A 72,089-nucleotide genomic window follows, 5' to 3' on the forward strand; every position below is an offset into this window, starting at 1 on the left:
TGTGCTGATGGGAAGGATATGCTCATGGGGCTGTGCTGATTTGACTGTGCTGATGGGGGGGATACGCTGATGGGGCTGTGCTGATTTGGCTGTGCTGATGGGGGGATCCGCTGCTGGGGCTGTGCTGATGGGGGGATACGCTGATGGCGCTGTACTGATGGGGGGATATGCTGATGGGCTGTACTGATGGGGGAATATGCTGATGGGGCTGTACTGATTTGGCTGTGCTGATGGGGGGATACGCTGCTGGGGCTGTGCTGATGGGGGAATATGCTGATGGGGCTGTACTGATTTGGCTGTGCTGATGGGGGGATACGCTGCTGGGGCTGTGCTGATGGGAAGGATATGCTCATGGGGCTGTGCTGATTTGACTGTGCTGATGGGGGGGATACGCTGATGGGGCTGTGCTGATTTGGCTGTGCTGATGGGGGGATCCGCTGCTGGGGCTGTGCTGATGGGGGGATACGCTGATGGTGCTGTACTGATGGGGGGATATGCTGATGGGCTGTACTGATGGGGGAATATGCTGATGGGGCTGTACTGATTTGGCTGTGCTGATGGGGGGATACGCTGCTGGGGCTGTGCTGATGGGAAGGATATGCTGATGGGGCTGTGCTGATTTGACTGCTGATGGGGGGGATATGCTGATGGGGCTGTGCTGATTTGGCTGTGCTGATGGGGGTATACGCTGCTGGGGCTGTGCTGATGAGGTAGATACACTGATGGGGCTGTGCTGATGGGAGGATATGCTGATGGGGCTGTGCTGATGATGGGGATATGCTGATGGGGCTGTGCTGATGGGGATATGCTGATGGGGCTGTGCTGATGGGGGATACACTGATGGGGCTGTGCTGATTTGGCTGTGCTGATGTGGGGGATACGCTGCTGGGGCTGTGCTGATGGGGCTGTACTGATGGGGGGAATACGCTGATGGGGCTGTACTGATTTGGCTGTGCTGATGGGAAGGATATGCTGATGGGGCTGTGCTGATTTGGCTGTGCTGATGGGGGGGATACGCTGCTGGGGCTGTGCTGATGGGGGGATATGCTGATGTATGTCCATTGTTAAGGACATACTGGGAATTGTAGGTTCATGCCATACAATTGTTTATGGGGCTAACTTGATATTACCATTGATCATTGTACTAAGCTTAGTTCTTGTATTCAAGTACCCTTGGTTCTGGTCATGTATTCATGTACTTATGGTGGTTCTCGTGAAGTATTAATTTACTGATGATGGTTCTGGGGATGTAGTCAAGTACTGATGGTGGGTCTGTTGATGTATTCTTGTGCTGATGGTGGATCTAGTGATGCATTCATGTACTGATTGTAGTTCTGGTGACGTATTCATGTACTGATGGTGGTTCTGGCGACGTATTCATGTATTGATGATGGTTATAGTGATGAATACATCACCAGAATCATCATCACTACATGAATACAGCATCAGAACAACCATCACTACATGAATATGACACTAGAACCACCATCAGTTGTAAATGTGTATGTTAAACGCAGCAATATCAAATGTGTATTTTTAAAATTTTTTCTCATTTATTAATTTTTAATTGGGGGTAAAAGGGGAATAATTTGAACTTTTATATATATGTATATATATATATATATATATATATATATATATAAGTATATATATATACTGCTCAAAAAAATAAAGGGAACACTCAAATAACACATCTTAGATCCGAATGAATGACATATTATCATTGAATACTTTGTTCTGTACAAAGTTGAATGTGCTGACAACAAAATCACACAAAAATCATCAATGGAAATCAAATTTATTAACCAATGGAGGCCTGGATTTGGAGTCACCCCCAACATTAAAGTGAAAAAACACACTACAGGCTGATCCAACTTTGATGTAATGTCCTTAAAACAAGTCAAAATAAGGCTCAGTATTGTGTGTGGCCTCCACGTGCCTGTATGACCTCCCTACAACGCCTGGGCATGGTACTGATGAGGTTGTGGATGGTCTCCTGTGGGATCTTCTCCCAGACCTGGACTAAAGCATCCGCCAACTCTAGGACAGTCTGTGGTGCAACGTGACATTGGTGGATGGAGCAAGACATGATGTCCCAGATGTGCTCAATCGGATTCAGGTCTGGGGAATGGGTGGGCCAGTCCATAGCTTCAATGCCTTCATCTTGCAGGAACTTTTTTTTTTGTAAACAAAAAAGGATATATACGTTCATTCCCGTATAGTATATTAATATCCTTAAGACAAAATGAGGAAACCCAACTTACACTACACTATTTCTCATTCCTCATTCTAAATTAGTAATTAAGTAAAGAGATCAAAATACTCAATAAATCTGCTTATTCAAACATAATTTTTATTATTGTTATCACAAAACATACAGACACCCCATAAAATCATGTCAAAAGCCCCTAAAACATAGGAAACCCCAATAAAATTGAGGCAGTGTGGTCAAAAAATATCACTGTAAGCACTGAAGATGATTACAGTTCAGAAAATCAGAATGTAAAGCTATAACAGTAGAATTATGAACCTCTTAGTTCCATGGGATATACCCCATGTCCCAGCCATTAGATTGTCACATAACATATGTAAATAGAATACAAATCCTCATATACAAGCTATTAGATTATCATATAACATATGTAAATAAAGTACAGATCCTCATAGTTTAAGGGATATATCCCATATACAAGCCAGTAAAATTATCACCTTGGTTACATCAGTTACAGCTTATATAGAACACATAAGGTAAAACATTAAATTTGGGTGCACATCACCACTCATAGGGATCATGCCAGAGTACTTGTTAGCAACCAAGTGATATCAAAATTATAGTACCCTCAAGGCAGGCATAATACAAACCAGTGCCAAAGTATTGGGAGAACACACTGCCTCGTACCCCAACGCGCGTTTCGCGTGCTGCTTCGTGCTCCCTTAAACTATGAGGATCTGTACTTTATTTACATATGTTATATGAAAATCTAATGGATTGTATATGAGGATTTGTACTCTATTTACATATGTTATGTGACAATCTAATGGCTGGGACATGGGGTATATCCCACGGAACTAAGAGGTTCAGAATTCTACTGTTATAGCTTTACATTCTGATTTTCTGAACTATAATCATCTTCAGTGCTTACAGTGATATTTTTTGACCACTCTGCCTCAATTTTATTGGGGTTTCCTATGTTTTAGGGGCTTTTGACATGATTTTATGGGGTGTCTGTATATTTTGTGATAACAATAATAAAAATTATGTTTGAATAAGCAGATTTATTGAGTATTTTGATCTCTTTACTTAATTACTAATTTAGAATGAGGAATGAGAAATAGTATCTTGCAGGAACTGCTGACACACTCCAGCCACTTGAGGTCTGGCATTGTCCTGCATTAGGAGGAACCCAGGGTCAACCGCAGCAGCATATGGTCTCAAAAGGGGTCTGAGGATCTCATCTCGGTACCTAATGGCGGTCAGGCTACCTCTGGCAAGCACATGGAGGGCTGTGTGGCCCTCAAAAGAAATGCCACCCCACACCATTACTGACCCACTGCCAAACCGGTCATGCTGAAGGATGTTGCAGGCAGCAGATCGCTCTCCATGGCGTCTCCAGACTCTGTCACGTCTGTCACATGTGCTCAGTGTGAACCTGCTTTCATCTGTGAAGAGCACAGGGCGCCAGTGGCGACTTTGTCAGTCCTGGTGTTCTGTGGCAAATGCCAAGTGTCTTGCACGGTGTTGGGCTGTGAGCACAACCCCCATCTGTGGACGTCGGGCCCTCATACCTCCCTTATGGAGTCGGTTTCTAACCGTTTGTGCAGACACATGCACATTTGTGGCCTGCTGGAGGTCATTTTGCAGGGATCTGGCAGTGCTCCTCCTGTTCCTCCTTTCACAAAGGCGGAGGTAGCGGTCCTGCTGCTGGGTTGTTGCCCTTCTATGGCTCCCCCACATCTCCTAGTGTACTGGCCTGTCTCCTGGTGGCGCCTCCAGCCTCTGGACACTACGCTGACAGACACAGCAAACGTTCTTGACACAGCTCGCATTGATGTGCCATCCTGGATGAGCTGCACTACCTGAGCAATTTCTGTGGGTTGTAGAGTCCGTCTCATGCTATCACGAGTGTGAAAGCACAACCAACATTCAAAAGTGACCAAAATATCAGCCAGGGAGCTTTGGTACTGAGATGTGGTCTGTGGTCCCCATCTGCAGAAACACTCCTTTATTGAGGTTGTCTTGATAATTGCCAATAATTTCCATCTATTGTCTGTTCCATTTGCACAACAGCATGTGAAATTGATTGTCAATCAGTGTTGCTTCCTAAGTGGACAATTTGATTTCACAGAAGTTTGATTTACTTGGAGTTATATTCTGTTGTTTAAGTGTTCCCTTTATTTTTTTGAGCAGTGTATATATATATATATATATATATATATATATATATAAATTATTATTTTATTTTTTTCATATTTTTTAAAACTTTTTTTTTTACTTTTTACTATATTTGTTAGTCCCCTTAGGGGACTTGAATCTGAGATCAGCCGATTGCTTGTGCTTTTACAGCAGTGCCACATCCTTGCTGTATACAGCAGAAATCACAGTCTCCTGTGAACACCGCCACGAGCTGATTTTCACAGGAGTACCGTTATGACAGGTACAAGAGTTTTTTTGTTAGGGGATTCCATTTGTATTTCCAGTTTTAGGAACAAACAAGTGAAATTAACCCATTAGTGCACAATGGTGTAACTGTACATCACAGTCAGGGTATGTATGGAGCTGGTTCAGCAGCTGAGCCCACCAATGCCCTGCAGATGCTGGCTGTGATTTGTTGTAACAGCAGCTGTAAGAACTTGCCTCAATCCCTGCTGTTTAGCAATTTAAAAAGAATTATGGCTGGTGCATGAGCTCACCAACCCTCATCAGCCAACTCCCATAACATGCTCCTGGGTCTCTGATGTTTTGCCATGGCTGGCCACCATTTCTGCCATTTTGCTCCTTCTATAAAGCCTAGACTGTGGTTCAGGCTTGTAGGAAAACATTTATTTCACTATGTACTGCAATACTGTAGTATTGCAGTATATACTAAAATCGGTAATACGATTGTAGCGCCCCGAGGGTTCGGTCGCTACAGAGGTCTTGCATCTCACCCAGAGGTGTGATATCTCACTTCCAGGTAAGGATGGAGTGTGGCTCAGGACCCTAACACCCACATGCACTACACCACATTTCCGGGGGGCAGGGCGACAATGCTCCCAAGAGTGAGCACAATTGCCCCTGTCCCTGGCTGGAGTGGGGGGAGGGAACACCTAGAAAGGAGGAACCCGGTAGTGTGTGGGTGGGGAGAGTAGATTCTGGGTGCACTGAAAAGTAGGAGTATATAAGGTGGGCACCATCTTGGAGGGAGAGTGGTGAGAGAGCAGAGAGAGAGAAGGAGACTGGGAGCAGGGGCTCTGTACGAGCTCTGCTCCGCGAGCAGGCCAAGTCACAAGGCCTGGGCCTGGAGGAGAGGAAAAGGAGAGGAGAGGAACGGAGGAGGCTCCAGGAGTGGAGTGAAGGGACGCCAGGGGTGCGGACCGGCCAGTCGCCACCGTATGCCCGCCGCTACCAGAGTAGGGGGGTCAGGCCAAGAAAGGGAACTGGATCCCTCGTCTAGTGGAGGAGAGCAACTACCCTCAAATAGTAACCGGAGGCCGTGGCATTGTACGTGTTACGGCCCCTCACTAGACCCGTTAGGAAGGCACCATATAGGACCCAGGGAAAGAGAACAAACGTTTGCCCGCCAAGGCCCGAGGCAGCTGGACAGAAACGTGGTCAATTGTGGGGTACGACGGGCCAGAGAAAGGACACACGAAGGGGGTCCTGAAAAGCATTCCAAAGGTACCTGGGAGTTGGCCGAGCCCCTCACCTGGTGAGCACAGTACGAAGTTTGCAGCCATTACCTGCAGAAGTGGCTTGGAGTGTAAAACTGTGAGTAAAGACCCTGGACTGCATCATTACTGTTGCTCCCGCGCACCATCGCCCCCACCATCTGTACTCACTACCCTGAGGCTATACTCCTCCCGTGGGGAGTTATACTACCCTCTGCTGCACACAACATCAGCCTCAGCGGTCAGCCCCGCAGCGGCGGTTCTCAGTGACCGCAATCCACAGGTGGCGTAGTCGGACATTTCAACATTAAAAACCAAGTAAACAGATCCGCCACTGGTTTGACCACCCTGAGCCACGGGACCGGGTCGCCGCCACGGAGACTACAACCCCTGACATTACACAGAGACCCGGCTCCGGGTATTCCCCCACACACGGCCCAGGGGGCGCGTCAACTTTGGCGTAGTCAGCAGGATTCGAAACCAACCCGTTATCATCGGGTATTGTGTGCCTAGAGACTGTTTCACTGTATTGAATGTGGCGCCCGCCCCAGAAGAACAGACGCCATCATGTGCACGCCAAAAGACAACAAGAAGCCACCTCCCATCGTGGGCCAGGTCCCAGAATGGCTCCAAAGACTGAGCCCACCCCCAACGGCCATGAGTGCGGCTGTAGAGATGTCCTTCAACGTGGGGGGGCTGCCCCTGAGAGTGATTATCAGCAGATTGCCCCGGAACCACCCCCAACAGGGGTGGAAGGGAAAGAAAACCGAAGGGCAGGGTGTGGTTTGGATCAGTCTTGGAAGACCACACCCGGAGATGGCGAGGAGCACCAGCAGCAGTACCCTGACCAGTGGCCTGCTGCAGGCCGAAGCGGCTCCATGCAGCCTCGCGGAGCTGATGGCAAGGCTCCCCGGAGAGGACCCTGAATTCCTCCAGGCTGGGCTGGAGGATTTGGACCGGAGGATGGTCCAGATGCAGCGGGAGGCCATCGCGGGATGGAAGGAGGAAATGGACCGGCGGGTCGCGACCCGGCAGCGAGTGACGTTGCCAGCACCCGACAGTGTGCCTGCCCCTGAGGACAGAGAAGGACCACCGGAGGCTGAGAGCAGCGCTGCAAAGGGAGCAGGTAAGGGAGGCGCCCCTGCTACAAACCCTGACGCCACTAGCCTGCCCCTGGACCCCGTCGCGGAGCCGATCGCCCCGGGAGTCGCTGCACCTCCTCCGCTCCCGCCGCCTACACCTAGGCCCCAAGCCCCGAGTGCAGCCTCCAGACCACGCCCCACGCCGTGCGCCTTGATCCCGGGTGTGGCCGGAGGCGACCCGCTCCAGGCCTGGTCGCAAGGCCTGATGCCCCCAGGCGCCTTCCACCAACTAGCGCACCGGTCCCAACACTACCACCCCTGGGCATGGACTTATATAGTCAAATTACCGGTCCTGATGGAGAGCCGGTCCCCTTACTACGAGGATGGGTTCGCCCTTGCCACCGCAGGGACCCGTCCGCGGAGGCAAAAGCCCCGCTTCCTCCGCTCCGCAGCCAATCACCATTCCCCAGCTCCTGGATGAAGAGGTCCAAATTGAGTGGGATCAGACCGGGGAGGACCTGATGGGGTTCTCTCAAGAGACGCGGGCGGACGCAGCCCGCAGGCGAGAATTCTGCCGCCGGTAGATGGCGCAACTAGAAAAGGAGAGGCAGGAGGGGCGCCAAAAACAGGAGCAGCTACAGGCCCGGAGCGTGGAGGAAAAGACCCGGACCCGCCGAGACCCCCAGGCTGCACGCGGTCCCAAAGTCACCGGGATTGTGGTCAGGTTCCACCAGGAGAAAGGGTGGGGGTTCATTCGGGACCCGACGACGAATACAGACCTCTTTGTCAACCGGAGGGATGTGGAGAGTCGTCTGCCCATGGGTCACCTGAGACGGGATCTGTTCCTGGGAGATCAGGTGATATACATCCGACACCGAGGCCTGCGGGGGTGGTACGCCCTCAACGTTCAGCGGGTAGAAGAACACCACTACCCTGAATCCTGCTACATGGAGGACCCAGACGGGTCAGAAGAATATGAGGAGCAGGAACATCCACAAGGGGGACACCACTACTAGAGAGCAGCAGCACGAACTGTATATAGTTACCCGTCAAAGTAGAAGAAAGAGAGTTTCCAGTTATGCCCGTTTGGGGATTATAAAAAGTTCACCCGGTTCGGGATTGCTGTCTGTTTATTTGTTAAAGTTACCTGAAAAGGGTCTGTGAACTATCCGGCTGAGGACTGGGAACAGCCAATCCTTTCTATCCGGCTGAGGACTGGGAGCAGCCAACCCTTATAAATAGTTGCACTTCTTAAAGTGCCCCCTATTGGTTTTATAAACTCCTACCTCAACCGACACCTGAAGGTGTTTGAAAGTTTGCACTTAGTAAAATTGCACCTTGTTGGGTGACATGGACACTTGGTCGCGGCAAGGACTGTGGCCTGTTAAAGAGACTTCGCCGTTGAAATGTTGCTGATAATGTTTCATATTTTCTATTTAAAAGAATGTTTTATATGTGTATATTGAAAGTTATATCAAGGAAAGAGTAACCGTAAATGAAAGGAATGTTGTATATGTTGATAAAAAGAGAAAAGTTTTATGACAAGTAACGTTAAAAAAAAAAAAAAAAAAAACAACTTTAATTCTGCATGTCTTGAAATCAATTGTCTTTTGCTCTGTTCCAGCCCGCGGACGTGCTGTGATTTACCAGGGGGGAATGTAGCACCCCGAGGGTTCGGTCGCTACAGAGGTCTTGCATCTCACCCAGAGGTGTGATATATCACTTCCAGGTTTTGATGGAATGTGGCTCAGGACCCTAACACCCACATGCACTACACCACATTTCCGGGGGGCAGGGCGACAATGCTCCCAAGAGTGAGCACAATTGCCCCTGTCCCTGGCTGGAGTGGGGGGAGGGAACACCTAGAAAGGAGGAACCCGGTAGTGTGTAGGTGGGGAAAGTAGATTCTGGGTGCACTGAAAAGTAGAAGTATATAAGTTGAGCACCATCTTGGAGGGAGAGTGGTGAGAGAGCAGAGAGAGAGAAGGAGACTGGGAGCAGGGGCTCTGTACGAGCTCTGCTCCGCGGGCAGGCCAAGTCACAAGGCCTGGGCCTGGAAGAGAGGAAAAGGACATGAGAGGAACGGAGGAGGCTCCAGGAGTGGAGTGAAGGGACCCCAGGGGTGCGGACCGGCCAGTCGCCACCGTACGCCCGCCGCTACCAGAGTAGGGGGGTCAGGCCAAGAAAGGGAACCGGATCCCTCGTCTAGTGGAGGAGAGCAACTACCCTCAGCTAGTAACCGGAGGCCGTGGCATTGCACGTTTTACGGCCCCTCACTAGACCCATTAGGAAGGCACCATATAGGACCCAGGGAAACAGAACAAACGTTTGCCTGCCAAACGGGCCAGAGAAAGGACCCACGAAGGGAGTCCTGAAAAGCATTCCAAAGGTACCTGGGAGTTGGCCGAGCCCCTCACCTGGTGAGCACAGTATGACGTGGGCAGCCATTACCTGCAGAAGTGGCTTGGAGTGTAAAACTGTGAGTAAAGACCCTGGACTGCATCACTGGACTCTGAGTCATTACTGTTGCTCCCGCGCACCATCGCCCCCACCATCTGTACTCACTACCTTGAGGCTATACTCCTCCCGTGGGGAGTTATACTACCCTCTGCTGCACACACAACATCAGCCTCAGCGGTCTGCCCCGCAGCGGCGGTTCTCAGTGACCGCAATCCACGGGTGGCGTAGTCGGACATTTCAACATTAAAAACCAAGTAAACAGATCCGCCACTGGTTTGACCACCCTGAGCCACGGGACCGGGTCGCCGCCACGGAGACTACAACCCCTGACATTACACAGAGACCCGGCTCCGGGTATTCCCCCACACATGGCCCAGGAGGCGTGTCATGATCAGTTTAAAAAAATTAGAATTCCTTCAGACTGTTCCCGCATCTAGGTAGTAAACTCGGTTCTGCTCTCGTATCTAGATAGTAAGCTCGGTTCTGCTCCCATGTCTAGGCAGTAAGCTTGGTTCTGCTCCCATATCTAGGCAGTAAGCTTGGGTCTGCTCCCGCATCTAGGCAGTAAGCTCGGTTCTGCTCCCATATCTAGGCAGTAAGCTCGGTTCTGCTCCCATATCTAGGCAGTAAGCTCGGTTCTGCTCCCATATCTAGGCAGTAAGCTCGGTTCTGCTCCCATATCTAGGCAGTAAGCTCGGTTCTGCTCCCGTATCTATGTACCAGTCACCATTATTTTTAAAACCTGCTATCTATGCTGCTTTATTGCAGCAGCCAGGGATAAGCAGACTAAAGATAAGCCACCACAAGTCGTGGGCCAGGGCTTTCTAATTGCCCCCCAGGCCAGCCCCTGCCCCAAAGAGACGACCATCTTACTGTAGTTTCCCTTTGAGCTAGTAATTTTTTAACATTCCTCCCCACTAATGCCACCATGAATCATGTCAATACCCCGTATCTTCAAAAACCTTGGATTACAATCAAGATATACCTTAAAATGACATGGTGTATTATAACTATAGACAAGAAAATCTTTAAAGGGGTTTTCCCACAAACAAAAGATCATTTTAATCAATATATCTTGGAATAACAAGCTCCACAATTGGATGTGTTTAAATAAAATGTTCCTGTGCTGGGATGATCTTATATATGTGCCCCTGCTGTGTACTGTGTAATGGCTGTGTCTGACCATGCACGGAACATGGTCTGAACATACCACATCTCCTGGGCAGGGGGGGAAGCAAAAGAGGATCCAGATATTACTGCAGGGGATTGCAGCTGATTCTTTCTTTGAAGTAAAACATTGTTTAAAAACAGTCAGTGAAATGTTTTACCTCAGAAAAAGAAATAGCTGTGATCCCCTGCTGTAATATCTGTATAATCTCTTTTGCTTCCTCCCCTGCCCTGGAGATGTGGTATGATCAGACCATGTTCCATACACGGTCAAACACAGCCATTACACAGATGACCATTCATAAGATTATCTCAGCACAGGAACATTTTATTTAAACAAATCTAATTGTGGAAATTATTATTATTATTCCAAGATCTATTGATTAAAATGACCTTTTGTTTGTGGGAAAACCCCTTTAAGGTTTTTTGAACATCTCAGTGTCATAAGTGTAACCTCAGATAAATGGGATACTAAGGAGGGCTCTCTTTTTAATATTGGCCAATGTTTGGTGAGAACAGATCTCATTGTTTGCCACTCATGATTATAAGTTGAGTTGAGTCTAATTTTCTCATCATGGCTATCTTTTTTAGTAGACTGTTCTAAGATATTATTTTGAGGGATTATTTTAGCCTTCCTATATCCATTTCTTATACTTCTTTGGCTATACCGTCTTTGCATGAATTTGAATTTCAAATCTGTAGCTTGCCTCTCAAATTTTTCTTCAATGGATTGGGTTCTACTTCATCCTGAGGAATTGTCCAATCGCTACAGCTTTAATAGTGGCAGCATTGTCAGATGATAAAGCATGTAATAATGAATTGACTGTGGATATTCTGAAGAAATCTGTCTGCAGAAAATGCTGATCATCAACCTCAATGTTGATATCTAAGAAATATAAGAATTACATTTTCCTAGAGTCATATTTAGAAGAAAATTGTTGTTCAAAGAGCTCATTAACGATTTGAGCTGCTCCACTGTCCCCTGCCAAGAAATAAGGAAATCATCAATATATCTGAACCAGAACTGGACATGGTCTACAGCCTGCACACCCCCGTCACCAAAGATGCCCCTTTGCCAGTGGCACAGAAAAAGGTTGGCATACGGAGGTGCACAAGCCGCTTCTGCAGATAAAAACAAATCTTAAAGAAAAAGAAATTATGCGTCTGACAAAGCGTAACAACTCGAGTATTAAATCTGAAATATAGGTGTCCCAGTTGCTGGACCCCAGGAAAAATCGGACCGCCTTAAGCGGACTGCCATCTTCGTGTTTGATGCAAGTGTATAAGGACTCAAAATCCGCCGTCACAATAATCATATTGGTGTCCACAAAGATCCGGTCAATCCTGTTGAGAATGTCCGATGTGTCCTTGATAAATGAAGGTAAAGTTTCAACCAAAGGTTTTAAATAATAATCAATAAATTTACATATCGTCCCACACAGACCATCTATGCCAGACACAGTCAGACACCCAGGTGCATTGACGGAGTCCTTATGGATTTTTGGAAGGAGGTATTTTTGGAAAAGTCACTGATGACCTCTCCTTAACCTTTTTGTTAATAATCCCCTCATCAAATGCTCTAAACAATATGTTTTGGAGCTGATACGAAAAAAGAAACAATGGGCTAGAGTGAAACAGAATAGGTATTCTTATCTCGTTATTGGCAGAAGGCCTCTTTTTTGTATCTGTCACTTGGCCAGATCACAATGTTACCCCCTTTGCCTGCTGTTTTAAATACAACATCATCAAGCGATTCTAATTCAGAGTGATTCTCTGTTGATAGTTCAAATTATCATATCTGCGTCTTGTAGATATTTCTTGTTTGTATATGTACATCTTATCATTGTTGTTTCTATCCATCTCTTCCCTATTCTTTGAATATTGACTGAGGATATCACTATATGCTTACCTCAATCTTCAGTATTAGACACAAAGTATTCGTACACCCATATGATTTGATGTGCGCGTGTGCGCCTGTGCTGCTTTGCACACCTCTCATACCTCGGCATCTCTGCAGTGTTCACGCATGCCCAGGAGCCATGGTAATGTATCCACGCTCCCATGCATGCACGATTCTACCTGGCATTGGTGAATGCAGGGTGCTTGCAGTGTAGCGCACATATTTTGTTTATATCAGTATCATTGAGCAGCATTTTGGTCACATGGTCGACTCTGACGACAATTAAGGTCCTGCTGGTTAGTTAGAGTACACCGTTAACCACTGAGGAAGCAACATACATTAAACAGATGTAATCTTAAATAAACAGGCACAAATAATTTAGACCCTGGAGTAGCTGAAGGAGCCAACGACTGGACTCTACGGATTTCCTCTTTCAACTTTCAAGGTTACCATAGAAACCACAATACCATGACAAAGATTGAAGAATGTAAGTTCTCGAGGAGAAGCTGAATCAAGGCAACATGATAAGGCATCAGTCCTCACATTCTTGGACCCCGGCCTGAACGTGATAAAAACATTGAATATAGAAAAAAATACGGACCATCTGGCCTGACTTGTAGTTAACCATTTAGTCAATTCAATATAAGCAAATTTTTTATGTTCCGTTACCACAATGACCTAATGGAATGCTCCCTCCAATAAATGTATCCATTCTTCAAAAGGTAATTTGACAGCGAGCAGCTCACGATTCCCAACATCATAACTTCTCTCAGCAGACCAAAATTGCCTAGATAAAAATGCACATTGCCGCAAATTTGTCAGAGCTTAGAACCTTGAGATAATACAGCCCCATCCCCGACCTCTTTTCGCATCTCCACCAGAACCTGCTCCTGCGCCTTCTGCTTCTGTTGCCAGCCACTGCTGTAATTCACTCTGTGGGCCGCTAGTGATAGAAATGTCAAAACCAGAAGCTCTGGATGGTGGGGTCTGTCCAGCCACTAAAGTTAGAGTGGCTGGGACCTGTTGTATCATTCAGGCTGGCAGTATGGGTGTTTGTGCTTCCAGCTCAAGTTATCAGCTCCCTGCTCCAGCTAATTGGAGAGCACCATACCCGACTAAGGCTTCCAGCTTACTGCTGGAAGTTGCCAGATATAGCTTAGTGTTTCCATGGCTAGGTGTGCATCTCCTGCTCCTGTTTTGTTTAGTGTATTCCTGTTTTGACTCTGGCTTGATTCTGACTAATCTTACAGATTATGATTTTGTCCTTGACATGATCTCTCTGCTCTGACCCTGCTTAGCAACCATTTCGACTTCTAGACAGCTGGCCTTCTATGGTAACATTCAGGTCCCTAGCATTCTACTGGGTCCTATTGTAAAATCATATTCCTGAGCAGGGGTTGAAGGGTGCTGGGATTTCTATGGAGTCAGCTAGACGGAGTGGCTTGTGCCAAATCTGTCCGAGGCAGCCACAGGATCCTGTGGCCGCAGGCAGACGTTACATTATATTTGGCTTAAACAAATAATGGACCCCCTCCAAACGGTGGTGTATCAAATGCAAGCTCTAGCTCATGAAGTCCAAGGTCATGCAGAGTGGATTTAGCAACATGAATCTGCTCTGGTCTAAGTCCTTGCAGAACCTGCCATGATTTTTCCAGAGACCAAGGAAAGGTTCTATTTCAGGCTCCGCCCACTTTTGTCTTGTTCTGAGACCCAGCGTGTGGGACTTATCATATCCGTGCTGCAGGTAGACCCCCCAAGCTTTGACCTTCTCCCTACCTACGGACGTCCCCGAATTCTCCACTGTGGCCTCATTTTTTGAGTTCTTAGGCTCCTGTATGACGACCATGACCGAGTACCTTTCGCTGAAAATAAATTAACTGTGCTCTGTCAGGAGCAATGTACTGCTGAGGATTATTGTACAGAGTTTCAGCGTTCGGCGACAGACTCACAGTGAATTTTTTCTGATGTATTTTCAGTGTTTGAATCTGAAAAACGACCCCCAAACAGAGATTATGATTGTCCCATAGACCAGGTACCTTACTCCCGTCTCCTCAAAGGTAAAATATATAATGTTTCTGTTCCAGAACGTCAGACCATGAAAGATTATACAGCAGAAAGTCTGCAAAAAGGATTCATCAGACCATCCACATCACCGGTAGGCGCCGGTTACTTTTTTGTTGATAAAAAAGATAGTGGTCTTAGATATTGTATTGACTATTGCAAACTTATCTCAATTATTGTAAAGAATCTGTATATTCTCTGCTACTCATCCCTACTCATCTTGTCATGCCTTTTAGGCGAAGTAATGCGCCGGCTGTTTTTAAAAATTTAGTCATGACATATTCAGAAATGAGTGGCCAATATGTGGTTGTCTATTTGGATGACATTTTGGTTTATTCATCTGATATTAATTCACATAATTGACATGTAGGTACTGTACTCCAAAGACTCAGAGACAAATTTTTATTTGCTAAACTTGAAAAATGTGTTTTTTATTATATAGAAGTTAATTTCCTGGGGTATATTTTGTCTGCTAAAGGCTTCCTCGTGGACCAATCTAAGGTCCAACCCATTAAAGAGTGGGTGCAACCCAAGTATCTGAAAACATTGCAGCATTTTCTTGGGTTTGCAAACTATTATCGTAAATTTATTAAAAAGTTTTTCAAGATTGCCGAGCCACTCACTGACTTGACTAAGAAGGGGGCAGATGTGGTTAATTGGAACCCTGAGGTAATCCTTCTCTGAGTTAAAGAAATGTTTTTTTATCTGACTCTATAGTGGTTCAACCCATTCTTGAGCATCCTTTTATTGTGGAGGTCGATGCTTCTGAGGTTGGAGTTTGACTGGTGTTATCTCTCACTCAACTTCGTCCAATGCGCCTTCTTTTCACGAAAATTTTCATCTACCAAGAATAGTGAATTGTTGGCAATTTAGTGGGCCTTCGAGGAATGGCGCCACTTCCTCGAAGTTGCCAAACATAAAGTCACTGTTATCATGGACCACAAAAATGTGACTTATTTAGAATCAGCTAAAATACTCAACAAGCTAGATGGGCTTTGTTCTTTTTTGGATTTAATTTTGTGGTTACGTTTAGACCTGCTACTAAGAACATAAAAGCTGATGCACTCTCCCGGAGTTTCTGTACTTTTCAGTCTGAGGACTCTGAACCAGTTCCTATTCTAGCTGAGGGTATAGGTGTGTCATCTGTTTCTTTGTAGATTTGTAACAGCAAACCCCTGACACCACTCCTACTCAAAAACTATTTGTTCCTCCCCTGTTTCGCCTACGTATTCTTCAGGAGTCTCATTATTCTGTACTTGTAGGTCATCCTGGTATAAACAATCCGAATGGTAACCAGGAATTTTTGGTGGCCAACCATAGTTAAAGACTGTATGGAATATGTTCTCATTTGTGAAACTTGTGTTATGATCTGCAACATATACTAAGGAAAGAAGGGGGAAAGCTGTCCCTACAGTAAGACTAAGCTGAATCCCTATGATGTAGCGGGCTGCCTGTTCCCTGCGAACAGACCCGCCTTAGTCCTTGGCTAGTCTGAATGAAGAACTAAAGCATATAGGGGAGGGGTCCCTAAAAGAACTAAGGACTGGAGCAAAAATGGGACACTTCCTAAACAGAGAAGTTGTTGCAGAACACAAAAAGATAAACCGACAAAAAGGTCCCAGAAGGACCAAGCGAACTGATAGAGAAAGGCACCGAAGCACCTGGCTAGCAAAACAGTCAAACAACACTGAAGTCCAGCATAGCCAAAAGGGCGGAGCTGGAATATAAAGGCAGGTGGTCTTGTGACCGCAAAACACAAGATGGAAAAAACAAACAGGAGGGTTCTAACAGTACCACCTCTTTTATGAGGATCCTCCGGATCCTCCAGGCCCCGGCCTATCCGGTAACCTCTTGTGGAAAGCTCTAATAAGCCTAGGAGCAGAGACATCATCCGCCCTTACCCAGGAGTTATCTTCGGGACCGAAACCCTTCAAGGAGACAAGATACTGTAATCTCCCTCTATGCCATCTAGAATTCAAGATACGAGAAATTTCATATTCGCCGTCTTCCACCACAGGAGGAACTGTGACAGTGGCATCCCTATCTGATACATCAGCTTTTTTCAACAAGGAAACATGAAACACAGGATTAATCTTCCAGGAAGTAGGGACATCCAACCTAACCGCAGACAAGTTAACAACCTGAAGCACTTTAAATGGACCCACAAACTTAGGGCCCAGTTTTTTACAGGGAATCCTCAACCGCAGGTTCTTTGAGGACAACCAAACCATGTCACCCACAGTAAACAAAACCTCCTTACTTTTCCTGTCAAAATACTTCTTGGACTTCTTGTTAGCCTCTTGAAGGTTGCAACGTACATTAGTTCAAACTCTCTCCAAATCACCACATAAATTCTCCTCCTCCGGCACTGCCGACCTCAATTTGGAAAACGAACCAAAAGACGGATGTCTCCCAGTACAACAAAAAAAAGGAGAACACCCAGCAGAGGAGGATGTATGACTGTTAAGAGCAAATTCTGCGAGAGGCAGAAACTCAGACCACACCTCTTGATTGTCCACCACAAAACAACGCAAAAACTGTTCTACATCCTGGTTCTTTCTTTCAGTCTGTCCATTACACTCAGGATGATACTGTTATGATCTGCTACAGAGACTAAGGAAAGAGAGGAGATCTGTCCCTACAATAGAACTAAACTAGATCCCTACGATGTAACGGGGAACCTGATCCTGCAATCAGACCCGCTAAAGTCCTCGGCTAGTCTGAACGCAGACCTATAGATGTGAGGGAGGGATCCCTACAAGATCTAGGGACTGGGAAAAGTTGGACACCTCCTAGCAGAAATAGTAGCAGTCAAAGACAAACACACAACAAAAAGGCATAGGGGTCAGAAGACCTAGCAAAACTAACAGAGAACGGCAACAGAGCAACAAGCTAGCTCAACAGTAGTAAATACAAATGAAGTCCAGCAAAGCCAGGAGGGCGGAGCCGGATTAAATAGGCAAAATGGTCATGTGACCAGCAAACTAAAAAAAACCTAACAGGAGAGTTGTAACAGATACCCAGACGAAAGTGACAAATGGACTCCCAACCTGTCACAAAAAGCACACCAAAAGCGAGCCACAAACTGAGGTCCTCTATCAGAAACAATATCCGTGTGAATGCCATGAAGCTTGACAATCTCCTTAACAAACGCCTTAGCGAGTGTCTTCGCGCAGGGCAACTTAATGAATGGAACCAAATGACACATCTTACTAAAACGGTCCACGACCACCCAGATGACAGTAAAACCCTCGGACACAGTAAGATCAGTAATAAAATCCATTGTGAGATGCGTCCAAGGCGCACTAGTAACCTCCAGAGGGCAAAGCAACCCCGCAGCAGGAGTATGTGAAGCCTTTGATCTAGCACACACCGTACATTGACGCACCCATTTGATGACTTCTTTCTGCCATCCAGGCCACCAAAAACTCCGACTGATAAGTCTCTTAGTCTCTGAAATTTCTGGATGACCTGCCAACCGAGACTCATGACACTCCACAAACAAATCTCTCCTAAAGGTTCTAGGCATGAACAACCTCCCATGGGGAGTGTTAGATGGAGCATCATCTTGAGCTTTCAGAATTCCATTCTCCAAAACGGAGTCCAATGCCGCCACCTCAACTCCTTTCTGTAAAATGCTCTCCTCCTCCTCGGCACCGACCGAAGGATAGAAGTTGCGAGATAAAGCATCGGCTTTAACATTCTTAGTACCAGGGATAAAGGCAACAGAAAAATGAAACCGAGAAAAAAAAGTGCCCACCTAGTTTGATGGGCATTCAAGCGCTTGGCAGCATCCAGATAGATCAAATTCTTATGATCTGTGAAAACCTGAATAGGAAATCTAGCGCCTTCCAAAAAATGACGCCAATGTTCAAACGCGAGTTTAATAGCCAGCAACTCCCAATTTCTAACATCATAATTCAGTTTGGTTTCTGAAAATTTTTTCAAAAAGAAGGCACAAGGATGTACTCCATCCCTTTTCTCCTGAGGCAAAACTGCTCCGACCTCCACCAATGAAGCATCGACCTCGACCAAGAAAGGCTTGGTCTTATCAGGCTGCAATTGGATAGGGGCAGAACTGAACCTCTCTTTGAGATACTTAAACGCTTCAATGGCCTCAGTAGTCCACTGGGCCGTATTCGCACCTTTCCTGGTGAGATCGGTTAGAGGCTTAACAATTACAGAAAAATTCTTAATTAATTTCCTGTAATAATTGGCAAAACCCGAAAGTCTCTGTATAGATTTTAAACCAATAGGCCTAGGCCATTCCAGCACAGCCTAAACCTTCACCGGGTCCATCTCAAAGCCCTCGCTGGAGACAATGTAGCCCAAAAAAATAATTTTCCTCACAGCGAACTCACATTTCTCCAGCTTAGCAAAGAGTGAATTATCACTCAATAACTGCAAAACTTCATGTACACTCTGCCAATGGGACTCTAGATCTGGTGAATAAATCAAAATGTCATCCAAATACACAACCACAATCTTACCAATCAGAGGTCTCAGGATGTCATTAATAAGGTTCTGAAAAAATGGTAATTTTTGCATTGGTAAGACCAAAAGGCATCACCAGATTCTCAAAATGACCTACCGGAGTGTTAAAATCAGTTTTCCATTCATCACCCTCCTTCAATCGTAGCAAATTGTATGCCCCCCGGAGATCAATTTTAGAGAACCACTTGGCTCCCACTAACTGGTTAAACAAGTCAGGAATTAACGGCAATGGGTAGCAATTATGTATGGTAATCTTATTAATTTCACAAAAATCCAGACATGGACATAAACCCCCATCATTTTTTTTAACAAAGAAAAATCCAACTACCACAGGTGACTTAGAAGGTCTAATGTGACCAGCAGCCAGGCTAGTCTGTATGTACTCCTCCAAGGCCTTTCTTTCTGGGATAGTCAGTTTGAACAAGCAACTCTTGGGAAGAGTAGCTCCCGGAACAAACTCAATGGCGCAATCATAATCCCTATGAGGAGGTAAAACTTGCAACTCCTCCTCCAAAAAAACCCTCCAAAAATCTTGAATAGGTACCGGTAATTCCCCTTTTTCCACAGCCGAAATGCGACCATTACAACATTTATCATAGCACTTCGGACTCCAAGACTTAATCACATTAGTAGACCAGTCCAGTAAAGGATTGTGCAGTTTTAACCAAGGCAATCCTAGAACGACCGGAGAGGGTAAGTTATCTAATACAACCAAGTCCAAAATTTCTTGGTGAACTCCATTGATAGTGAGGGGAAATGCAGCAACCTTGTGAGTAATACATTTCAAGGGAGTGTTATCAATTGCAATCACAGAAATAGGTGATGACAAAGGTTTGGATTTCAATTTAAGTTTTTCCAAAAACCCTTTATCAATCACATTAAGTGTTGAACCACAATCCACAAATACCTGAAATTCAATCAAATCTTCCTGCAAAGTAGTACTCCCAGAAAGAAATACTCCAGCAGAGCGTAAACAAGCAACACGGGTGTACCTGACCTCTGGTTTTTTTTCTTTACTTAAACGAAGCTCACAATACTTAATCAAATGGTCAGCTTTACCACAATAAAAACACAATCCCTCGGCGAACCTCGGGGCTCTTTCCTGAGAGCAGAGTGACATCGCCCCAACCTCCATCGATTCTCCGCCGTCTGAGTAGATTTTCTGTGAACTAGGACCTGGTATTACAGGAGTCTTTAACTCATTCAGCCTGGACCTCAGCCTCCTATCCACATGAACAGCTAATTGCATGGCATCCTGCAGAGTCTCAGGTGCGGGGAATGCAATTAGCAAATCCTGAACCCTTTCACTCAGACCAGCAAGAAATAGACATTTCAGAGCAGGATCATTCCATTTAACTTCTGAAGCCCATCTTCTAAAGTGTGTGCAATAATTTTCAACATCATCTGACCTCTGATTCAAACGCCTGAGTTCTGCCTTAGCAGATGAGATTCGATCAGGATCATCATATAATAGCCCCACAGCAGAAAAAAATTCTTCTACTGACCTTAAGCATGAATCATTAGGTTGGTGAGAAAAGGCCCACCCCTGTGGTTCATTTCGCAAAAGTGACATAATAAAACCAATGCGCTGTGATTCCTTCCCAGAGGACCTTGGTCTCAAACGAAAATATAACAAACAAGCATTTTTAAAGGAAAAAAATCTTGCTGTTTACCATAAAAAACATCAGGCAGTCCTACCTTGGGTTCCACAAAATGCGCTTCAGAACAGCTACTGACGTGTTGCTGGAGCTCGGCCACCTCCAGAGACAATCCCTGCAAGCGTTGAGCCCAATCCTGGATGGAAACCATACTGATCCCCGAATTTCTTTCCTTTTAGTATTTTGGGCTGGACTTACTGTTATGATCTGCAACATGTACTAAGGAAAGAAGGAGGAAAGCTGTCCCTACAGTAAGACTAAGCTGAATCCCTACGATGTAGCGGGCTGCCTGTTCCTTGCAAACAGACCCGCTTTAGTCCTCGACTAGTCTGAACTAAGACCTAAAGCATATAGGGGAGGCTTCCCTAAAAGAACTAAGGACTGGAACAAAAATGGGACACCTCCTAAACAGAGAAGTTGATGCAGAACACAAAAAGATAAACTGACAAAAAGGTACTAGAGGTCCCAGAAGGACCAAGTGAGTTGACAGAGAAAGGCACCGAAGCACCTGGCTAGCAAAACAGTCAAACAACATTGAAGTCCAGCACAGCCAAAAGGGTGGAGCTGGAATATAAAGGCAGGTGGTCACATGACCGCAAAACACAAGATGGAGAAAACAAACAGGAGGGTTCTAACAACTTATGCCCAAGCCAAGATGCCCCAAACTCTTCCCCCTGGTTTTCTCCATCCCCTACCCAGGGTCATGTTTGGCATTCATGCTGCTCTAGGCACTTTAAGTGGTACGCCCTCTACTGATCAGTCAGACTAAGGTTATTTCTATGCAGCTCTATACTTCTACTAGGGGGTCAGTCTCTCTGCCCTTATCCATATGTACGTCACTTGACAAATGGTAAGGTTTTAATATTAGAGTAGGACGGTCCCATAAGGGTTGCCGTGAAGTTGCGGGATGGCTTTTACATTATTTTGATCAAAATTATGTTAACTAAATACCCTTTATTATTTATTATTATTTTTGCACTGTGCGATTTACCCATTTACTTCCAGTTACTTGGGTATTTCGCTTGTCTTTGGTTTTTCTAAGGTTATTTCTTGTTCAGGTGACAGGTCAATTTCTTGTTCAGGTGACCTACATTCAGACAGCTGTATTTTTAGTCCAGCACACTGACCTTATAATGTTTATATATTAAGTCTGATAAATTAAAGATTACAACATCTACATGACTACATCACCAGAACCACTGTCAGTACAGTAAATCACCAGAACCACTGACAATACAGTAATACATCACCAGAACCACCGTTAATGCAGTAAAACATTACCAGAACCACCTTCAGTGCATTAAATAACTAGAACCACCATCAATACAGTAATACATCACCAGAACCACCATCAGTGCAGAAATACATTACGAGAACCACCATCAGTACAGTAATACATCACCACAACCACTGTCAGTATAGTAATATATTACCAGAGCCTCCATCAGTACATGAATACATTGCCAAGCTTAGTACAGCAATTAATTGCTGTCAGGTCAGCCCCAAACACAATTGCATTGCGTTAACCTACAACTCCCAGTATGTCCTTAATAATAGTAAGGAGATGCTAGGAGTTGTTGCTACCAGCCTTCATCACACTGCAGACCATACAGGAATCACAGTACTGCATGGTTCTATACAGGAGCTTTATTAAACATTTAAAGAGTAACTTAACTTTTGGAAGATATCTTATATGTTTTATGTCCATTAATTCTAAGCAGATTGGTGTGAGTTTGAAGTTGGCTCAGTATGAAGAAGAGGCATCATGGAGTGGGACCTGAGACCCCCACTGATTGCTCAAAAGACCTGTTAGAAGTGCACAGCTAAGGAGACAGGACAATGACTTTCTAGTCACTGGATCTACACTGCGCTGTGTGCATGCTCTCCTGTTGTCACGGGTGTGTCAGGTGTGTGACTGGATCCGGCTGTAGAAGGTCACTGCGCTTGGCATTGCAGACGCCTTCTTGATCCTCTCATCTCTGTAGTATAGTTATATACTTCTTCCTTTAGGACCCAGCAGTGACCTCCATGGTCTGCTGCTGATTGACACACCCTTGCTTGGTAGTTAAAAGCTCTCAGTTTCTCCAGAGAGTCGCCGGTGATAGTTCTATGTACCGTATTTTTCAGACTATAACACGCACTTTTTTCCTCCAAAATTTTGGAGGAAAGTGGGGGGTGCGTCTTATAGTCCAAACATATGTACTGTGGCTGTAAGTGGTGGGGGGGCTGGGGGAGAGTGGCAGCAGGGGATGAGCAGGGCGCAGGAGGCAGCAGACAGCTGCTGCAGCCCATGGGTGTGGAGAGCAGGGAATATTCATTTTCCTTAATAGTGCGCACACTGTACCACAGCGTGGCTCCTGCTACGCTCAGCGGTCTGTGTGCCCGCTATTAAAGTTGTCATGGGTGTGTCAGAGGTGACAGACAGTCGCCCTGCAGTGGTTTGCAGGAGATCTCCACGTTTGGCAATGCAGACAGCTGCCTAGATGGGAGGCTGTGTTTAGGACCCAGCGACTACCTCCCTTTAGTCTGGGTGTATATATACCTGGTGTGTCTAGGTGGGCGTCGCCGGTTATACTCATTTCTACTTGGAACTTGGCTGAAGCAGCATCGCGTCCTCTCTTGAGGCCGTGTGCCCTGTTGGAGTTCTTCTAAAGCTGAGTTGTTGTTCCCCTGTGTTGTCTTCCCCTTTTGTCTTTAGAGTGCTAGCGGAGGTTGACTAGTGCTCATCTCCAGCAGGAATTAGTGTGTAGAGGGAGAAGAGGAAAAGTGTCTGGAAAAACACAGCAGCACAGCACCTCAACTCAACTCTGCTACACCAGTTAAAGGGGACCAGCTCTAAAAAAAAACTCATTAGCAGCAATGGATGTGGAAATACAATTAGTGAGCTGCTTCTTCAGTTAACCTATGAAGAACTGAGAACAGTAGCAGATCATATAAAGATGTCATTAGAACAGGTTTCCAAAGCACACAACCGCAGACAACTGTTAGCTGCCATTAATGCAAAAATGGATGAGCTGGGGGAGAAAGAAGCTGAAGACGTCATGGGGACATTCCTCCAGGAACTAACACAGTTTCTAACCAGATTGAAGTTGGAGGATAGAGGGGTGGTACCAATTACTAAAAGCGGGAATCTCCATCCACAGACTGAACTGCAGGAATTGAAAGAACAATTCAAAGCCCTAACAACAGCCCTGAAGGAATCGACCAAAACCTCTCAATGGGTGATAGACTCAGACAAGACCTTTAACCTGCTCAGGTTAGATAAATCAGGGAGACAGTTCTCTATAACACCACTAATCACCATATGGAAAGAATTCAAGATCCTGGGACAGATTGGAGAGTGTGAACAGAAAGAGAGTGTAACATCCCTGGCGGCGTGCTTGCATAGTGCACCACCTCCCACTGTGCAAGACCGCAATCTTACCCATCAGTCCAGCCTGCAAACCTTGCTCCAGTTCATGCTGTGTGCATGTCTCTTGTCTGATTGCTTAGGGCGGCGGCCCGGTTACTTCCTGATTCTTATAGCTGCTGTGGGCGTGCTCCTAATGCGTCCCCAGCCTATTGCTGTTAGTCACTGGATATTTAAACCCCCTCCACCCAGAAGGAGGTGCCTGAGCAACACTATCTATTAGTGTGCTCCTTGCCTCTGAGTTGCCAGGTCTTGTCCTGTATCTTGTCTGTTTCTGCCACCCTGGGGGCTGCATACCCAGACCTGTTATCTTGCCTGTTTCTGCCACCCTGGGGGCTGCATACCCAGGCCTGTTATCTCTGACTTCTAGTCTGTTTCCACCACTCTGTGGGCTGTATACCCAGGCCTGTTACCTGTGACTTCTAGTCTGTTTCCGCCACTCTGGGGGCTGTATACCCAGGCTCGTTGCTCGTTGCAGTATCAGTTCCTGTCTGAACTGTCTCCTAGCCTGTTACCTGTTTATCTCTATGTCCGTACCTTCCCTTTTCCTGCAGCGTCTGAACCTGCACCTAACTCCAGCTCATTGTCTCTGTACTTCTGTTTGTGAGGTTTGTGTCCACTCGCTACTTCATTGTAAGTACCTTGTGTGTATTTGGTTCTGCTTGTCCCTTTTCCCTTCCTTCATATCTACCTCCTGTGTTCTAGCCATCTTCCTGTATTTTCCAGTCTGTTCCATGTGAACAGAGCCCTGTCCTCTCTGCCTGCACCTTCAGCCCTGTTCTGCTGTGCTTGCTCACTGCGCCAGCGGTTTCTCTCTGCTCCGCCTTGCCCACCGCTCCGGCGGTTCCTCTCTGCTCTGCCTTGTCCACCGCACCTGCGGTTTCGCACTGCTATGCTTGCTCACCGCACCTGCAGTTTCGCTCTGCTCTGCCTTGTCCACCGCTCCGGCGGTTCCTCTCTGCTCTGCCTTGCCCACCGCATCTGCAGTTTTGCTCTGCTTGGCTTGCTCACCGCACCTGCGGTTTCCCTCTGCTCGGCTTGCTCACTGCACCTGCGGTTTTGCTCTGCTCGGCTTGCTCACTGCACCTGCCGTTTCGCTCTGCTCTGCCTTATCCACCGCTCCGGCGGTTCCTCTCTGCTCTGCCTTGTCCACCACTCCAGCGGTTTCGCTCTGCTCTGCCTTGTCCACCGCACCTGCAGTTTTGCTCTGCTCTGCTTGCTCACTGCACCGACGGTTTTGCTCTGCTCTGCCTTGTCCACCACTCCGGCGGTTCCGCTCTGCCCTGCCTTGTCCACCACTCCGGCGGTTTCACTTTACTCTGCTTGTCTACCGCATCTGCAGCTCAGTTTCTGTCTCCCACTCTGTACTGGACCCTATCCAGCCTGTGCTCCAACCTGCTAGTACCCACCTGTCTGCACTCCAGCCATGCTTGCCAGTATCTCCCTGTCTGCACTCCAGCCGTGCTTGCCAGTATCCACCCGTCTGCATACCAGCCATGCTTGCCAGTACCCACCTGTCTGCATACCAGCCGTGCTTGCCAGTACCCACCTGTCTGCACTCCAGCCGTGCTTACCAGTACCCACCTGTCTGCATACCAGCCGTGCCTGCCAATACCCACCTGTCTGTATGCCAGTCTAACCTGCCTGTTCCTGTATTCCCCGGTGGGTCAACAGCTGTGACCGGGGTCTGACCTGGAGTAGCACCTAGTCCCTCTGCTCGGTTCCTCCTTGGTTCACGGAGTCGACTGAGCCGCCGTGCGACCTTGGTCGGATCGGGTTGATACTTAGTTACGCCCCTCTAGGCACTCCTTGGTTCATGGTACAGTGGGATCACTAATCACGCTCACGCCAGTCAGTCCGGGCGCGAGCGTAACAGAGAGACTGTCTTATAGGAACTTGTTGCACCAGATTCATGCAGGCTTACAGAAAGGCTACCAGCCAGATGAGATCTTTGAGGGTGTGGTGAAAGCGATCAGCCCAGGTCTGAACCTCCGTAGTATGCTAGAAAAGAAAAGTCAATTGACTTTGCAACAGCTGAAGATGATTTTAAAAGGGCACAATAAAGAAGAGAGTACTTCAAAATTGTTCCACCGACTCCTTAACCTCTCACAGAAAAATAATGAATCACCTCAAAGTTTCTTGTTCAGAGCAATTGAACTGAAGGATAGACTGTTTGCATCCAGAGTTGTAGAAGCGGAAGAGAAGTTTGATGCTGGACTAGTCCAAAAGAAGTTCTTGAGATCATTGGGAATGGGATTAATCAGCAAAGATATCAAGTTGCAGCTGAAACAGTACCTAGAAGATCCTGGCATTTTGGATGAAGTCCTAATTGAAAAAATGAATGAGGCGCCAAGTTTGGAGTCAGAGAGCGAACAGAAGTTAAAGAAAGGCTCTACTCCTAAAATCACCAAAATGAGTCAGCTGAAGTTGGAGACTCCTGGAGGCCAGTCCGAAGATCATCATAGAGACTCTCCAGCGCCACCTCTGAGAGGGAACCTTAAATCACCAACAAAAGAGAGGCCTGCCAGCACTGACTTGGAGGAAGTAATAGGAGAACTGTGAGCCAAGTTGATTGAGGTGAAAAAGTTGATTTGTTCCAGGCCAGAAGCGGTATCCCTATGACCCAGGGTGGGGTTCCAAAACAGAAGATACCCGGCTTGTGAAGCGTGTCGTTCATCATATCAGAGTTCAGTGTGTGTCCACTGCCTAAGATGTGGTGAGGAAGGACATTATGCCAAGGAATGCCAATGGTCACGGTCGTTTGGGTTAAAAGACAGGAGGTTACCAGTACGGTGACTGGTAACCGCGACATGGAGGAGGCCTCAGAAGCAAATCCAAATCTCACCAAACCCCAGAATGGCGCATGAGATAAAACGGCTGCGTCAGTACTATCCACAAGTGTGTTCCCATCTACAACAGCTCCAAGGGAGAGAGTGGTTATAATGTAATCAATGAGGTCATCACGAAACACAAGACAGGGGCGTTGGTGGTGGATGCAATCGCCACATCGCTAGCCATACCCAACGCCGTGGGGGAAAACGTGATTCATAGAGTAAAGAAAGCACAGAATACAATGGACCTAAAAGAAGTCAAGGTAGGCTTGCGCTCAACCATCATCCCTGCAAACCAAATGGTGGGGATGACGTGGGAAGTCCGGGTAGAATCGGGAAGTAAAGTCCAGATAAGACTGTTTGCGCCAAAAGACTCCTCAGAACTTCCAGAAGGACTAGTTCAAGTTGAGACTGTGCTTACGATTCCTACTGGTGGGTTTGCTTGAGTGACAGTATCGGTGATGAATACTACGAAACACGAAATGAGACTGGATTCAAAGACTGTGTTAGGTCACATCAAAACCGTTAAAACGGTATATTCAGCCAGTGTGTGACCAGCCCAGGGGTTTACAGTTAATTCAGTCTCCCACCCAAGGAGCAGGAGTTGCCCAGGGGAGGAAATTGTGCAACCCACCTCGGGGTCCTGGCATCCCCCAGTACCCCTGGAACACTTGTGTGCTGAAGATCTAGCGGTAGCAAAACAGATGCTGAGAGAAGAGTGTCATACGTTCTCCAAAGATGACTCTGATATAGGCTGTATCCCGTCATTGCATTTGAAAATCAATTTGAAAGACACGACCCCACTAACCAGGAGATACATGTCTGTGCCAAATCATTACATCGTGAACTGAAAGAATATTGTAGCATCGGCGTCTCTGCCTCCTGCCAGGCAGAGACGCCATTCCCCTCACCGCCGCGGTCCAGGTCCGGCGTCCTCCTGCTCCACTGCTGCTGTGGCGTGCACCGCGCGCAGCTTCCCGGGCTCTGTGCTTAGGGCACGCGCTCCTTCCCTCTTAAAGGGGCCGTGCGCGCCATCCTATAGAGTTCCCGGCCTGTAGCCGCAGGACTGCCCCTATATAAGGCACCTCCTTCAAAATGGAGGTGCCTGTGCAAGATTGTTGTTCTGTGTGCTAACACTTGCTTCAGCCCTCAGGTCCCGCTGCCTGTCATTCCTGCTCGTCAGTCTGTCTACAGTCCAGCCCGCCAGTCTGTCTATAGTTCTGCCCACCAGCCTGCTTACCTGGAAGCACCTGCCAGTTACCTGCCGTGCCCGCCAGCCTGCTTACCTAGAAGCACCTGTCTGTTACCTGTAGTGCACGCCAGCCTGCCTACCTGGAGCACCTGCCTGTTACCTGTCGTGCCCGTTGGCCAGCCTACCCGGAGCACCCATCTGGCTATGTGCCAAACCAGCATGCTTATCTACCCGGACCCCCCGTCAGCCTTCCTGCCGTGCTCATCCGCTGTACCAGTCAGTTCCTGCCATCTGACCTGTGGGAGTCACCTGCTCTCACACAAGGTCGGTTCCAGAGTGGCACCTGGTCCCCCCTGCTCGGTCCCTTCCTGGTTCACGGAGTCGATTAAGCCGCCGTGTGACCTTGGTCAGGCCGAGTAGGCACTTAGTCACGCCCCTCTGGTCCCTCCTTGAACCGAAGCACAGAGGTTCCACTACCCGGACTCGTAACAGTTTGCACTGGCCATGAAACCCGGTGGCTGCCAGGCTCCTTCACTCTCTAACCTGTACCAGGAGGTCTCACATCAGAGATCCCAACAGGAGACTATCCTGTGCTATCTGCGGTCTGTCAACTATCGCCTGGACATGCTGTCCACCCCGTCTGTGTCCGTCTCTAGCTGAGTGGCACCCGCTCCGGTGGCACCTCAACCTACTGGCGCTATGGCACCCGGCTCTTGACCCTGGCTCTCTGCGCCTCCACGATTTGGTGGTGACCCCGTCTTATGTAGGGGCTTCCTAAATCAGTGCACACTGCACTTTGAACTCCTGGCAGATCAGTTCCCCTCCGACCGGGCCAAGGTGGCGTTCATCATGTCTCACCTCACTGGGGAGGCATTGGCGTGGCTAAACCCTTAGTGGGAAAGAGGGGATCCCCTGGTGTCCGATCTTCCGGCTTTCCTCACTGCCTTCTGGAAGGTCTTCGATGAGCCAGGACGAAAATCTTCTACTGCCTCCTCACTTCTCCGTCTCCGCCAAGGGAGTCTCACCGTGGGCATGTATGCCATACATTTTCGAACCCTCGCATCTGAGCTTGCCTGGAACAACGAGGCCCTGGTGTCCACCTTCTCGGAGGGTCTTTCCGGATGGATCAAGGATGAGTTAGCCGTTCGTGACATCCCTTCTACCCTGGCGACCTGGTGTCATTAGCTACCCGGATTGACATCCATTTTCTGGAACGTGCCAAGGAGACTACCCGGGAGAAAAGATTTCCGCGTCTCTCTCCTTTATTCCAAAAGCCTGCCTCTCAACCAGCGATTCCCCGGGCATGTTCGCCTGAGCCCATGCAAATTCACCAATCCAAGATGGTCAAGTCTCACCAAGAGACGCGCCGAGCCGAGGGAAGAACATCTGATCCGTTCCTGCCTGGTGAAGCCGGGAAACTCCAGTGTCTAGGATCGCTCGGAGAGGTCATCCTAAGCAAGAGTAAATCCTCTCCATCCTTGACTCTGTCTGTTTCTATTTCCAGTGGTGAGACCCGCTTCTTCGAGATTGCCCATCTGGATTCCGGAGCCGCAGGGAATCTCATTCAACAGGCTATTGTGGAGCGGTATCAGATTCCTACTGTACGTCTGGCTGAAGGCTTCTTCCGGAGACCATCTTGTTCGTCACAGAGCCTGTAACCCTTCAGGTGGGAATGCTGCACTCAGAGAAGATCTCCTTTCATGTGCTGTCCGGTCTCTCTCACCCCCTCTTGCTTGGTTTACCCTGGTTACAAAGACATGAGCCCGTCCTGAAATGGAGATCTGGCGAAATGCTCCGTTGGAGTCAGGAATGCCATAAGTCCTGTCTGGTTCCGGTTCGTCCTGCTCGACCCTTGTCTACTCTGGCTAATCTACCTGGTCTGCCGGCACCCTACTGGTCCTATGCAGACGTCTTCGACAAGAAGGAAGCTGAGACACTACCATCTCATAGACCGTAGGATTGCCCCATCGACCTGGTACCTGGTGCTTCTCCTCCCCGCGTGCGTATCTACCCCTTGTTGCTGGCTGAGACCTGGGCCATGTCTGAGTATATAGAGGAGAATCTTGCTAGGGGATTTATCCAGAAATCCACCTCTTCGGCTGCAGCAGGATTCTTCTTCGTCAAGAAGAAAGACAGCGCTCTATGTCCCTGTATCGATTACAGGGGTCTTAACCAGATTACCATAACAAAATAAGTACCCCCTGCCTCTCATCTCGGAGCTGTTCGACCGCCTCAAAGGCGCGAAGATCTTCACCAAGCTTGATCTCCGTGGGGCGTACAATTTGATCCGGATCCGCCAGGGAGTTGAGTGGAAGATGGCATTCAACACCTGGGACGGTCACTACGAATACCGTGTAATGCCCTTTGGTCTCTGTAATGCTCCAGCCATCTTCCAGGAGCTGGTTAACAACATCATCCGTGATCTCTTGTATTCTTGTGTGGTGGTGTATCTGGACGATATCTTGGTCTTCTCTCCGGATCTACCCTGACACCGGAGGGATGTTCGTCAGGTTTTGCTAAGGCTTCGGCAGAATCACCTATACGCTAAATTCGAGAAATGCCTCTTTGAGCAGACCTCTCTACCATTCCTGGGCTATATCATCTCTGAGACTGGTCTGCGGATGAATCCCGAGAAGGTTTCTGCCGTCTTAAAGTGGCCTCGACCGGAGGGGTTGAAGGCGAATCAGCGATTCCTGGGCTTCGCAAATTACTACCGCCTCTTCATTCCTCATTTCTCCTCCCGGACTGCTCCTATTTGCGCGCTCACCCATAAAGGAGCAAATCCCAGGGAATGGACTTCCGAAGCGGAGGAGGCCTTCGTCTCCCTAAAACAAGCCTTCTCCTCCGCTCCTGTGCTACACCGTCCGGATCGCAACAGGCAGTTATTCCTGGAGGTTGATGCATCCTCCTCCAGAGCCGGAGCGGTGCTCACCCAGAAATCCTCATCTTGGAGAATGGTAACTGTAACATACATGGCGGCGTCCTTGCATAGTGGTCCATCTCCCACTGTGCAAGAGCGCGCACTTGATCTCCAGTCCAGACTGCCACTCTGGTTTCTTTCCATGTTGTCTGCTTTGCTTTGCTCTTGCTGTTTAGGGCGACGCCCGCCGAACTTCCTGATTCTTGTAGCTGCTGCAGACACACCCCTAATGCGTCCTCAGCCTATTGATGTCTGTCACCTGGTATTTAAACCAGCTGCTTCTTGGAATCCATGCCTGAGCATCTTGTTCTGTCAGTTGGCTTGTGGTCGCTGACATGCCAGGTCCTGTCTATGTTTCCTGCCTTTCGGTATCAGTTCCCGTGTCTGAACTGTGTCCTGTCTGTGCACACTAGCCAGCTGTCTCTCTGCCTTCCTGGAGGCTGTATTTCCAGGCCTGTCTGAACACGCTCCTAGCCTGTTTTTCTCGCCCTCTGGGGCCGCATACCCAGACTCGCTCCTGTATTTGTTGCAGTACACTTCCTGTCTGAACTGTCTCCTAGCTTCCTACCTGTTTTGTCTTTATGTCCGTTTGTTCCCTTTTTCTGCAGTGACTGAACCAGCTCTTGGCTTTACCTAGGCTCGTTCCTGCATTTTGTTGCAGTAACTGTTCTTGTCTGAACTGTCTCCTAGTTTCTTACCTGTTTTGTCTTTATATCCGTTTGCTCCCTTTTTCTGCAGTGTCTGAACCAGCACTTGGCTTTACCTAGGCTCGTTCCTGAATTTTGTTGCAGTAACTGTTCTTGTCTGAACTGTCTCCTAGCTTCTTACCTGTTTTGTCTTTATGTCTGTTTGCTCCCTTTTTCTGTAGAGTCTGAACCTGCACCTAACTTCTACTCATTGTCATTGTACTTCCATTTGTGAGTTGGAGTCCTTTCGCTACTTCTTTGCAAGTACCTTGTGTGTATCTGGTTCTGTCTTTCTTTTCCTGTTTGTTTCGTGTGAACAGAGCTCTGTCCCCTTTGCTTTGTCTTTGTTTACCTCTTCGGCGATTTATCTCAGCCCTGTCCACTGTGTCTGAGGTTTCGCTCTGCTCTGCCTTGTCCACCGCGTCTGCGGTTTCGCTCTGCTCAGCCTTGTCCACCGCGTCTGCGGTTTCGCTTTGCTCAGCCTTGTCCACCGCGTCTGCAGTTTCGCTTTGCTCAGCCTTGTCCACCCTGTCTGCGGTTTCGCTTTGCTCAGCCTTGTCCACCCCGTCTGCGGTTTTGCTCTGCTCAGCTTTGTCCACCGCGTCAGCGGTTTCGCTCTGCTCAGCCTTGTCTGCCGCGTCTGCGGTTTCGCTCTGCTCAGCCTTGTCTACCGCACCTGCGGTTTTGCTTTACTCTGTTTGATTACCGCATCTGCGGCTCTGAACTCGTCTCCCAGTCTGTACTGGACCCTACCCAGCCTGCGCTTTAGCCTGCCTGTTCCTGTATTCCCCGGTGTGGGTCAACAGCCGTGTCCGGAGTCTGACCTGGAGTAGACCCTGGTCCCTCTGCTCGGTTCCTCCCTGGTGCACTGGCGTCGTATGCCGTCGTGCGACCTTGGTCGGATCGAGCAGATACTTAGTTGCACCCCTCCAGGCACTCTCCGGTTCATGGCACAGTGGAACCACTAAATACGCACACGCCAGTCAGTCCGGGCGTGTGCATTACAGTAACCTGCCGATTCTTCTCCAAACTCATCCAAGCGCAACTACTCCATAGGATATCGTGAGCTGCTGGCCATCAAATTAGCGCTGGAGGAGTTGCGCTACTTGCACTGACCACAAAAACCTGGCTTATTTGCAGAACGCCCAAAGATTAAATCCGCGTCAGGCCAGGTGGTCTCTATTTTTTGCCCGGTTCTGCTTCACTCTGCATTACCGCCCAGTGGACAAGAACATTAAAGCTGACGCTCTTTCCCGCTCATTCCTCTCTTCCGACCAAGAGGAGGAGCCTCTACATATCATCGACCCCTCCAAAGTAATGACTGTGGCTCCGTTTGACCTGTCTCGCCTTCCACCCAGTAAGACCTTTGTAGTGGTTCTGGATCGTAAGAAGGTTCTACTCTGGGGCCATTCATCCAAACTAGTCGGTCATGCTTGCCAGAGGAAGACCTTTCTTCTCATCGCCCGACATTACTGGTGGCCTTCTCTACGCAAGGATGTTGCGGACTTCATCGCGGCTTGTTCCTCCTGTGCGCGTAACAAGGTTCCCAGGCACCTTCCATCTGGCCGTCTTCTTCCTCTTCCCGTACCTTCTGCTCCATGGCAACACATTGCAATGCACTTCATTACGGATATCCCTGTTTTTGCCGGTTGTACTGTCATTTGGGTGGTCGCTGACCGCTTTTCTAAAATGGCCCACTTCATCCCTCTGCCTGGTCTCCCGTCTGCATCGGTGCTGGATAAGGACTTCTGACGTGCCCAGGGGATGGGGACGACTCGGCGCTCGGGCCTTGTTGTTGGTCTTGGGGGCGCCGCGGTGGCCGTCTCCCAGGGCCGTACCCTGGGGTCACTCTTAAAAAGCAAGGAATGGGGGAAAGGTGTATGGGAAAGGGGAAAGTTCGTGACGCCACCCGTGGTGTCTAGTGAGGATCACCAGCGCTGCTACAGTCCTCTGAGGCCGGTGGTCAGGCAGCTTAGTTCGTGCGGCTCCCCACAGGTGGAGCGGGGCCTCAGGGCAGCGTAGGAGAAGGGATGCAGGACAGAGGGAACCCAGCCGGGTCGGAGGAAGAATAGGCACACACACGACAGTTCACTTCAGTACCTTTACTGGTGGTGTTTCAGGCACGATCCAGGGCACTGTAGGGTGAAGGGTGCATTTCAGGACTCTCCCCAGTGAGGGGGTGTGGGGCCTCCTGTTTCTTGCCTTTTCCTGATAAGTTTGTGACCTGCCTGGAGCTAGGCCTAACTTGGTCTCTGTCTTGCATCGGCTGACCTGGTGGTAGGGCCTTCTGTTGGAGATCACACTCCCTGGTCTCTTGGGCCTCAGTGACTCCTGACCCTGGTATGACAGTCAGCTTTTGGTGTTCCTGGGACATGTAGTTCACCAGGGATTCTGGTTGTTTCTGCTGGGCCTTTGGGATCCCTGCAGACGCGGACCCGGTGTCCGGTAAATGCTCATGGGGTGAGCTGGTTAAGCTCCTCTGCCCCCTATGTAGCTCGCTTACTCCACTCGCCTTCGGCCCTCACTAGGCTTCACACTGGCAGTAGGCCTCGCTACTCTTCACCGCTCTTATGGCGTCGGCACGCCTTGGGCTCACTAACTGAGCTCCCTGAGTCTGTACTTAACTGGCTTTCTCACAGGCTTCACTCTCTGTGGACTCCAGACTTAGACTTCCTCACAGACTGAACCGCCTAGCTCCACCTTCTCTTTTTATATCCCTAATGGGCTCCCTCTGGTGGTCTGAGGTGGAAGGTGGAGGTGTGTGAATGTTACGAGGGTCTCTTGTGGAGAAATCCATCCATGCACCCCTCTAGGATCTGTGGTACCAATGCACAGCAAGGCGCCACATTCCCCCCTAGCAAAGCTCAGTACTCCTGGACTGACGTACATTTTATAACAACAATACAATAACTCTTCCCTTTATGGGAGGCACTTTGCTTGAACGTTACATATAAAACATTATAAATAATAAATAGATATGTACAATTCAATAAGCAACCCCAGAATTCAAGTCTCTTCCGGTGAGGTTCCCCGACAGGATGTCCATCTCACAGGTTGGAGTACTTGGTAGCTTGAGGGACCTGTCCAAAGCAAACCCTCCACGTAGGCCCTGGGGTGGCTGCAGGGCATGGCGATCCTGAGTTGGACCTCCATTAGTGCCACACCAGACAGGTTTTTCTTCTGTATTCACCTAAAGGGGCACTCCAGGGAGTGCAATTATTTACAGCAAACAGTTTTTTGGGCTGCACATAGTCCTCAGCCACAAAGTTCTTTATGTACCCTGACGGGTAACTAGAGGTAACAGGGAAAGTGTCCATTTCACTTAGATTGTCCATTAGTAAGGCAAAACACAAGTTAATAAATACACATACATGAACATACACAATATAATACCCCAGAGGCAACTATCTACACTGTCAGAGTTTCCTTCTTTACTCTCTGTATCTGACAGGGGTCTGACCTCGTGTGCTACGTGTCGACCTACATGGTACTGGGATGCGTGAGGCACTAGTATTTTCACTACCTCCCATTCTGTCAGTTCTAAGTGTTGGGGAACTGCAGGGTTGCCTTAACCTCTCTACAGGACTGGCAAGTATACCATTGGCTGGGCCTTCTTGCTCTGCTCCAACCGGGGATCCTTCTTCCGGGGATTCTTCTTTAGCAAGCTCTTTTGAAGCACTTACAGGTTCTACTTGCTGTGGAGGGTCTTCTGGCTGTTGAAAGAAGTGGGTCACAGGGATTATTACTGCTCCTCCTAGGTGAGGCCAATCTGCCGGGAAATCTCCTAAGTCAGTGTGGAGTACTGCTTCTTTAGGCTCCTCCGGTAGGGTGAGAGGCACTTCATCTTGGGGCTTTAGCAGGTCTGGACACAACTTCAGATGGTCTCTAGATACCGTTGCAGTCGTTATTCCTCTGTCTTTGCTAATTAGGCAGGTCTTCCTATTATTGAATCTTGAATTTAACACAATGTAGGGTTCTCTCTCCCACTGGTCATCAAGTTTGTGGTTTCTTCTTTTCCTCTTTAACACCACTTCTCCTGGTGTGAAGGGTTCTGCGGGCGCACTTTATTGTAGTGGGCTTCCTCCTTGTCCCTCACCCGAGTGAGACTGTTTTCGACACAGGCCTGTACTCTTCTGTACTGCTCCTGTCTGGTCATGTCCCAGTCCTCAGTGGACACATCTGCTTCTGGTTCTACTACACCAAGCTCCAGGTCCATGGGCAACTTCCCGGGTCTGGCTCGCATGAGATATGCTGGAGTACAATTGGTGGAACTCACAGGTATGAGGTTGTACAGATCTACCAGGTCAAGTAGTAGGTCTGGCCACTGATTTCTCTCCTCTAGTGGTAAGGTCTTCAGCAGGTCGATGACGATGTCATTCATCTTTTCACAGAGACCGTTGGTTTGGGGGTGGTACGGTGTAGTCCTGATCTTTTTACACCCGTACAGATAGCAGAACTCCTTGAACAGTTCGGCTTCAAAGGCTGAGCCTTGATCTTTCAGCAACTGCTCCGGGTATCCATGGGGCCTGCAGAAGTAAGCCTGAAACGTCTTCGCCGCAGTTTCTGCCGTCAGGTCCTTGACGGGGGCGACCACCAGGAACCGAGAGTAGTGATCCACCATGGTCAGGGCATAGGAATATCCTGACCTGCTGGGTGACAGCTTGACATGATCCAGGGCCACGATTTCCAAAGGTCGAGTTGTCTTGATGGGTTGCAGTGGTGCCTTCTGGCTGCTGTAGTCTTTTCTTCTGAGGCTACAGGGTACACTATTCCGGCACCACCTCTCAATGGAACTGCGCATTCCTACCCAATAAAACCGACACTTCAGCAGGATTTCTATCTTCTTCCAGCCAAAGTGCCCCGCTTGATCGTGGTAGGCTTCCAACACCATCTGGATGTCTGTCTTGGGCACCACTATCTGCCATACCATCTCATGGGTTTTGGGATTGATGTACCTCCGGCTCAGCTTCTCTCTATAAATGAACAGCCGGCTCTTCTCATTCCACAGCTGCTTGGCTTGTAGAGACGCGTCCTTCTCCAGGGAGGAGCCTTCCTGTGTTATCAGCTCTTTGATATGGCTGATCACTGTGTCGCTGTCCTGGGTCTCCTTCCAGCTGTGGTGAGGCAGGGGGTTTAACGTCTTACCGCGATGCCTCCTGGAGGCTCGTTGCCCGTGGACCATTCCATTCCGATGAAAGGCAGGTAGTTCAATCTCCTCCAAGTCATCCACTTCTTCTTCAGTGTCCGACTGGTGAGGGATCCTGGACAGGGCATCGGCGTTGGCGTTCTTGCGGCCCGCCCGGTACTTAATAGTGAATTGGTACTTTGACAGCCGAGCCATCCATCGTTGCTCCATGGCTCCTAGCTTGGCTGTTTCCAGATGAGTCAAGGGGTTGTTATTAGTGAAGGCAGTGAACTTACTGGAGGCTAGGTAGTGCTTGAACCGCTCGGTGATGGCCCAGACCAGGGCCAGGAACTCCAACTTGAAGCTGCTATAGTTCTCTGGGTTCCTTTCGGTCGGGCGGAGCTTCCTGCTTGCATAGGCGATCACCTTTTCTTTGCCATTCAGCTTCTGACTCAGTACAGCTCCTAATCCTTCGTTGCTGGCATCAGTGTACAGCAGGAACGGTTGGCTGTAGTCAGGGTAGGCTAGGATCTCTTCGCCGGTCAGGATCTCCTTCATCACCGTAAAGGATTCGGCTTGCTCCTTACCCTACTGAAACGGGGGGTTTCTGCCTCTCCCGGACTGTCCTACCAGGAGATCTTGCAAAGACGCTGCTTTCTTGGTATAGTCTTTCACAAACCTCCGGTAATACCCGACTAGTCTCGGGAACTGACGTACCTCCTTGAGGCTCTTCGGCTCCGGCAATTTCTGGATGGCAGTGATCTTCTCCGGGTCTGGTGCGACTCCCTCTGGACTAACGATGTGCCCCAGGTACTGTACCTTTTCGCTTGAGCAGGTGGCACTTTGAGGGCTTCAGCTTCATCCCATACCGGGACAGCGACTCAAATACCTCCGCCAGGTGCTTCAAGTGGTCCTTGTACGTTTTGGAGTACACTATCACGTCATCCAGGTATAGTAGTACAGTCTCGAAGTTGCGGTGTCCCAGGCAGCACTCCATCAATCTTTGGAACGTTCCGGGGGCGTTGCAGAGTCCAAACGGCATACTATTGAACTCGCAGAGTCCCATCGGGGTGGTGAAGGCCGTCTTCTCCCGATCCTCCTCAGCAACAGCTACTTGCCAGTACCCACTAGTGAGGTCAAGGGTGGAGAAGTAATTTGCAGACTTTAAGGCAGCCAGGGATTCCTCTATACGTGGTAAAGGGTATGCATCTTTATGTGTAATGCGATTTACTTGTCTGTAATCTACACACATTCTCATGCTTCCTTCCTTTTTCCTGACTAGAACTAGGGGAGCTGCCCAGGGACTACAACTATCCCTTACTACCCCTGCCTTCTTCATGTCATGCAACATCTCCTTCGCCTTCTGGTAGTGTGCTGGTGATATAGGCCTATAATGTTCTTTGATGGGTGGATGGTCACCTGTGGGGATATGGTGTTGAACCCCCTTAATCCTCCCAAAGTCAAGTGGGTGCTTACTGAATACCTGCTTGTATTCCTGAACCACCCGGTGTACACCCTGCTTCTGATGGGCAGGAGTGGTGTCTGTCCCAACATGGAGCTGCTGACACCAATCCTCCACCTGGGTTGCCGGGTCATTATCCTCCACTTCGTCTGGTGAGGTTAAGGACTCCGCCGTGTGTATGGAGTTGTTATTTACTGTGTACAGTTTGGCAACAGTGCCGTAGCATGGTAATCTAACCTCTTCCTCCCCATAGTTTAGGAGGCGTACGGGCACCCTCCCATTGCGTACATCCACTACCCCTCTGGCAGTCAAGAGTGTAGGCCTATGTTCCGAGCTAAGGGGCTCTACTACCGCCTGATAGCTCCGTCCTTTGAGACCTGTTGCTGCTCTACACCAAATCAGCATTTCACTCATCGGGGGAATCACAATGGGTACCGGGTCTGTCACCCGTACATTACCAATTTCACCGCTGGTTAGCTTTACCTGTTGCTGGTACATAAGGGCTCGGATCTCTTTCTGTAGCGCCCTTCTCTGCCCTGGTCTGGCGGTGTCAGCTATCTGTTGGAGCAAGAACACCACTTCTCCCAAACAGTTACTAACAATATTTGTACCGAGTACCACATACAAGTTTGTATCATCAGGATTAGTCTCTACTACAATTAGTCCCTGGTCCTTCAGTTCCACTCTTCCCACCTTTACTGCCACGTTCTTAACCCCAACTAGGTTAAGGGGGAGGCCGTTTGAGGCATAAACAGAAAGATTTGGATCTGGTCGGTGAAGTTTGTCTATGGACCAGAACCTCTTGAAGAGGACATCAGGCATGATGGTTACCTGAGATCCTGTGTCCAGCACGGTGGGTGTCGCGATGCCGTCCAGCACAATGGACAGGAAAGGTCTTCCTCCCACGAACCTGCGGTACCAGTTTGATGGGCCTGGGGGGTCTACTCCTGGGTGTCGGCCCTCGGCCCGAGGGTTTTCTCGTTTAAAGGACAGCTCTTAACGGCGTGACCCGACTTGTGGCAGCGGTGGCAGACAGGGTCCCTCGGCGGGCGGCTTTGGTCGCTGATCCTCCCAGGGGGTGGCGTTGTCCTCTTCCTCCTTCTCATCCAGGGGACATCCTTAGGGCAGTCGGTTAGCAGGATCCTTCCTTCCTCCTCGGGCTCCGTCTGCAGCTGCAGGGCACTTAGTACAGTGGTCAGGGTTTTGCTCAACTGACGCACTTCAGAGCGCAGGCTGTCCAGCTCACTAGGGGACGTTGCTTGCACCTTGGCTTCAGCAGCCACCGGGGAAAAGGTGGACGCTGCAGGCACTGGGGTGGCCCCACCCTGGTAACATTGGATAGCAGATGTTTCCAGGGGCTGCAGTCCTTTTATAGCCATGTCCTTAAGGGGATCAAAGGTGGCATCTGGATGACCTAGGAATCACCAACGCACAGTCCTGCTCTCCTCCTGAGACCTCAGTCCCTGGATAAACTGTTCCTTCAGCATTTTATTTTCATTATCGATGCTGGTTGGACTAACCTGTTTCAGTGCCCGCAGGGCCCCTTATAAACGCCAGGCATAGTCCCGAACACTGTCCTCTGGTTGCTGAGAGCAGTTGTAGAACCTCATCCAGAGGTCTGTCTCAGTACGATTCTCAAAGACAGTCTGTAACTTTTTAAAGATTGCGGACACTGACTCCTGGTCTGTGGCCGACCAGGTTTCTACTTCTCGCTCCGCAGCACCAGTCAATTGTCCCAATACAACAGCGGCTCTTTGCTTGCCTGTCATAGAGTACATGTCCTGTATACCGCATATTTTCCGTTTAAATCCAGACAGGGTATCTGGTTTGCCGCTGTACTGGGGGAGCCAATTCGCTCCAGGGATGTACGGTAGGGCCATAGGTATGACAGGGGTTACAGGCCCTGCTGGTGGAGTGGCTGCTTCGGTCTGCTCGGCGCCTAGCGCGGGTTCGACATCAGGGCGGTTAACCGGTACTCCGGCGTTATGCTGTTCTTCGGACATTCTGGTGTCCCCCTAGCGAACTGTGGCCTACCTTATTTTCTTTTCTTCTGGTAGGCCACAGCTCCGTAGGTGACGGTCTTCTTCAGGACCTTGCGTCGCTTGCGTCCTACGTCAGAGCGTTCACCGGCGCTCCTTCCAGGACCTGGCACTTCCTGGTTTGACGTCGAGGCGTGGGGCGTGTCCGGAGCTTCACGCGCTTTAGCAGGTATGCCTCTCAGTTTCCCGCGGTTACGCCCTTCTTCCTGCTCGGCGGCACAACAATGGCGGCAATCTTCGCCACAGTTAAATACATAGTTTTTGATTAAAGGCGCACAGTACCCGGTGGCAATGGGCACAACACTCCGTCGTTGCAGCAGGCACGGAATCCTGTTCGTGACGCCAGGAAGAGATGATGCACCCAGGGGATAGGGACGACTCGGCGCCCGGGCCTTGTTGTTGGTCTTGGGGACGCCGCGGTGGCCGGCTCCCGGGGCCGTACCCTGGGGTCACTCTTAATAAGCAAGGAATGGGGGAAAGGTGTATGGGAAAGGGGAAAGTTCGTGACGCCACCCGTGGTGTCTGGTGAGGTTCACCAGCGCTGCTACAGTCCGCTGAGGCCGGTGGTCAGGCAGCTTAGTTTGTGCGGCTCACCACAGGTGGAGTGGGGCCTCAGGGCAGCATAGGAGAAGGGATGCAGGACAGAGGGGACCCAGCCAGGTCGGAGGAAGAATAGGCACACACACAACAGTTCACTTCAGTACCTTTACTGGTGGTGTTTCAGGCACGATCCAGGGCACTGTAGGGTGAAGGGTGCATTTCAGGACTCTCCCCAGTGAGCGGGTGTGGGGCCTCCTGTTTCTTGCCTTTTCCTGATAAGTTTGTGACCTGCCTGGAGCTAGGCCTAACTTGGTCTCTGTCTTGCACCTGCTGACCTGGTGGTAGGGCCTTCTGTTGGAGATCACACTCCCTGGTCTCTTGTGCCTCAGTGACCCTGGCATGACAGTCAGCTTTTGGTGTTCCTGGGACATGTAGTTTGCCAGGGATTCTGGTTGTTTCTGCTGGTCCTTAGGGATCCCTGCAGACGCGGACCCGGTGTCTGGTAAATGCTTATGGGGTGAGCTGGTTAAGCTCCTCTGCCCCCTATGTAGCTCGCTTACTCCACTCGCCTTCGGCCTCGCTCGGGGTCCTCACTAGGCTTTACACTGGCAGTAGGCCTCGCTACTCTTCACCGCTCTTATGGCTTCGGCATGCCTTGGGCTCACTAACTGAGCTCCCTGAGTCTGTACTGAACTGGCTTTCTCACAGGCTTCACTCTCTGTGGACTCCAGACTTAGACTTCCTCACAGACTGAAATGCCTAGCTCCACCTTCACCTTTTATATCCCTAACGGGCTCCCTCTGGGGGTCTGAGGTGGAAGGTGGAGGCGTGTGAATGTTACGAGGGCCTCTTGTGGAGAAATCCATCCATGCACCCCTCTAGGATCTGTGGCACCAATGCACAGCAGGGCGCCACACTTCATCCATCACATTTTTTGTCTCCACGGCCTACCCCTCCACATTGTGTCTGATCGCGGGGTTCAGTTCACTTCGCGCTTCTGGAGAGCTACGTGTAAGCTGCTGGATGTCTCCTTGGATTTCTCCTCTGCTTATCATCCTCAGTCCAATGGTCAGGTGGAGCGTATCAACCAGGTCCTCCTTACCAGCTTTCTTCGGCACTTTGTCAACGCTCACCATAACGATTGAGTTGAGCTCCTGCCCTGGGCCGAGTTCTCCTATAACAACCATGAGAGCGAGTCTTCTTCTAAATCCCCGTTCTTTGTGGTCTACGGTCAACACCCCCGGATTCTGTTTCCCGTCTCCTCTTCTTTGGACAATCCTGCCGCAGAGTCTCTGGTCAGCGAATTTTCAGCTATTTGGGAAGACACTAGATCTGTACTTCTTCAGTCCTCCAAGCAGATGAAGAAACATGCTGATAAGAGACGTCTGTATCCGCCTCAATTCTGTCCGGAAGACAAGGTCTGGCTTTCCTCCAAATATGTTCGTCTCAAGATATCTTCCTATAAGTTGGTTCCGCGGTTCATCTGTCCGTTCGAGGTTCTTAACCAAATCAATCCCGTGGCTTACAAGCTGAAACTCCCGGTCATCTTACGGATTCCCAACTCCTTTCATGTATCCCTCCTCAAACCTGTTGTCCTTAATTTTTTCTCTGACGATCCAGGAACTGCTCCAGCTCCAGTCTCTGCTGAGGACGTCTTTGAGGTAGAAAACATTTTGGCCACCAAGAGGGTAAGAGGAAAGACTTTCTTTCTTGTGGATTGGAAGCGGTTTGGCCCTGAGGAGAGGTCTTGGGAACCCAGGGAGGACATTCATGACACTCATCTTCTTAAAAAATTTCTTGCGGGCCTTAAGAAGAGGGGGCATAAAGGGGGGATACTATAGCATCGGCGTCTCTGCCTCCTGCCGGGCAGAGACTCCGTTCCACTCACCGCCGGTGTCCTGCCACTCCCCTGCTGCTGTGGCTCTGTGCTTAGGGCACGCGTGCTCCCTCCCTCTTAAAGGGGTCACGCGTGCCATCCTATAGAGTCCCCGGCCAATGGCCGGAGGACTGCCCCTATATAAGGCACCTCCTTCAAAATGGAGGTGCCTGTGCAAGGTTGTTGTTCTGTGTGCTAACAATTGCTTCAACCCTCAGGTCCCGCTGCCTGTCAGTCCTGCTCGTCAGTTTGACTACAGTCCAGCCCGCCAGTCTGTCTATAGTTCTGTCCGCCAGCCTGCTTACCTGGAAGCACCTGCCAGTTACCTGCCGTGCCCACCAGCCTGCTTACCTGGAAGCACCTGTCTGTTACCTGTCGTGCCCGCCGGCCAGCCTACCTGGAGCACCTACCTGTTACCTGTTGTGCCCGCCAGCTTGCCTACCCGGAGCACCAATCTGGCTATCTGCCGAACAAGCCTGCTTATCTACCCGGACCACCTGTCAGGCTTCCTGCCGTGCTCATCCGGTGTACCGGTCAGTTCCTGCCATCTGACCCGTGGGAGTCACCTGCTCTCACACAAGGTCGGTCCCAGAGTGGCACCTTGCTCGGTCTCTCCCTGGTTCACGGAGTCGATTGAGCCGCCGTGTGACCTAGGTCGGGCCGAGTAGGCACTTAGTCACACCCCTCTGGTCCCTCCTTGCACCGAAGCACAGAGGTTCAACCACCCGGACTCGTGACAAATATTTACAAGATCTCATCAACAGAGGTTGGGTCGAAAAGTCGAAGTCGTCTTATTCCTCTCCTATTGTTTGTGTTAGGAAGAAGGACGGTACGTTGAGACTCTGTTGTGATTACCGGAAACTAAACTGAAAGTCAGTACCTGATCGACACCCGATACCAAAGATCCAATATATGCTGGATAGCCTATCTGGGAGCACCTGGTTCTCTTACCTCGATCAGGGTAAGGTTTGTTGAAGAGTCCAGTAGACTATTGACAGCATTCATCACACCGTGGGCATTATATGAGTAGATCCGCATACCGTTTCAGCTCAGTCCAGCTCCAGCAGAATTCCAGAGGAGCCTGGAGACATGTTTAGAAGGATTGAGGGATGATATCTGCCAGCCATACTTGGATGACAATGTGGTACACAGCAAAACCTTGCAGGAGCATGTTGAACACGTGAGGACCCTATTACAATGATATCAACAACACAGAGTTAAGTTAACCCCAAAGAAGTGTGAACTGTTCAAAAGACAAGTCTGATTTCAAGGGAAAATTGTGTCCGGAGAAGGATAGACCATGGACCCAGCAGAAATCGCTCCGGTACTGACCTTAAAAGACAAACGGCCCTCTACCATTGGAGAGTTGAGGCAGATATTAGGATTCCTCTCCTACTATTGTACTTATGTTCGGAACTTCTCCAGGATTGCTGCCCCACTATACCTCCTCTTGGGGGGGACGACAGAAACAACAACACCCACAGAGAAAAAGAAGAACCAGGCTTAAAAGAACGCTGTTTCGTCCCAACAGCCCATTCTCTGGACAGCAGATCACAATGAGGTATTGGAAGAACTAGTAGACTACCTGGTAAAACCACCCATCTTGGGATATCCTGATTTCAATTTACCATTTGTTCTTCATTGTGACGCTTCTCAAGTTGGACTGGGAGCTGCCCTGTATCAGCATCAAGATGGAAAATGAGAGTCATCGGTTCTAGAACGTTGACAGACGCAGAGAAGAATTACCATCTACATTCCGGAAAATTGGAGTTCCTGGCATTGAAATGGGCTATCTGTGAACGATTTAGAGATTATCTCTACTACAGCAAAGAGGGTGAGGTATACACTGTGGTAGGACGACTCGCTCGGCCACTTCTGGAAGTAGACTCAGGAATCCGGGTTTTCTTTGCAGGTTTTATTAAACAGCATAAAGCTCTGCACTCCAGCAAAATAAACACAGCCTTACTTGGCAAAACAACAAAACAAAATATAAACTGTAGCACAGTCCATATATGTGTGTGTGATTCGCCCACACAGGTTATGTCCAGCCTTCAGTTCCCTCCTGAGCTATGGCTGTCCAGTCTGGAGACCTTGTCTCTCCAAACACAACACAGAGAAAAAAAAACAGTATCGGACAGTTAAACCTTGCTCGGCCACACCCTAAGGTGAAGGTATGGGGAATGATGTCCCTCCCATCTCTATGTAATTTCCATAAAACCACGCCCTTTAAATGAGTTAACCCTCCAGCATATAACATGCTGGCGGAAAGTTTATTGGTTTCAGTTCATACAGGCTAGCAACCTGTGTGGCACATACCTCCCCTCATAAATCATACCAGTGACTCTGTCACAACACTGACAACAACCCTTTGATCTATGTCCTTAGTACATCCAAACTGAATGCAATGGGTCAGAGATGGGTCGCTGAACTAGCTGACTTCAATTTCAGCAGCAAGTACAGGCAATGAAAATGCAATGCGGATGCTGACTTATTGTCAAGAATGCCACTAGAGCCTGAGGAGTTCATGCGAGAATGCTCAGAGGAAGTCAGTCTGGAAGAAATTGAGAGCACTACCCAAGCAGTACAAGCTTATCAGGAGGAAGACACACCATTGTGGTGTCTGTTGACCGTGGAAACCACCATAAAAGCAAGAGAACAAGATCACCTACGGCATATTCAACGACTACCAAAAGGGAAAATTCATAGAGCATAACGAGAAGATCAGATTATTGGTAGAATACTACTTTATGTGGACCAAAATCAGTTTCCAAGTAAACGGTAGAGAGACAATGAGTCACAAGCAGTATCTGTTTTAATTAAAGAATGGACAAAGCTCTACCTCAGTGAAGACGGTATCCTGTATCGTAAAGAAGGACAAAACCGGCAGTTTGTACTACCCAGAATATTCCGTAGGTTTGTCTTCAAAGAACTCCATGAAAGTATGGGACACCTGGGAGTGGAAATTTGAACCGTGAACATTTCTTCTGGCCGTACATGCAGAGAGATATTGAGAGGTACGTGACCAGGGAGTGCGGGTGTCTGAAAGATAAACGTCCCAACATATCAACCCGGGCACCTATGGGCAACATCCAAACTACGCATACGTTTGAGATGGTCTCAATAGACTTTCTACATCTCGAGACGTGCAAGGGTGGTTACTAGTGTTGAGCGAGCACTAAAATGCTTGGGTGCTCGAAGCTCGGGCCGAGCTTGCCGTGATACTCAGGTGCTCGACCCGAGCAACGAGCCCAATGTTAGTCTATGGGAGACCCGAGCATTTTTGCGGCACCCCCGGCAGTCCTTTAAAAGCCTAACAAGTGCCCAAAACGATAGTGACAGTGCTCAAATGACATGGGGACAGCATGGGGATCGCCCCAGGAAGCATTTCTGACCCCCAGGTCACTGCTGTCAATAACGTGGGCAGAGGTATTAAGCCACTTTTAAGGGCTCACAATAAAACGTTCAAAAACGAAACTGAAACTGCTTTCCTGTGAAATATGTTAAGGAAGTTCCTTTCCAGGTTAAAGACTTGTGTATAAGGTAAAATAAATACCCCCCCCCCAAAAAAAATACTCCTCCACACCTTGGGCTATGTTCACAAGTAGCATTTTTTATGCATTTTTGCACTTTTGTATTGCTTTCAACCATGATAAATGCATTCACCGGGAAATGTCATTTTAACATTTTACAACATTATCTGGCCATGTGCTGTGTGACACATGCATACAGTGCTGAAAAGACATGGAAACAGCATGGGGAAGACCCCTGGAAGCTTCTCTGACATCCAGGTCACTGCCTAAAAGTGTGCCCATCAGAAGTCATCCTTGCCGCATCAGAAGATGCAGACTTGCAACTATCCCCGTGCAAGTTCTTGTCCCAGGGCAGTGTTCAATTGTACCTCCCCCATTCCTTGCAATGCAAGCGCAAATATGCAGCCAACCACCCACCAACCCCCAGGCTGCAATACCGTACTGCTTGCTTGCACTTGAAATTGGGCCTTTTAGGCATGTGGAGGCGGAATCTGGCCACCACGTCACGGCTGCGTTGGCGGCCTGGTATCCATACTCAGTCCCCAGTCACCCGGCGGCCGGGTGTCGACACTCGGTCCCCAGCCGCCAGGGGGCGGCCGGTTGTCCATACTCGGTCCCCAGCCGCCCCGTGGCTGGGTGTCCACACACGGTCCCCAGCCGCCTGGGGGCTGCCGGGTGTCCATAAATGGTCCCCAGCCGCACCTATTACTCCTGTCAACTTCCCCCACACACTTTTCTTAGCCCGGTCTGCTTTAGGGCAGCATTGGATGAGCCCACCAGAGAACCAGACTCCTCCGGTAGGCCCTGGCTTCTCCATCAGGGGAGTTGAGAGTGTCAAGGTGAGGAGCATGATGATGATGATAGAAGTTAGCATCTGCTTTGTTTTCTTGGAATGCAAGCGTAAGTGTTCAGCTTGCCACCCACCCACCCCCAGGCTGCAATACCATACTGCTTGCTTGCACTTTAAATTTAGCCTTTTAGGCATGTGGAGGCGGAATCTGGCCACCACATCATGGCTGCGTTGGCGGCCTAGTATCCATACTCAGTTCCAAGCTGCCTGGCGGCTGGGTGTCCACACTCGGTACCCAGCCGCCAGGAGGTGGCCAGGTGTCCATACTCGGTCCCCAGCTGCCCCGCGGCCGAGTGTTCACACACGGTTCCCAGCCGTCAGGGGCGGCCGGGTGTCCATACTCGGTCCCCAGCCGCCCCGTGGCCGGGTGTCCACACACGATCCCCCGCTGCCTGGGGGTAGCCTGGTGTCCATAAACGGTCCCCATCCACGCCTATTTCTCCTGTCAACTTCCCCCCACACACTTTTCTTAGCCCGGACTGCTTTAGGGCAGCATTGGACGAGCCCACCAGAGAACCAGACTCCTCCGGTTGGCCCTGGCTTCTCCATCAGGGGAGTTGAGAGTGCCAAGGTGAAGAGCATGATGATGATAATAGAAGTTAGCATCTGTTTTGTTTTCTAGGAATGCAAGTGTAAGTGTGCAGCCTGCCACCCACCCCCAGGCTGCAATACCATACTGCTTGCTCGCACTTGAAATTGGGCCTTTTAGGCATGTGGAGGCGGAATCTGGCCACCACGTCATGGCTGCGTTGGTGGCCTGGTATCCATACTCAGTCCCAAGCCGCCCGGCGGCTGGGTGTCCACACTCGGTCCCCAGCCGCCAGGAGGTGGCCAGGTGTCCATACTCGGTCCCCAGCTGCCCCGCGGCCGGGAGTCCACACACGGTTCCCAGCCGCTTGGGGGCTGCCGGGTGTCCATAAACGGTCTCCAGCTGCCCCTATTTCTCCTGTCAACTTCACCCCACACACTTTTCTTAGCCTGGCCTGTTTTAGGGCAGCATTGGATGAGCCCACCAGAGAACCAAACTCCTCCGGTGGGCCCAGGCTTCTCCATCAGGGGAGTTGAGAGTGCCAAGGTGAGGAGCATGATGATGATGATAGAAGTTAGCATCTGCTTTGTTTTCTTTTAATGCAAGCGTAAGTGTGCAGCCTGCCACCCACCCACCCCCAGGCTGCAAGGCCATACTGCTAGCTTGCACTTGAAATAGGGCCTTTTAGTTTGGAGGAGGCCGAAGCTGGCCACTACCTCATGGCTGCTTCGGCAGCGAGGTATCCATACTCAGTCCCCAGCCGCCCCTATTTGTCCCGGTGTGCCTTATACATAAGATTAAGCGTGCATACCAAAACATTACTTGTGCCCTCCCCAGTGCATTTAGTGGGAAGGACAGCCTATTCCGCTGTAGTGTGTGCATGCTAAACCCCTGTTCATGGTACATGCGAAGATGGCTCCCACCCTGCACCTGTCATTGCCGACTTGCAACTATCCCCGTTCAAGTCCTTGTCCCAGGGCAGTGTTCAATTGTTCCTCTCCCATTCCATGCAATGCAAGCGCAAGTATGCAGCCTGCCACCCACCCCCAGGCTGCAATACCATACTGCTTGCTTGCACTTGAAATTGGGCCTTTTAGGAATGTGGAGGCGGAATCTGGCCAACACGTCATGGCTGCGTTGGCAGCCTGATATCCATACTCAGTCCCCAGCCGCCCGGCGGCCGGGTGTTCACACTCGGTCCCCAGCTGCCAGGGGGCGGTCGGGTGTCCATACTCGGTCCCCAGCCGCCCTGCGTCCGGGTGTCCACACACGGTCCCCAGCCGCCTGGGGGCAGCCGGGTGTCCATAAACGGTCCCCAGCCACCCCTATTTCTCCTGTAAACTTCCCCCACACAGTTTTCTTAGCCCGGCCTGCTTTAGGGCAGCATTGGACCTGCCCACCAGAGAACCAGACTCCTCCGGTTGGCCCTAGCTTCTCCATCAGGGGAGTTGAGAGTGCCAAGGTGAGGAGCATGATGATGATGATAGAAGTTAGCATCTGCTTTGTTTTCTTGGAATGCAAGCGCATGTATGTAGTAGAAGCTAGGCCTGAGGTGGTCAGCGTTTTGACGCATATCCTACCTCCTCTGAGGATTTCTGGATGTTTTCCTGCTACTATCCCAGTTCTATGACTCCCGGTTAAACAAAGCTTCAGGTGATAAATGATAGATGAGGTAGTGGCAAAGGAGAAAGAGCAGGAGGAACAAGGACCATTCACATCAATATCAGGCCAGTCAACCACATATGTCTTGTAGGATATGTTTCTGTAACAAAAGGAGCAGTTCGGCTACACAGTTATAGGGCATACAGTGAGTGCAATGCCTACCAAAAAGTTTGAGGCACTCCAATGCCCCTTGGAAATGACATGGAGGTCAGAGGGCCTTAACTAAACTGTTTTTTCCATTTATAGCAACTGGGTCTCCTGTACACTGTTGGCCTAAGCAGTGAATGGAAGGCTTTCCAAAAATTATGAGGAACTGCAATGCCCCTTGAAACAGACGTGGATTACAGCGTACTAAAAAACTTCTACCCATTATTGGGGAGTGGGTCTCCCTTAGTTTTCGCCTTTGCATTGAAAAGCAAAAGCTGACTAAAATTAGGAGGAAATGCAATGCCCGTTGAAAGAGTCGTGGAGGTTAGAGGTAACTAAAAACAACATTTCAATGCCCCTTGGAAGAGCTGTGGAGTTCAGAGTGGTTTAACAAGATGCTTTAAATGCCCCTCAGAAGAGACGTGGAGGTCCCAGTAGCTTAACAAGACGGTTTTAATGCCCCTTGGAAAAGTGGTTGTCACAGTAGCTTAACAAGACACTTTTAATGCCCCTCAGAAGAGACGTGGAGGTCCCAGTAGGTTAACAAGACAGTTTTAATGCCCCTTGGAAAAGTGGTGGAGGTCACAGTAGCTTAACAAGACATTTTTATTGCCCCTCAGAAGAGACATGGAGGTCCCAGTAGCTTAACAAGACGGTTTTAATGCCCCTTGGAAAAGTGGTGGAGGTCCCCGTAGCTTAACAAGACGGATTGAATGCCCCTTGGAAGAGACGTGGAAGTCACAGTAGCTTAACAAGACGGTTTTAATGCCCCTCGGAAAAGTGGTGGAGGTCGCAGTAGCTTAACAAGATGGTTTTAATGCCCCTTGGAAAAGTGGTGGAGGTCCCAGTAGCTTAACAAGACGGTTTGAATGCCCCTTGGAAGAGATGTGGAAGTCACAGTAGCTTAACAAGACGGTTTTAATGCCCCTCGGAAAAGTGTTGGAGGTCGCAGTAGCTAAACAAGAAGGTTTTAATGCCCCTTACAAGAGCCATACAGTACAGCATCTTAAAATCATTATTCCCATTATTGGGGAGTGTGTCTCCCATATAGTCTTTGCTTATGCCTTCCGAGCAAAAGCTGCCAAAAATTAGGACGGAGGAACTTGCAATGCCCCTTACAAGAGCCATGCAGTACAGCATATTACAAACATTATTCCCATTATTGGGGAGTGGGTCTCCCATAGTATTTGCTTATGCCTTCCAAGCAAAAGCTGCCAAAGATTAGGAGGAAATGCAATGCCCGTTCGAAGAGTCATGGAGGTTAGAGTTAATTAAAAACAACATTTCAATGCCCCTTGGAAGAGCTGTAGAGTTCAGAGTGGTTTAACAAGTCGCTTTTAATGCCCCTCAGAAGAGATGTGGAGGACCCAGTAGCTTAAAAAGACGGTTTTAATGCCTCTTGGAAAAGTGGTGGAGGTCACTGGAGCTTAACAAGACACTTTTAATGCCCCTCAGAAGAGATGTGGAGGTCCCAGTAGCTTAACAAGAAGGTTTTAATGCCCCTTCAAAAAGTGGTGGAGGTCGCAGTAGCTTAACAAGACACTTTTAATGCCCCTCAGAAGAGACGTGGAGGCCCCAGTAGCTTAACAAGATGGTTTTAATGCCCCTTGGAAGAGACATGGAGGTCCCAGTAGCTTAACAAGAAGGTTTTAATGCCCCTTGGAAAAGTGGTGGAGGTCCCAGTAGCTTAACAAGACGGTTTGAATGCCCCTTGGAAGAGACGTGGAAGTCACAGTAGCTTAACAAGATGGTTTTAATGTCCCTCGGAAAAGTGTTGGAGGTCGCAGTAGCTTAACAAGATGGTTTTAATGCCCCTTACAAGAGCCATACAGTGCAGCATCTTAAAAACATTATTCCCATTATTGGGGAGTTTGTCTCCCATAGTCTTTGCTTATGCCTTCCAAGCAAAAGCTGCCAAAAATTAGGACGGAGGAATTTGCAATGCCCCTTACAAGATCCATGCAGTACAGCATATTACAAACGTTATTTCCATTATTGGGGAGTGGGTCTCCCATAGTATTTGCTTATGCCTTCCAAGCAAAAGCTGCCAAAAATTAGGACAGAGGAACTTGCAATGCCCCTTACAAGAGTCATGCAGTACAGCATATTACAAACATTATTCCCATTATTGGGGAGTGGGTCTCCCATAGTATTTGCTCATGCCTTCCAAGCAAAAGCTGACAAAAATTAGGAGGAAATGCTATGTCCGTTCAAAGAGTCGTGGAGGTTAGAGTTAATTAAAAACAACATTTCAATGCCCCTTGGAAGAGCTGTGGAGCTCAGAGTGGTTTAACAAGACGCTTTTAATGCCCCTCAGAAGAGACGTGGAGGTCGCAGTAGCTTAACAAGACGGTTTTAATGCCCCTTGGAAAAGTGGTGGAGGTCCCAGTCGCTTAACAAGACGGTTTGAATGCCCCTTGGAAGAGACGTGGAAGTCACAGTAGCTTAACAAGACGGTTTTAATGCCCCTTGGAAAAGTGGTGGAGGTCCCAGTAGCTTAACAAGACGGTTTGAATGCCCCTTGGAAGAGACGTGGAAGTCACAGTAGCTTAACAAGACGGTTTTAATGTCCCTCGGAAAAGTGTTGGAGGTCGCAGTAGCTTAACAAGATGGTTTTAATGCCCCTTACAAGAGCCATACAGTGCAGCATCTTAAAAACATTATTCCCATTATTGGGGAGTTTGTCTCCAATAGTCTTTGCTTATGCCTTCCAAGCAAAAGCTGCCAAAAATTAGGACGGAGGAACTTGCAATGCCCCTTACAAGAGCCATGCAGTACAGCATATTACAAACGTTATTTCCATTATTGGGGAGTGGGTCTCCCATAGTATTTGCTTATGCCTTCCAAGCAAAAGCTGCCAAAAAATAGGACAGAGGAACTTGCAATGCCCCTTACAAGAGTCATGCAGCACAGCATATTACAAACATTATTCCCATTATTGGGGAGTGGGTCTCCCATAGTATTTGCTTATGCCTTCCAAGCAAAAGCTGACAAAAATTAGGAGGAAATGCTATGTCCGTTCAAAGAGTCGTGGAGGTTAGAGTTAATTAAAAACAACATTTCAATGCCCCTTGGAAGAGCTGTGGAGCTCAGAGTGGTTTAACAAGATGCTTTTAATGCCCCTCAGAAGAGACGTGGAGGTCGCAGTAGCTTAACAAGACGGTTTTAATGCCCCTTGGAAAAGTGGTGGAGGTCACAGTAGCTTAACAAGACACTTTTAATGCCCCTCAGAAGAGACATGGAGGCCCCAGTAGCTTAACAAGACAGTTTTAATGCCCCTTGGAAAAGGGGTGGAGGTCCAAGTAGCTTAACAAGACGGTTTGAATGCCGCATGGAAGAGACGTGGAAGTCACAGTAGCTTAACAAGACGGTTTTAATGCCCCTTGGAAAAGTGGTGGAGGTCCCAGTAGCTTAACAAGACAGTTTTAATGCCCCTTAGAAGAGACGTGGAAGTCACAGTAGCTTAACAAGATGGTTTTAATGCCCCTCGGAAAAGTGTTGGAGGTCGCAGTAGCTTAAAAATATGGTTTTAATGCCCCTTACAAGAGCCATACAGTACAGCATCTTAAAAACATTATTCCCATTATTGGGGAGTGTGTCTCCCATAGTCTTTGCTTATGCCTTCCAAGCAAAAGCTGCCAAAAATTAGGATGGAGGAACTTGCAATGCCCCTTACAAGAGCCATGCTGTACAGCATATTACAAACATTATTCCCATTATTGGGGAGTGGGTCTCCCATAGTATTTGCTTATGCCTTCCAAGCAAAAGCTGACAAAAATTAGGAGGAAATGCTATGTCTGTTCGAAGAGTAGTGTTGAGCGATACCTTCCGATATCGGGAAATATCGGATCGGATTGGATCGGACCGATACCGAAAAAGTATCGGAAATCGACGATTCCGATACCGGAAACCAATGCAAGTCAATGGGACAGAAATATCGAAATGAAAATAAACCCTTTCTTTCCTTGTAGGTTAATTCTACATGAAGGAAAACAACTAAGAATAATGTAGAATGTATTGGGGGAGGTGGGGGAGACAATAAAGGCATAGAGGTTTAGCCCAATCAAATGGAATAGCAGGAATTAATATTTTTTTAAGACATTCTGAGTTACGGAAATATTGACTATGTTAAGTATTTTTATATTTTGTCAGATATTTATGTTTCACTACTTCCATGCTCTTCACCTTCTTTTTTACTTCTCCCACACTTTCTCCTTCATCATCCTCAGCATCAGCATCTTTTTCATCCACTTCTTCACCTTCTTCATCTTCTTCTTCTTCACCTTCTTCGTATTATTCTTTTTTTTACATTCTTCATATTTTACTTCTTCATCTTCTTCATATTCTTCTTCTTCATCATATTCTTATTTGTGACAGGCATTCCTGTAGTTGTTATCTATAAAAGTTTGGACATTACACCTTTCGTTCTGCCCGTCACAAAAGATTTATAACAGGATTTGTCCGCGTTCAGTTTGGCCTGCAGCAGCAGGTCTTTTCCAGGGGCACCACGAGGAGGAACGGACTCACCCCCATACACTGCTTAGTCATCTTCTGCTTATAATTTAGATTTTATCTTTTGCTCTGATTTTTAGTCTTATGCTTAATGTTCTTCCGCTTTTTGTTCTGCAGCTTCTTGTACTTCTGCTTCTTGGTTTTCTGTCTCTTGCTCTTCTGTATCTTGGTGGTTGTCTTCTCTTCTTTGTCCTCTTGGTCAACTTCTTCAGGGTCATCTTCTTGTTCTTCTTCGGGGTGGTCTTCAGGGTCGTCGTTTTCGGGGGTCCTCGTCTTCGGGGTCCTCGTCTTCTTCGGGGTCCTCGTCTTCTTCGGGTTGGTCTTCAGGGTCCTTGTCTTCGGGGTCCTCATCTTCTTCGGGGTGGTCTTCAGGGTCCTCGTCTTCTTCAGGGTGGTCTTCAGGGTCCTCGCCTTCTTCGGGGTGGTCTTCAGGGTCCTCGTCTTCAGGGTCGTCGTCTTCGGGGTCCTCGTCTTCTTCGGGTCGGTCTTCAGGGTCCTCGTCTTCAGGGTCCTCGTCAGGGAGATCCAGAGTGATTACCAAGAACCATTTCAAAAAGCTTGAACTTGGAAATGTAGCAGAAGGTACAAGAAGGCTGAGGAACTACCGAGGACCTGCTGACGGTACTGGAACCCGGATGGGTAGCAGAAGGCACAAGAGCCAATGGAACTACCGAGGACCAGCTGATGGTACTGGAACTCGGTTACTAAGCAGGAGGTACCTGTGCCAGAAAGCACTACCAAGGACCAGCAGACGTTGGTGGAACTTGGATACCGAGAAGGAGGCACCTAATCCAAAGGCACTGCCGAGAACCAGCTGACGGTACTGGAACCCGGATGGGTAGCAGAAGGTACCCATGTAAAAAAAAAGTTTCAAGGCCGCGAGCCGGCCGCAGTTACCAAAACCCACAGTCCTACAGGGGGTGCTTGTCCTATTGGCACTATGGAACCAGCCTTCATTGCCAGATCCCGCAGCCCACATAGGAGTCACCTAAACTGCAGGCACCATAGAGTCGGCTAATCCGACCGCAACACGACAGGACAACGCATTGGAGGCAAAGTGACGTTGACACTACCCGGAAACAGCAGGCGTGCTGGAACCAGGCTGTGCAGGAGGGAGTACCCGTGCCAAAGACACTGCCGAGAGCCAGCTGACGGTACTGGAACCCGGATGGGTAGTAGAAGGTACAAGAGCAAATGGAACTACCGAGAACCAGCTGACGGTACTGGAATCCGGATGGGTAGTAGAAGGTACAAGAGCAAATGGAACTACTGAGGACCTGCTGACGGTACTGGAACCCGGATGGGTAGCCGAAGGCACAAGAGCCAATGGAACTACCGAGGACCAGCTGATGGCACTGGAACTCGGTTACTAAGCAGGAGGTACCTGTGCCAGAAAGCACTACCAAGGACCAGCAGACGTTGGTGGAACTTGGATACCGAGAAGGAGGCACCTAATCCAAAGGCACTGCCGAGAACCAGCTGACGGTACTGGAACCCGGATGGGTAGCAGAAGGTACCCATGTAAAAAAAAGTTTCAAGGCCGCGAGCCGGCCGCAGTTACCAAAACCCACAGTCCTACAGGGGGTGCTTGTCCTATTGGCACTATGGAGCCAGCCTTCATTGCCAGATCCCGCAGCCCACATAGGAGTCACCTAAACTGCAGGCACCATAGAGTCAGCTAACCCGACCGCAACACAACAGGACAACTGGCGGTGTTGGAGCTCAGGGATAATACTGAAAACAGAGGAGCCAGAGGTGTAATTGGAGCAACTTTAAAATCTGTAGTAGTGAGAATGTGGACAGAGCAGGAGAAATTGCCATCCGCACAGCAGGGGAACAGCTGACGTTACTGAACACCAATAACACGGGAGCAAGTAATGACTGTGCAGACAGCTCTTCCGAGCGCCAACTGGCGGTGTTGGAGCTCAGGGATAATACTGAAAACAGAGGAGCCAGAGGTGTAATTGGAGCAACTTTAAAATCTGTAGTAGTGAGAATGTGGACAGAGCAGGAGAAATTGCCGTCCGCACAGCAGGGGAACAGCTGACGTTACTGAACCCCAATAACACGGCAGCAAGTGTTGACTGTGCAGACGGCACTTCCGAGCGCCAACTGGCGGTGTTGGAGCTCAGGGATGATACTGAAAACAGAGGAGCCAGAGGTGTAATTGGAGCAACTTTAAAATCTGTAGTAGTGAGAATGTGGACAGAGCAGGAGAAATTGCCATCCGCACAGCAGGGGAACAGCTGACATTACTGAACCCCAATAACACGGCAGCAAGTGTTAACTGTGTAGACAGCACTTCCGAGCGCCAACTGGCGGTGTTGGAGCTCAGGGATTACAGTTCAGGTGGTAGAAACATGAACACAACAGGAGACCTGGATACTGTTGCCAACCAATTATTTATTCTGGAAGAGGATTGGCAAATTCATGAGAAAACCAGGCCTTGTTCATTTTGAGAAAAGTAAGCCGGTCAACGTTATCGGAGGATAGTCGCATGCAACGGTCTGTTAGTACACCACCTGCGGCACTAAAGACGCGTTCCGATAATACACTAGCAGCAGGGCAAGCTAGCACCTCCAATGCATACTGACTAAGCTCTTGCCATGTATCCAGCTTACAGACCCAAAACTTGAAGGGAGAAGAGCCGTCTGGGAGTACACTAAGAGGGCAAGACATGTAGTCTGTCACCATCTGACGGAAACATTGCCTCCTGCTGACTGGAGCCGTCTGTGATGGTGTAGACATTTGTGGCGGCGGGGACACAAAACTTTGCCACATTTCGGCCATACTGGTCTTGCCTTGTGCTGAGGTGCTGCTTCTGCTCCCTCATTGTGCAGAGCTTCCTCCACTGCCTCGATGCACTGAGCTGCTTTGTAAAGCACTAGCAGCACTGCTCTCGGTTGGAATGGAGAACATGATGGAATGCACCAGTGCGTCTTGGTACTCCCGCATTTTACGCTCCCGGTTCAACGGTGTTATGAGGCTTTGTAAGTTGTCCCGGTAGCGAGGATCTAGGAGGGTGGACACTCAATAATCAGCCGTGTTGAGAATGTGGGCGATGCGGCGATCATTTCTCAGGCACTGCAGCATGAAATCAACCATGTGCTGCAGACTGCCAACTGGCCAAGAAACGCTGTCCCCTGCTTGAGGCGTGATCTCTGCCTGCTCTGCATCACCCCACCCTCGCTCTAGATACTGACTACTAGAGCATTGTGTACCTCCCTCCTCTGGACAGATGTCTTCCTCATCCATTGACTCCTTCTCATCCTCCTCACAAAGTGTCCCCTGCCTAGGCCTTTGTGAGGAACCACGTTGCGCAGACTGTAGAGAAGCAGATGGCATTTGTGACTCCTCATCCTCCACCTCTTCCAAAGCCTCGTCCCTTAGTGCTTACAGTGTTTTTTCAAGCAGGCAGATAAGGGGGATAGTCATGCTGACTAGTGCATCATCTGCAATCGCCATCCGCGTGGAATAATCGAAGGCACGCAAAACATGGCAAATGTCCTTCATAGAGGCCCACTCAGTGGTGGTGAAGTGTGAACGGCGCGCACTGCGACTTGTTTGCGCCTGCTGCAGCTGGTACTCCATTACTGATGCCTGCTGCTCACACAACCTCTCCAACATATGTAACGTTGAATTCCACCTGGTGGGTAGGTCACATATGATGCGATGTTCCGGAAGACGTAATCGGCGCTGCAGAGCTGCAATGCGTGATCTTGCGTTGCTGGAACGCCGCAAGTGAGCGCACTATATGCGGACCTTGTGAAGCAGTGCATCAAGATCCGGATAGTCCCTCAAAAAACTCTGCACGACCAAGTTGAGCACATGTGCCAGACATGGGATGTGAATGAGGTTGCCAAGGCCCAGAGCTGCCACCAGATTTCGGCCATTGTCACACACTACCATACCTGGCTGGAGATTCGCTGGCACAAACCACACGTCGCTCTGCTGCTTGATGGCATTCCAGAGCTCCTGCGCAGTGTGGCTTCGATTCCCCAAATAAATTAATTTTAATACGGCCTGTTGACGTTTGGCCACGGCTGTGCTCATGTCGGTCATCATAACAGGTAACCGTTCACGAGTCGATGTGGAGGTAGACCGTGACGGCTCCTGCAGCGCTGATTCAGAGGAACTGGAGTATGAGGAGGAGTCAATGTGTACAGACTGGATTCCTGCAATCCATGGAGTTGGCAGAACACGTACAGCGCCACTCTCAAGATCTGTACCCGGCTCCACAACATTTACTCAATGGGCAGTGAGGGAAAGGTATCGTCCCTGTCCATGCTTACTGGTCCACGCATCGGTGGTCAGGTGGACCTTGCTACTGACTGCATTTTGTAGCGCATGTTTAATTTTTCCCTCCACATGCTGTTGCAGGGCAGGGACGGCTTGCCTGCTGAAATAAAAGCGGCTGGGCACGTTGTATTGTGGGACTGCCAATGCCATAAAGTTACGGAAGGTGTCAGTCTCCACCAGCCTGAATGATAGCATTTCAAGGGCCAGTAATTTTGCAATGCCAGCATTCAGAGCCTGTGCTCCCATGCCTGTGCTAACGATGGCTGTAGACTGGCCTGGGAGTGTGAGAATGACAGGGAATGTGGGTGGAATTACACTGTGTCTCTGTACAACAGTGCCAGAGGTTCTTCCATGGCGATCCTGTGAGGAAGCCGAACCAGCAGTGTGTGAGCTGGAGGAAGAGGCTACAACACGAGCTAAAGAGGTGGTAGGTGGCGCTGTAGGTTGGCATAGGTCTTCAGTGTGTTTTTGTAACTCCACCACGTGCTTGGTCCGCACATGTTTCCACATATTTGTGGTATTGAGGTTGCTGACACTTTTCCCTCTTTTCACCTTCTGATTACACAGCTTGCATTTGACAAAGCAAATGTCATCTGCAACTGTGTCAAAAAAGGACTAGGCACTGTAAGTCTTGGAAGCACCCGCTTTGGATTTTGGAAGAGCCATGCTCCTAATGGGTGCCGAAGTGGAGGCTACAGGCAACCAAGTCTGCCCCCTCCCTCTCCCCCCTTTTGGGCCGTTCGGGGAATCTCTTCCTCAGGGCTGCTCCCACCACCTTCCTGTCCCTCACGCCATGATGGGTCAAGGACCTCATCATCTACACCACCCTCTTCAAACAACTGCTTCTCCTGGGTAGTCTCGACAGCACAGTACGCACCAGAAAGTGGCACCTGAGTCTCATCATCAGATGCGTACTGAGGTGTGCAGCTGACCATAGGCACTGGCCCACCCGCCTCTTCAGATTCAGAGAGACAAAACGGTTGCACATCACTGCATACTACCTCTTCTTCAAATTCTCGAATTCTGCTTGGCTGGCCCCCTCTTTCCAAGCCAAGAGATTCAGAGAACAGAGTAGAGATGGCTCCTGTCCAGGGCTCTCTGACTGCCTGGGCAGTTTGGCAGGTGGTAAAGAGACAGATGGGTGCTCTTCAGTCCTCAGGACCTGAGAGTATCTGGAACTAATTGAAGTCGATGCGCTAGCTGCCATCCATCCGACAACAGCTTCAATTTGGTCCTTCCGCAGCAGTGGGGTATGGCTAGCTCCTACAAAGCTGCGCATAAAGGACTGTTCCCTGGTAAAACTGGGGGGTGCTGAGTCACTGGTGCCCGCAGCAGGCACAGAATCCCCACGTCCTCTCCCTGCAGGCACAGAATCCTCACGTCCTCTCCCTGCAGAAACTCCACGCCCACACCCACGACCACGACCACATGCCTTACTCCCTGCCTTCTTCATCTTGGTAGACTGATAAAGATAGGCAGAAAAGTACTAAGGGCTTAGTGTGCTTATTCCTGAACAGCTGCTAACAGGTATAAGAAACACTCATTTTATAAAGTGTGGACTAAACTTTAATATGAGCTAATGTGGCCTACACAACTGTAAAGTGGAGTTTTTGGTGAACTTTATTTAGTTTTTTTTGTCACAAAAAGACACTGGATGTGCCCAAAGATGTAATACCGATAGTATCACAAACTTTTTGTAGCTATTTCAATGCAGGAAGGTAACCTACAATGCAATAGATAAGGCTACAAAAAATAGGCTAATACTAATCTGGCTGGGGCTGCAGGGCACAATGCTGCAGAAAGGCTCCTCTATCTACTCCTATATAGTGTGTTTGGAACCAATGTAGCTGAATACGGATGGAACCACCACACTAATAGGAGAAATCAGGAAAAATTATCAATTAGCAACAAAGGACAATGTATGAGGCAGTGACACACGCTGAGCGCACTACAACCAGACGTGGCTGAAGCACACACTACAGCGTGAGCTGCACTCACACACAGAGACCTTGCAGACAGCCGTGAACAGTGCAGATGCAGAGCACTGTGCACTAGCGCTGCAAGACAAAAAAAAACTTCTCTATCTACTCCTATATAGTGTGTTTGGAACCAATGTAGCTGAATACGGATGGAACCACCACACTAATAGGAGAAATCAGGAAAAATGATCAATTAGCAAAAAAGGACAATGTATGAGGCAGTGACGCACGCTGAGCGCGCTACAACCAGACTTGGCTGAAGCACACACTTCAGAGATTTATAAAGTAGCTTGGGTAAAGCAGAATAGAGCAAATAGGTAGCTAACACTGTCCCTCAGAACAACAGCGTCCTATCCCTAACTGAATTCACACCAGAGTGAACTCAAAATGGCGGCGGAAGCTTTTATAGTGCATCATGACATCATTTCAGCAGCCAATCACATCCATGCCATTAGTTAACATGCCTACATGCCTAACAGGATGTGCCCACACTTCTTAGGATCCTCATTGGCTGAATAAAATTAAACTGGCTCATTGCATTATGGGAACTTCCGATTCTGGTATCCGGTATTCTAAAAGTATCGGAATTAAGTATCGGAATTCCGATACCACGAATATCGGCCGATACCTGATATTTCAGTAACGGAATGCTCAACACTATTCCTAAGAGCACAGTGGCCTCCATAATCCTTAAATGGAAGAAGTTTGTAACCACCGGAAGTCTTCCTAGACCTGTCCGTCCAGCCAAACTGAGCAATCATGGGAGAAGAGCCTTGGTGAGAGAGGTAAAGAAGAACCCCAAGATCACTGTGGCTGAGCTCCAGAGATGCAGTAGGGAGATGGGAGAAAGTTCCACAAAGTCAACTATCACTGCAGCCCTCCACCAGTCGGGCCTTTATGGCAGAGTGGCCCGACGGAAGCCTCTCCTCAGTGCAAGACATATGAAAGCCCGCATAGATTTTGCTCAAAACCACATGAAGAACTCCCAGACTATGATAAATAATATTCTCTGGTCTGATGAGACGAAGATAGAATTTTTTGGTGATAATTCTAAGCGGTATGTGTGTCGAAAACCAGGCACTGCTCATCACCTGCCCAATACAATCCCAACCGTGAAACATGGTGGTGGCAGCATCATGCTATGGGGGTGTTTTTCAGCTGCAAGGACTGGATGACTGGTTGCAATTGAAGGAAACATTAATGTGGCCAAGTACAGAGATATCTTGGATGAAAACCTCTTCCAGAGTGCTCTAGACCTCAGGCTTGACCGAAGATTCACCTTCGAACAAGACAATGACCCTAAGCACACAGCTAAAATAACAAAGGAGTGGCTTCAGAACAACTCTGTGACCATTCTTGACTGCCCAGCCAGACCTCTGACCTAAACCAAATTGAGCATGTCTGGAGAGACCTGAAAATTGCTGTCCACCAACGTTCACCATCCAACCTGACGGAAATGGAGAGGATCTGCAAGGAAGAATGGCAGAGGATCCCCAAATCCAGATGTGAAAAACTTGTTGCATCATTCCCAAGAAGACTCATGGCTGTACTAGCTCAAAAGGGTGCTTCTACTCAATACTGAGCAAAGGGTCTGAATACTTATGACCATATGATATTTCAGTTTTTCTTTCTTAATAAATTTGCAAAAATGTCTACATTTCTGTTTTTTTTCACTCAAGATGGGGTGCAGAGTGTACTTTAATGAGAAAAAAAATGAACTTTTTAGAATTTAACAAATGGCTGCAATGCAACAAAGAGTGAAAATTTAATTGGGTCTGAATACTTTCCGCACCTACTGTATCTTAAATCTCTCAGCATCTAGGAGCAGCATTAAGAGTAGCCTCTCTGCGCTGCTACACTGACAAAATGTCACTAAAACAACATTTCCTCTCTTTATATGGAGAGGGACATGTGACTTCAGCAGCCAATGACAGAACCCTTGTGTCTGGATGTTGTGGATAGTTCCTGCACCCTGATTGGCTTTCAGAAATCTGCACACATTAAATTAAGAAAAAAAAAAAGATTAACAGCCGCCCCTCATCAAACACGTCCCCCCCCCCCCCCTCTCATCATACAGCATCACTAGCCTAGCCTAAGTCCTAATAAATATGATAGTGGAAACGTGATCATTTCCAACACTTTTGCCGATTTGGGTCAATTTTCAGTAAAAATACTTGGGTGTCCAACCACGAATCCAAATGTGCAATGTTCATGCTGAACTTGAAAAAAACGAACATTTTTCGAACACTTTCACTCATCTCTACTCATGTTCTGCATAGCTTGATTCCCTCATGTTCTCCATAGCTTCACCACCCCTTTCATGTTCTCCATAGCAACCCCCCTTCATGCTCTCCATAGCTTCCCCCTCTTCATGATCTCCATTGCTTCACGACACCTTCATGTTCTCCATATCTTCCCACCCTCTTCATGTTTTATATAGCTTTCTCCCTTCATGTTTTCTATATCTTCTTCCCTTCATGTTCTCCATAGCTCCCTTCCTTCCACCTCCCCCGTCAGGCTGCATCTTCGACTCTGTGAGTGCTTACATGCTCTAGGCTCTGGCTAGTCCTCCACGGCACTCTATATTCATCTTTGCACTGCAGCATGATGAGGTTTCCTCATCCCGCAGCCGTGATGTCGGCAGCATGCGCACACCAGCGCATGCCGGGTCAGGAAGCTGATTGGAGCCCTCCACACCTTCCTCACTTATGAACTATGATCTCCACATTGTCAACACTCCATGCAGCCCCCTCTTTACTGCCCCCTCATGTTGTCGCCACTCCATACTGAGCTCCTGCCATATTCTCCATACTGTGCTTCACCCCCATGTTCTCCATACTGTGCTTCCCCCCCATGTTCTCCACACTGGGAGAACTACCTCTTGAAGATCATCAAGAGAATGCCAAGAGTGTGCAAAGCAGTCATCAAAGCAAAAGGTGGCTGCTTTGAAGAACCTAGAATATAAGACATATTTTCATTTGTTTCACACTTTTTTGTTAAGTATATAATTCCACATGTGTTAATTCTTAGTTTTGATGCCTTCAGTGTAAATGTACAATTTTCATAGTCATGAAAATACAGAAAAATCTTTAAATGAGAAGGTGTGTCCAAACTTTTTGGTCTGTACTGTATAAACGAGGTAGACAAATGTCTATAACAAGTTCCTGAAGTAATCCGAAGGATAGCTCATCTTCGGATTGGAGAAGCCACACTAGGCCAAACTGTCTCCAACCCAATTGTAATCCAAAAGTTAAAGTTCCTGGTTGCAATCAGAAGACCATCTTAATTAGTCTGAAAGTTCATTGAAAGTTCCCTCTGGTTGAATGGATATTTAATTCTCAACCTGCATGAGTAAGATAACCTCTGATATAGGCCTGATGAAAGATTTGGGGTCACCTTGCTTCATAACTGTCACTTCCACTTTGCGCACCTTGCCATCTTCACTTGGAAAGGTGTTTGATATAAGTCCCATAGGCCATGCGTTTCTTTCCACCTTCTGGTCTTTCATGAGGACAAGATCTCCTACTTGTAAGCTATGTTTAACTTGTTGCCATTTTCTTTGTCCTTGAAGAAGAGCAAGATACTCCCTCTTAAATCTACTCCAGAAACAGTTAGCCAGATGTTGTACATGTTTCCACCGTCTCTTTGTTACCGGACACAAAGTCTTCAGGTGGTCTAGGAACAGTTCCAAGTTTCTGAGTAAGAAGAGTTGCTGGAGTAAGAATTAGAGATGAGCGTTGTTCTACTCGAACTGTTCGCCAATCTCAAATTCGAGCTGTTTTGGGCGGTGTTCGAGCCGGTCGGCGAACACGAACAATTTGAGAAAAATTCGGCTGTTCGAGGTTATGTTCGATAACTGTTCGTGCACCAAAATCATAACTGGATTTTTTCTCAGTAATGATGAAAATTAATGTTAATACGCAGTTTGAGTGTACAGCGGGGCGGGGGGAGGGGCAGGGGATGGATCTCTGCAGGAACAATGAAGATCTCCATTTTTTTTTCTCTTTCCCGCATTTGTAGTGGGGAGGTGCAATCTGTCAGCCTATCAGCAGCGCACACACGGAGCGAAGTGCTTTTTTTCACACAAGCAAGGGCATGTGTGATTGGCAGTGTATGTCACATGTCCTTGCCCTATAAGACCAAGCCATTTTCCCCGTCGCCACCATTTTCTCACTGCTGCAGCTGCGTGTTAGACGGCACCGCTGTTGCTGTGTGTGCTATACCTTGTTAATTTCAAGCCAATTTTCGCACAAATATACAGATAGCTTGGGAGTAGGGAATAGTTGTGATTGCAGTCCTTTTAAGGACTAGGTTACAGCATTTCCTACGACTTTTATCAGGCAGGTCTGTGCTCTTAAATAGATAGATTGTGGGAGTAAAGACTAATTGTAATTGGAGTCCTTTTCAGGACTAGGTTACATCAGTTCCTATCAGTTTTTGCCAGGCAGGTCTGTGCCAGTGCTGTGCAAGTTTTTTTCACAGCATTTGGCTGAATCTAGCAAAGCTAATCCTTTTTGGCCTATTGCAGAGTGTGTTAGTCAGTGGAGTAGCCTATCTGTGTTGCAAGATATACCACCTGTGTATAGAATACCAATTTTTTTACTGCACCTAGTGAAGTAAAATCTTTTGGGCATAGCATCATTCTATTAGTCCATCTATACTGACCTCCATCAGGTTGCAAACTGAATATAATTTTTTTCTGCATCTAGCTCTGAAAAAATATTTGGGCTTCTAGCAGTGTGTGGGACTTGGTCTATTAGTCCATCTATACTGACCTCCATCAGGTTGCAAATTAAAAATAATTTTTTTCTTCATTTATCTCTGAAAAAATATTTGGGCTTCTAGCAGCGTGTGGGACTTGTTCTATTAGTCCATCTATACTGACCTCCATCAGGTTGCAAATTAAAAATAATTTTTTTCTGCATCTAGCTCTGAAAAAATATTTGGGCTTCTAGCAGTGTGTGGGACTTGGTCTATTAGTCCATCTATACTGACCTCCATCAGGTTGCAAATTAAAAATATTTTTTTTCTGCATCTAGCTCTGAAAAAATATTTGGGCTTCTAGCAGTGTGTGGGACTTGGTCTATTAGTCCATCTATACTGACCTCCATCAGGTTGCAAATTGAATAAAAAAATTTTCTGCATCTAGCTCTGAAAAAATATTTGGGCTTCTAGCGGTGTGTGGGACTTGGTCTATTAGTCCATCTATACTGACCTCCATCAGGTTGCAAATTAAAAATAATTTTTTTCTTCATTTAGCTCTGAAAAAATATTTGGGCTTCTAGCAGTGTGTGGGACTTGTTCTATTAGTCCTTCTATACTGACCTCCAGCAGGTTGCAAATTGAATATAATTTTTTTCTGCATCTAGCTCTGAAAAAATATTTGGGCTTCTAGCGGTGTGTGGGACTTGGTCTATTAGTCCATCTATACTGACCTCCATCAGGTTGCAAATTAAAAATAATTTTTTTCTGCATCTAGCTCTGAAAAAATATTTGGGCTTCTAGCAGTGTGTGGGACTTGGTCTATTAGTCCATCTATACTGACCTCCATCAGGTTGCAAATTAAAAATAATTTTTTTCTTCATTTATCTCTGAAAAAATATTTGGGCTTCTAGCAGCGTGTGGGACTTGTTCTATTAGTCCATCTATACTGACCTCCATCAGGTTGCAAATTAAAAATAATTTTTTTCTGCATCTAGCTCTGAAAAAATATTTGGGCTTCTAGCAGTGTGTGGGACTTGGTCTATTAGTCCATCTATACTGACCTCCATCAGGTTGCAAATTAAAAATAATTTTTTTCTGCATCTAGCTCTGAAAAAATATTTGGGCTTCTAGCAGTGTGTGGGACTTGGTCTATTAGTCCATCTATACTGACCTCCATCAGGTTGCAAATTGAATAAAAAAATTTTCTGCATCTAGCTCTGAAAAAATATTTGGGCTTCTAGCGGTGTGTGGGACTTGGTCTATTAGTCCATCTATACTGACCTCCATCAGGTTGCAAATTAAAAATAATTTTTTTCTGCATCTAACCCAGCCAATAGTTTTGGCCTAATACCACAGTTTGGCCACTCAGCTCTGCTCGGTTACCATCCATTGTTTTTTTGTGCAAACAACTCCAGAGTTGTGAATTAGTTAACCACCAAAATGAGTGTAAAAAGGCCTGCTGCTGGTGGAAAGGGGAATAGGCGTGTTGGGAAGGGGAAAAAAGGTTGTGTCCGTGGGGTAGGTGCAGAAGAAAGACCATCTTCCAGCCAAACTAAAATGTCTACTTCTTTTAGCGGACAATGTGATAAGATCCCTTTCTTACGGCCACGCCAATCGCTACAAATTCCAGATGAGGCACAAAAACAGCAGGTGCTTCAACGGATATCAAGTGCTCCTTTAAGTGGGCTCTCCTCCACATCAACTTCAACATCACAAATACTCCAGTCCTCAAAGGTGTCACCCAAATCGCACTTGCTTCCTCACAGCTCCCAAATCTCCAGCTGCCCGTCTGAGTATGAGGTAGAACAGATGGTTGAGTCTGCAGAGCTGTTTACTCATACTATAGCCTGGGAATCAGAGGTCGACTCCAGCGCTTCTGTGAATCCAGACGAGGAAATGATCTGCACTGATGCCCAGAATCTTTATGAGTCGGATCCAGGACCAGACGCAGAAGGTTCTGACCATAATGTAGACCCTCATTCCCAAACTGTAACTCCTGTTGGTGGAGACAATGAGGAAGACGATGATAAGACTCAAATACCTGATTGGAGCGACAACTTTAGTTTTTTGTCAGGGCAGGAACAGGTTGGCTCTGAGGACGACGGGTGTGATAACGCACAGGGTGATGATGATGAGGTCGGAGATCCCACTTACTGTCAACCCACAGTCAGCCAAGAGATGAGGTCAGCAGAGGAGGTGGAGGAAGATGCTAGTGACGACGAGGTCGGGTTGCGCCTTCCTGGACAGAGACGTAGTACTGGAAGCACGTCAACAACTGCATCCTCAAACACAACTCTGCCTCTCACCACAAGTCGTGGTGGCTCTTCAGGTCGCATGGGTGCTAAGCCTTGCATAGCCTGGGCATTTTTTCAGATCGATAAAGATGACCCAACTCGTGTTATCTGTAACATTTGTCAGCAAAAGCTAAGTAGAGGCCAAAAAATACATAGTTTGAGTACTTCATGCATGAACCGGCACATGGACATGAAGCATAAGTTGCAGTGGGAAGCTCAGTGTGCTACAATGCGGTCTAGCCGGCCGGGCCAACCACCGTCTGCCATATCTTGTGCATCCGCGGCCTCTTCATCCTCTGTGACTGGGGGGACAGCAGTCACACCTGTTTTGGGGCGCAGACCTGCCACCTCTTTACCCGCAACAGCCAGCGTGATTGGCAGGTCATCATTTTCTTTGGAGGTGGTAACACCAGCTGGTCTTGAGCGCTGTCCGACATCGATAGCACCACCTTTGGATCAAGGCAACCTAACATGTCCGCCTGCATCTTCCTCACAGACCGGCAGTTTGCCGGGGACACCCTTATCAACCCCGTCTAAGCACAATAGCCAGCCCTCGGTCCCTCAGATGTGGACAAGTAAAAGACCATTTCCTCCTAGCCATGAGAAAGCTAAGAGGTTGAATTTCACCATCTGCAAGCTCTTGGCTACAGAAATGCTGCCTTTCCGCCTGGTGGACACAGAGGATTTTCGAGACCTTATGTCCGTCGCAGTGCCCCAGTACCAGATGCCCAGTCGGCACTACTTCTCAAAGAAAGGTGTGCCTGCGCTCCACCAGCATGTCGCACACAACATCACCGCTTCTTTGAGAAACTCTGTGTGTGACAGGGTGCATTTCACCACAGACACTTGGACGAGTAGGCATGGACAGGGGCGTTACATGTCGCTGACTGGGCACTGGGTAACTATGGTGACAGCAGGACAAGGGGCTGCTGTCCAAGTCTTGCCGTCCCCACGAGTTGTGCGTCAATCCTCTTTATGTCAAAGTTCCACCACTGCTTCTGCCTCCTCAACCTCCTCTCGGTCTTCCACCTGCACCCAAAGCCTGTCTGGTCATGCCACAAGCTTTCTAACTGTGCAGAAGGGATCCTGCACACCTCCTTACTATGCTGGCAGTAGGGCTCAACGTCATCAGGCGGTTTTTACATTGAAATGTCTGGGAAATGTGAGTCACACAGCTGAGGAGTTGTGGTCAGCTCTGGAGAACCAATTTCATGAATGGTTGTCTCCACTGGACCTGAAACCAGGGAAGGCCGTGTGCGACAATGCTGCAAACCTGGGTGCGGCCCTTCGCCGGGGCAATGTCACACACGTGCCTTGTATGGCTCACGTGTTGAACCTGGTTGTCCAGCAATTTTTAGCCCACTATCCCAGACTAGATGGCCTTCTGCAGAGGGCACGGTCGCTGTGTGCTCACTTCCGCCGTTCGCATCCCGCAGCTCAGCGACTTACATCTCTACAGAAGTCGTTGGGCCTGCCACTTCACCGGCTAAAATGCGATGTGCCTACCCGGTGGAATTCAACTCTGCACATGTTGCAGCGACTGTGGCAGCACCGACAAGCCCTGGTGCAATACGTTCTGACGTATAGCCTGGGCCAACGAGATTCAGAGGTGGGGCAAATCACGCTGGAGGAGTGGTCTCAGATCAGGGACCTATGCACCCTTCTGCACAGTTTTGAAATGGCGACGAAGATGTTTAGTGCTGACGATGCCATTATCAGCATGACTATTCCGGTGATTTACATGCTGGAGCACATGTTAAACAGAATTCGGAGTCAGGTGGTGGCACAAGAGGAGGTGGAGGAAGTAGAGGAGGAGGAGTTGTATGCGGAAGGGCTAACATCTGCAAGGTCCAGACGGTCGGCAGCACCAAGGCGGCAGGCATGTGAGGGTAGGGGAGATGGTTTTACCAGGGCGCATGGTAGCAGCCAAACTAGTGAGGAAGGTGCAGGAGCCCAGGAAGAAGTGGAGGACGAACTGATGGAAGACTCATCAGATGAGGGAGACCTTGATCACATTTCTGTTGTGCGAGGTTGGGGGGAGAGGACAGAGGAAGGAAGCATGATTGTTACCTCGCCACCAACACAACAGGGACTTGGTGCTCCTGGATGCGCAACACACATGAGTGCCTTCTTGCTGCACTACCTGCAACATGACCCTCGAATTGTGAGAATTAGAAATAATCCTGACTACTGGGTTGCCACACTGTTAGATCCCCGGTACAAAAGTAAATTTGCAGAAATTATTCCTGCCATAGAAAGGGATGCACGCATGCAGGAGTATCAGCAGAGACTGTTGCAGAATCTTACATGTGCTTTTCCACAAAATACCAGTGGTGCACGTAGTGAATCTCACAGTTCCAACTTGCCAACCGTGGGACCGTCAAGTGTTCAGCACTCAAACTGTGACAGAACCACAGTATCTGCTGGTAACATCAATTTTGCGGAATCATTTCACCACTTTTTTAGCCCATCCTTTGCAAGGCCACAGGAGACAAGAAGTCTGACACATAGTCAACGCCTAGAGACGATGGTACAGGAGTATCTCCAAGTAAACATTGAAGCCACGACTGTGTCACTGGACCCTTGCTCTTTTTGGGCTTCCAATCTGGATAAATGGCCGGAGCTAGCCACTTACGCCTTGGAGATCTTGTCATGCCCCGCAGCCAGCGTTCTGTCTGAACGTGTGTTCAGCGCTGCTGGTGGTGTGCTGACAGATAAGCGCACGCGGCTCTCCACTGATAATGTAGACAGACTCACGTTCATAAAGATGAACAAATCATGGATCCGAAACGACTTTTCTAGCCCTGTGTCATCCTGGGGAGAGTAAAAGCTTGATGATTGGTTAAAATCACCCTACCAACCGTTTTAAGCTTTCAAATTACTAATCATGTTTATCTGTATCTTGACTGGAAAATAATTTGGGCTTTGTAGCAGTGTGCAGCACTGATCCTATTAGGCCATCTATACTAAAGCTTCACCAGATTTAAAATTAAAAATAATTTTTAGCTGCATCTAGCCCGGAAAATAATTTTGGGGCTCCGAGATGCGCAAGGCACATAAGTGCCTTCTTGCTGCACTACCTGCAGCATGACCCTCATATTGTCAGAATTCGAAGTAATCATGACTACTGGGTTGCCACACTCTTAGATCCCCCAAACTTTTCGATCAACCTTTTCATTTTAATAAAGACCAAAAAAATGGTCATTTTTGAAATTATAAGCATTAGCAGGTTGTTAGAAACTGAAATCAAACAGTTTTCAACTCAAAACTTTATTCTAGGTGATGTTACATTTTCACATAGGACCCCTTGTTCGAAAGGAGCTTCTGAACTCTCTCGTCCATTGAATTTGTCAGGTTTTGGATGGTTTCTGCTTCAATTGTTTTGCATGAGGACAGAATACCCTCCCAGAGCTGTTGCTTAGATGTGAACTGCCTCCCGCCATCATAGACACTCCTTTTAATGATGCTCCAAAGGTTCTGAATGGGGTAGAGGTCAGGGGAGCATGGGGGTCACACCATAAGTTTGTCCCCTTTTATGCCCATATCAGCCAGAGATGCAGATGTTTTATGTGCAGCATGAGATGGTGCATTATCATGCAGAAAAATGATCTTGCTGTGAAATACACGGTTCTTCTTCTTGAACCATGGCAGGAAGTGCTGTTTGAGAAAATCCACATACATTATGGAGTTCATCTTTAGCGCCTTCAGGGATCCTAAAGGGGCCGACAATCTCTCTCCCCATGATTCCAGCCCAAAACATTACTCCACCTCCTCCTTGTTGGCGCTGTAGCCGTGTTTGCGTGGGGTGTCCATCAACCAGCCATCCTCCACTCCATCCATCTGGACCATCGAGCGCTGCACGGCACTCATCCGTGAACAAAACAGTTTTGAAATCAGTCTTCATGTAATGTTTGGCCCACTGGAGCCGTTTCTGCTTGTGTGAAGTGGATAGAGGAGGTCGACAGGATGGCGCATGCACAGCTGCAAACCTCTGAAGGACCCTGCATCTTGTTGTTCGGGGGACGTTGGAGGCACAAGCAGCTTCAAAAACTTGTCTGCTGCTATGACAAGGCTTTTTTGCCGCTGCTCTTTCAACCTGACGTAATTGCCTGTAGGAAAGAGTCCTCAATTTGCCCTTATCAGCACGCACACGTGTGTACTGTGAATCAGCTACATACTTCTTGATTGCCAAGACACTTCATCCTGATCATCGCACAATGTTGATTGTAGTCATGCCTTGACCTAAACACTCCACAATTTGTTGCTTCTCAGCAGCCGACACATCCTTTTTCTTTCCCATTTTGGCAGAAAATGTAGGCTGCTTAATAATGTGAGAGAGCCTTCTTAAGTAGTCTTGCCTTTCATTGGACACACCTGCCAAACTAATTAGCACAGGTGTCTGCAATTGCTTACAGTGATATAAAGAGCCCTGACACACATCACCATCAATGAGTTTAACTGACAAACAAACAAATTCTTCCCTTATCACTCCTAAACACTTTTTGTATAATAATTTGGAACGCAGTGTACATGTGCTTTTCCACAAAACACCAGTGGTTCACGTAGTGAATCTTACAGTTCTAACTTGCCAACCGTTGTCTGTATGGAGTTGTTCAATAAAGGGCCCAAAATTAAGATAACATAGATGGGAGAGGTCTCTATGAATAGGAATTCCTAAGTATTTGATACCCTGTGAGGGCCAGGCAAAGGGAAAGTTGGACTGGATGGAATCCTATATGGATTTGGGGAGGGAGACATCGAGGGCCTCAGACTTCGCTGCATTGATTTTAAAATTTTACCATGTAACAAAGTG

Source organism: Phyllobates terribilis, unplaced genomic scaffold (assembly GCF_046119375.1).
Source record: "Phyllobates terribilis strain yellow unplaced genomic scaffold, ASM4611937v1 Scaffold_2__4_contigs__length_985480577, whole genome shotgun sequence".
NCBI classification, from domain to species: Eukaryota; Metazoa; Chordata; class Amphibia; order Anura; family Dendrobatidae; genus Phyllobates; species Phyllobates terribilis.